Source organism: Lampetra planeri, chromosome 2 (genome assembly GCF_965212315.1).
Source record: "Lampetra planeri chromosome 2, kcLamPlan1.2.h2, whole genome shotgun sequence".
Taxonomy (NCBI): domain Eukaryota; kingdom Metazoa; phylum Chordata; class Hyperoartia; order Petromyzontiformes; family Petromyzontidae; genus Lampetra; species Lampetra planeri.
In genome coordinates this window covers 35860255-35931478 of record NC_136108.1, presented here as the reverse complement: position 1 = coordinate 35931478, position 71224 = coordinate 35860255, and the positions used below count along the sequence as shown (strand labels likewise).

General features: G+C 50.2%; 2 protein-coding genes and 2 long non-coding RNA genes across 5 annotated transcripts; all 4 read right to left on the bottom strand.

The window, feature by feature from the left end:
• Nucleotides 1-5489: 5489 nt before the first annotated feature.
• LOC144732896 (uncharacterized) lies at nucleotides 5490-12704 on the bottom strand. Its single transcript, XR_013588259.1, has 2 exons — nucleotides 12513-12704; nucleotides 5490-6997 (listed from the first exon to the last, which is right to left on the bottom strand). It is a non-coding gene; the product is annotated as an uncharacterized LOC144732896 (long non-coding RNA).
• Nucleotides 12705-28070: 15366 nt separating this feature from the next.
• Nucleotides 28071-44735, bottom strand: LOC144732887 (uncharacterized). Of its 2 annotated transcripts, XR_013588257.1 has the most exons (3): nucleotides 44488-44710; nucleotides 30680-30858; nucleotides 28071-29925 (listed from the first exon to the last, which is right to left on the bottom strand). It is a non-coding gene; the product is annotated as an uncharacterized LOC144732887 (long non-coding RNA). The 2 variants fall into 2 exon arrangements; XR_013588256.1 differs by having other exon boundaries at nucleotides 28071-30858; nucleotides 44488-44735.
• Nucleotides 44736-48614: 3879 nt separating this feature from the next.
• On the bottom strand, nucleotides 48615-57750 carry LOC144732878 (alpha-tocopherol transfer protein-like). The gene is made up of 5 exons (XM_078614541.1): nucleotides 57043-57750; nucleotides 53451-53584; nucleotides 52664-52857; nucleotides 51892-52002; nucleotides 48615-50270 (listed from the first exon to the last, which is right to left on the bottom strand). The coding sequence occupies exons 1-5, from the start codon at nucleotides 57270-57272 to the stop codon at nucleotides 49992-49994; spliced, it is 948 nt and encodes a 315-aa protein (XP_078470667.1). The 5' UTR covers nucleotides 57273-57750; the 3' UTR covers nucleotides 48615-49991.
• Nucleotides 57751-59718: 1968 nt separating this feature from the next.
• Nucleotides 59719-66256, bottom strand: LOC144732872 (alpha-tocopherol transfer protein-like). The gene is made up of 5 exons (XM_078614527.1): nucleotides 65799-66256; nucleotides 64252-64385; nucleotides 63082-63275; nucleotides 62241-62351; nucleotides 59719-61101 (listed from the first exon to the last, which is right to left on the bottom strand). The coding sequence occupies exons 1-5, from the start codon at nucleotides 66239-66241 to the stop codon at nucleotides 60820-60822; spliced, it is 1164 nt and encodes a 387-aa protein (XP_078470653.1). The 5' UTR covers nucleotides 66242-66256; the 3' UTR covers nucleotides 59719-60819.
• Nucleotides 66257-71224: the final 4968 nt, after the last annotated feature.

The following is a 71224-nucleotide window of genomic DNA, read 5'->3' as shown; positions in this document are numbered from 1 at the left end:
CGCCGCCGCGCGTGGGGTGATGGGCAGCACACTGGGCTTGCCATCCAGAGGTCGCTGGTTCGACCTCCCCCCCCCCCGCGCTATAATCGATTGGCAAGGTAGCATGTGGTGGGGCAAAGTGTGGGGACTCCCAAGACATCTGGCCAGCGTGGAAGATTCGGCTCTCTAGAGGGGTTCTACAGAGGGGCTCTATAGAGAGGCTCTATAGAGAGGCTCTATATAGCTCGCTATCGTGGAGGCCCTTCGGCCAGCAGTGGCGATTAGAAAGTAACTGCAGGGCTGCGCCTTTACCGTTTCGACCACGAACCTTTACGCATAAACGCACATCGCAAGTCGGTGCGAATTGTGGCGTGTTACGGCCTTGTATCGCATTGAAGAGTCTCTTTGCTCGCGCGCACGTCCCGGCGCGGCCTCCACGTGCGTCATCGCCACGTGCAGCCGGTTAAACCGTTTGAATATTCACGCGTGGAAATGTAATCAGTTGCAGCAGCAATATACCCGCACGCGCGGCTAAAATTACATTGCGTATCATCATATAATTCATTCTTGCTGTAATTAAAATGCCGGCTTTAGCTCGTTTATTTAATTTAGCATATGATTTGTGTGAAATTAGATTTCAGCAGAAATTAAGATTCCCTAATTGGACGTCTTTTCGCGAATGCGACTGTACGGATGGGGCGGGTGCATCGAAGAGGCACAGGCAGAGTTATTTCTGCTCAATTTAGCAGCGAGGCCGTGGCTCATCCCTCGTTTAGAGTCCTGCGCCGGTGGTGGAAGTGTCACATTCCTGTGGCCGGGGGTGGGTCCATCCATAGGACTGATTATCAATCATTTTTATTGACACCCCCCCCCCCGGAGGGATGGTGTGCAGAGTTAACCCACCAAACTAGGACTTGAACTCGCAAACGTTCCCATTGTGAAGCCGCTCGTTCGACCACTGAGCCACGTGGCCCGGTGTCCATCACGATCCCTCCATAGACAATAGCGTCACACGCACGACCACCGCCAACAGCCCCGCCACCGCTCAGCACCCCGTCTGCACCCTCTACGTGTTAATATTCTTTGGTTATTTCGGTAAAGCCACGTAGATAGAAAAAATAATAATACAAAACAAAGTGAACAGTAAAACATCTACGTGTTCTCTACGTGTTCTACAACTGCAGCTATAGGGCCAGGCCACTCAACCTTTGGAAAGGGGAGGAGGGAGAAGTAAGAAGAAACCCCACGCTGCTTGCACCTTGTAAAGTCGGTCACGTGGCCTCGTTTCTCATCTCTGCCATGAGCCGGGCAGCGGCGCACACGTGCGGCGTCGGGGGCACCTCAGGTGACTCCGTGCCTGCGCCGCGAGGCGGAGCTAACCTTGGCCATGTAAACATTACCTGCTTGACCTCAGTTTGCCTTTTGATCTGCAGTGTTTCGAAATGACTGGGTGTGTTCAACTTAAATGCCCCCTCTTCCTTCTCTCTCTCTCTCGCTTCCTCCTCGCGCTCCGAGTGGCGCTGTGCAGGCGCCTCTGCCTCTGCTGGCACGCAGGACGCGCTGAGCCCCACCGCACACTGCCGCAGCCCTGCTCGCGCCTGGGTCACCATTCCCTTTGAAGGTTACCCGGCTACCACAGATGAGCAGGGCGTCTAAGCAGCAACACAGTAACCCGGTTAGTGTTGGTGAACTGAACACAGCACGAAGTTTAATACAACTTGACGGCCGCTTGCGAGATGGGGACATTTACTTCTTGACATTTCTGAAAATAAAACATTTTCCACATTAAGATTACAAATAATAACACGCGCACACACACACATACACACACGTGTACGCGTTACACACAGCCAACCCAGCATGAATGTGTCGTCAGTGCAGGTTACCATGACTTTTTTTTATGGATGATTTCCGTGAGAATGCACCTTTTCTATTTACAAATAAAATGCAGATCATCCTCCTGTTTGGCTTCTCGGACAATTGCTGTCTATAAAATAAACAATCATCCATAATAGAGTTGTTGTTTTTTTGGTTCATTCGCTTAAATATAAATGTGTCGTTAAATAATTGCCACGTTCTGTTTACGTGACAAACCTTACCAATTGGCTGTGTCGGGTGGTGGCGGGTTTAACGACACATTTATAATTTTTTACGCGATCTCACCCAAAAACACCCTCTTATGGATGATTTTGAGCGCGAAAGCTTACGTGATTAACATAAAACCCTACAGCTATTTTTTTGTTTACCAGGTAAGGCCCAGCGTGGCATGCAAAAGAGATAGGTAAATGAGGATCACCACCAGCACCACCACCACTCTGTGGCTCTGTTGTTGACGCGCGGTGCGCGCGTGGAGGAATTGAACAGCAGCCACTTACGCACGAAATCTAAACTTGGCCTCGGGGAGGGGGGCGGTGCGGCGATAAAGTGGAAGCGTTGCGCCACCCGGGCCGTGCCGTGGGCGCGCTATCGCCTCACGGCTGCCCTTGTAGGGGCGTGCGCGCACGCGATGCTGACGCTCGGGGTCCCGTCGTCCCCCTCTCGGCACGGGGCCTTCTGCCCACGTGACCCCGTCGCCCGACCGAGGCTCCAGGTCCGCGCTAAGTTTACACGTCGCCTGTTGAACTCTGCCCCCCCGTGGGGACCAGCCAAGCGGCCAACCAGATGATGCCAGCGGCGCGCGGCCCGGGAGGTGGGGGCGGGGGGGCCCGTGAGGGGCGGCTGCAGCTGGGGATCTTCACCATCGTGCGGTTTCCTGGAAAGCCGGGAAGGTAGTGGACTGGTGAAGTTGGACTGGTGAAGTTGGACTGGTGAAGTTGGACTGGTGAAGTTGGACTGGTGAAGTTGGACTGGTGAAGTTGGACTGGTGAAGTTGGACTGGACCACACTCGGGCACACTGCAATGGTGCATGGGGAGCGTGCAATAGGGATGGGGGCACGTGGGTGACGAGCAAGGTTCTGGGAGTGTTTAGGAGTACTGTAACAGATTTAGCAAATAATTAGAACATATATTATTGCAAAACATTTAAAAAAATCAACATTCAATAATTAAAGAAACGGATGCGCAAATACAAAGAAATCGGTCCGTACGTTATGTTTTACAATTCCATGCTTACTGCTTTATACTGGTAGGAACCACTTGGTTCCACCAGCCCACAGGGGATTATTGTGTCCGTCCGTCCGTCGTGCATCCAAAAATGGGAGAGGTGGGGCTGATTGGAGAGGGGAGGGTGGGGAGGGGCTGGGTGGGGAGGGGCTGGGAGGGGAGGGTGGGGAGGGGCTGGGTGGGGAGGGTGGGGCTGGGTGGGGGGTGCGGCTGGGTGGGGAGGGGAGGGGCTGGTCACCCCGTGGTGCCCTTATAAAACTCAACGTTTAACCTACTCACGCCGGCTTGTGCCAGCCCTCACAATCGGCCATATTTGCGGAATACACCACGCCGCCGTTGATCCTGGCCATTGACCGAGCAACCCAACGTTCCTACCAGCTTCCTCCGCAGGAATGTGTTTTTTTGGGGGGAGGTTTTAGCGGCGTGAGCTTCCGCGGATTTCTGCTGCCGTCAATAGCTGCGGCGCATTCCTGCCCGCTGCCCGGCGCACCGAGGTAGCGGCAGCTTCACACTCGAGCGCCACGCGCGGTCTGCCTCTCTGCTCTGCAGTGGGAACGGCCACGTCACGACTCCGCGGTGTTCAACTGCTTTGCAGCCGACTGCTGCGGTGGCCTCGCCGCTGACGTTCTCGGCAAGACATACCGAGAAAGCCATCCGTGCAACTTTGATACAATATTTAAACGAGTGTATTTCGATTGTGCAAACTGGCTCGCTCTTATCATATTGATGTGTCATTATGAATGCATCCTTTGATGACAAAAGGTTCCACATGGCGCTGCCATAATTAAAAATGCATCGTAAATGCGTGCACGTTCAGCCCCTTTGTCAATCCACTGCTGGACAAGGAGCCTCCCAATGCCGTGCTGGTCGTGGGGGATTCTTGACCATACTTCACCATGCCAGTCAGCGAGGGTTGGTGAATAAATTATGTACGCGTGTTTTTGTTTGTTCAATACGACAAACTGAGAAAGGGCGTTCATCTGCAGCTAACCTATTATATGCCGGATGCGCACATCTTTTAGGAAGGCAATTGACACAAACCTAGACCCTGGAATTCCAGGAGGCGGACACCTGCCAGTGTTCGGTTGCTGCAGCGTCGCCAGCGTGGATACTGTATCTCAGGATGCGGCTTTTCATTGGGTAAATATTCCACTGGCCAGGCTTCAATGCACACATTAAGGCCATTACGTCAAGGCTGGCTGTGCCGCCCGCGTTCTGAGTGGCTGGTGCAGGCCATGGACGCGCGCGCGCGCGCGTGTGTGTGAGAGAGAGGGTGGCAACTGCACGCAGGCAGCCGATTTGCTGCGAGGAAGGCCGTGCCTCTCCTCCCTCTCTGCTCCTTGTCCACCCCCCCCCCCTACAGCAGCAGAAACAGTAACGGACAGGGCCCCCACAGCCTCCACAGTCCCTTTGTATCTTGATTTGAAGCTTGCCTTTGTAGTTGTTCTACCCCTTGGCAGCTGCTTTCCTCGTGAGATCGTCGCAGGAATCCCAGTCTCGCTGCAACGCGCGATGCAGGGCCCTGTTGACGGGGCCACTGAGACGGCAACATCACCACCAGGGTCGGAGCGGATTAAGATGAGAGAAAAAAACTCCCCCCCCGCCCCGCCCCCCCGCAATGTTCCCCCGATTGCGCTTTCGGCATCGCGTCATGAGGCGAAGAATCCATTCGGATATCTCGCAGAGCAGTGTGACCCTTCACGCAAGAGAATGGCCCGTGGAAGTGGCGATCACGGAGCTACTTCTGAGATCCCGTGATGTGATTTCTGCTCCACGCAGTGGTGGGCAGTATATTCCCGGGGTAATGTCCGTCGCAAGACAGTTTATTCCATATGTACACATAACGCTGAGCTGGGAAAAAGACAAATCGAGTGCAAAACCAAATGTAGCGTGATGGATTTTTGTGGTGCGGTTATTGGTGACCGGGCTGACAACATCAACTCAGTACACTTGAGAGAACACCGTTTAATCACAGCAGGCGGTTGCCTCGATTTGAACTCGCGATTTCAGCGGTGCAAGCTCAGCACTCTGACCTCCGCGGCACCCGGCCACCGTGGCTACGGGATGGTGTTAATGGGAGACCGAGCGGTGATAGATGTCATCCCGGGCACCGTGGTAGCTTTCTGTGGAGCTAAGCTATGGTTTTCAAAATAAAGCAAAACATTTGTGACGCTGCGTTGGCAGTGGCGCACCAGCACAAAGAACAGACCTCCGTCAATATGCTGTGAAGAAGGGCCATTGACTGAAACGTCGCCGAGTTTGTATTTTCGTTGTCCCTGCTGTGGTAGCGTACGAGGCGAGCGTACTCGGCAAGGGTGCGCGCTTGATGACGCGCGTGAAGGGCTCGTGCGCGGCATTTCATGAGGTCTCCGAGACGCGCTTCTTTGAATATAAATTGACACGGCAATATATGAAACATATTTTATTTAATGGACAGACAAGATGAGTAACATAAATGTATTGCAGATAACAAGGACAAAAAATAACAGTGATAAGACTAATTAGAGATAGGAGAGTTAGATTGCTTGGACATTTAATGAGAAAACATCAGACTGAATATAAATGTGATTTGACCGGGACAATTCAAGGTACAAGGTGCTGGGGAAGACAGCGAACGAAGTACATAAGCAATTTAAATAATTGGATGCAACTGGTAGCAGTATCAAAGGCAAGGTTATTGAGTAAATATCATGGACAGAGCTAAATGAAAGGAATGCCATAATTGCTGAAAGGATTTGACTCCCAGAGAGAGAGAGAGTTATATGACATTTATATGTTAACACGGAAATATGCAGTGTATGTCCAAGGAATACAAGTACTCACAATTAAAATAATACATTTAAATACAGTAGTTTGTTTCGCACTTTGGCTGATCTATTAATATTGTTCGAACCGAGACAGAGAAACTCAATAATATCATGACATGCATTCTTGAAATATTTAATTATAAGTAATTAGTATATTATATATTAACTCAGCAGTGACCTGAAACTGTTTTTGCTTAGCTCATCAGGAATACAAAACTATTTCCGTGGAACTGTCAAATGGCATTTTTGTACATTTTCTTACAATTGTGATTGTATGTAATATCACACCAAGTAACTGTTTGACTTGGAATGTTGTCCACGTATAGCTGCTGATGGCTGTGGGGGTGGGCTGGCGTTGCAGTCAGTGACTGTGCACACGCTTTAAACAACACGCAACGTCTCAACGACCGCGTCACCAAGGAGGCCGCCACGGTGTGATGGTCAGCGGCGCGCTGGACTTGCAGTGCAGAGGTCGCCAGTGTAAAAAACGGTGCCAGTTTCTTAAATCACCCCCCTTCCCCTTGCTCCCGTCTCTGTCCACGCGGCACTGTCGACGGGTTCAATCACAGTTGCGTCAATTGGCAAGTTACGTGTGGTGGGGTAAAGTGTGCGTGCTCTGACATCATCAAAAACACTTGACCAGCGTGGAAGAGTAGGCCATATACCACCCTAACAGAGGGCCTGTCAAGGTTTCCCTCTGGTGGAGGCCCTTCCTCCGGTTAGCACGGTTGGCTGCATACAGATGAACGTCAACACTTACACCACGAATATGCGTGCGCTGTAAGCCAACAGCTTGCGAAGCGATCAAACGGCGTTGCACAATATGAGAATACAAATGTGAAGCCAGGTCGGAAATTGCACGCCGTGGATCGTGCCGCCGTAGCATTACATAACTCGGAGCGTGGCTGTGGGCACAGCGCCACTGCTCCTGCCGCAGTCGTCGGGACGCAGGCGATGGCAATCTCCGCTGTGGAACATCAAAGGGAGCGTCTGGCAGGCACCGCCGTCCAGTTTTTGACAAAGACCGCCAAAGCAGTCGGCGCCGAGGAGAATGCCCAACGGCGGCGGGTGCCGGCGACGCACGCGGGGAAGTGAGACGCGCGCGTGTCTGTGGGGCGCATGGGGAGTACAGTACAGTATTTCATAACATTTCATCCGAGCAACTTCCGCTCCGCAAGTCTACATTTGTTATTTTTTGTGCAACGCTAAATAAATAAATAAATTGTTTTACTTATATGTATGTTTTTGTGTGGTAAAGAGCAAAGGCGGCTTTTAGGCGCGCGTCTTTCACTGCGGCATTCTCCGTTCGCGCCGTCTTTGGTTTTCGCATTCCAACAAAAGAGCGGCGAGACAAAAGGTCACTCGCTCGGATCGAGGAAGAGCGAACGACGCCCGAGTGAAGATCGCTCGACCGCAGCCCGCAACTCCCCGAGACTTCGGATGCGATCAGTGGCCTCGAGAGAAGCAGAAAGAAGATTGATTTTTGCAGCGTGTGACTGCGGTGTTGACTTTGTCCACTTCTAAGCCGCGGTCTCATGCACTCACAACAATGTAGTAGGCGGGCTCAAATATATATCCCGAGGTAAATGCAACTAACACTCAACCGTTTGTTACGAAATATAGCAGCACTTTCCGCAGCAATGTTTTTTTTTATGCAATCCACTCCATCTCACGGTTGGCAGGGAGCGTGCCGTGAGTAACAACACGTGGTGTATGGCGGGAGATGGGGGGGGGGGCGACACATGCTCCAGATTGATTATTTCCGTGTACCAGGAAGGGCTTGTGGAATCCGATGACACAATATTGTCTCAATATGCAATCTGCGTGCCATCCCCAGTGCCGGTGGACTTGAACCCCGCGACCCCCGGCCCTGCTGAGTGCAGGCGTGCAGCACTGTCCTTGCCTCGTCACGCTCATCATTGCCACGATGGAGGCACGGACGGATCTTTGTTAATGGATGAATGCACCCTGCCCCCCACCACGCCTTATCGTCGTTATTTTGGGGGGCACTATTGTCCAACTATTCTACACCGCGCTGGTCGGTGCAGGTTGGTGAAAGAGAAGCACGGGGTCCGGGTTCAAATGTCACTCGCAATCAAACTCAGGTGGTCTCTGGGTTCGGAGGGCAGCGTGTAAACCACCGCGCCACCACTCCACCCCAAAGCGCCAGTGTCCTTTTCTCTCGCAGTCAATTCGTCGCATCGTGCATGTTCTCATGTTGTGCATTTGTGTTTTGTATCATCGTGTCTACATCGTCAACATCGGCATGGGTCAAGCCACTGCTGGATGAAGGCCTTCCCAAGCCACCAACATCTCTCACGACACTGCGATGTAGCAATCCACCTAACGCCTGCGCACGTGCTGATTTCACCGCTCCATCTCCCCCGGTGGATGTCTTCTCGGACGCGTTCCGTTCCTTGGCTGCCACTCCGTCGTTATTCTTGACCAGCGGACGTCACCTATTGCCGCGTGCTACACAAGACGACTCACTTTGTTGACGGTTTTAACGGAGTCCTTAATCTGCGCATGTTCTCGAAAGCCACGTGCTCCTCTGCTTGTCGACGTACGACCAGGCATGGGTTTCTTCCAGTGCTTCTTTGCGCACATTATTCTTGACCGCGTCTAGTGCATGAGCAACAATTCTGATTATAATTATCAGTGGTTAGCTCCTGCTGATAACGAAAACTAACCCTTTCATTGCAAACGTCGGGCCGTTGCTCTCTTCGGGGAGAACACAATAAAACCCCAGCGTTGCATTTCTGCAGAGCGTGGAGAGAGCCACGGCTATTTTTATCGAGGCCACCACTACTGAGCGGGCAGATGAGAAGTCTCATCTGTTACGCAAGGCGCGTTCCTGCGTGCGTCACGCGCGCTCAAGCCGCAGTGCGCGCACGGTGCAGCTCGCTTGCACGCGCTGATTCTTTGCTCCAGGATACGTTCCATGCGCACGACACACACACATATATACACATTATATACACACACACACGCGTAACAATGAGGCTGCGAGTTCAAATCCTGGTAGGGGGGGGGGGAGTTGACTAAGCCCATCATCCCTCCGAGGTCGATACATATAACATTACGTTGTGGGGAAGTCAACAGTGGCTCACGCCTGCCATACGACTGTTGAATGTATACCAGTGGCTTGCGGCTCTAAGCAGCAGGTAAGCAGCGCTTCAATGCTCCTTGGAGCAGCAGCAGACCGCTCTAGGCGCTGTTGGCACACGGTGGTGGTGCCAGCTCATTGTGGGCCCGGAGCAGATTTTTTTAGTTTTTTTTCGGACGCTTTCCGTTCACAAGAATTATCGACAAGAGCTGGGGACGTAGTGAGATGTGAGAACTGTAGCCTTAAAAAACAAATGTATATATCTGATTGGCGTTGGTATGTTCAATATCTTGTTATGTTTATTGATGTTTGAATTTGAGCTGATACTGACGCACCCCGAGATTTGGCATGCATACGTAGCTGCTTCGTCTGCTAGTGCCCAGCACAGACACTGCATGCACACAGGGACAGAGAGCAACCTAAGCACACATTATCAGATCTAGCCAGATCCTCATATAGTTCTGCTTATGTTTTGTTTTTAATTATTAATTTTGAGCATGGGTTCAGATTAATTATAACTTTAAAATCGCATGGCTACCCCGTGCTATTTGTTTAAGCTATTTGCATGAGTAACAGATGGCAAAGCGCAAGGGACCATTGAAACCGCAGCACCTGTGTGTCACTGCGTGTCTCGGATGAAGTGTGTCATTCAGTGGTTCCCGATGCAATTATTTTTGTTCTGGTGGCGCCCCAATCACGACCACGGGGCCCTCTCTGCTGCTCCCCCCCAACCCCCTCTCCGCCAGGTTACCGAGGCCACAGCACAGAGAGACCACGCGTCCACGTCCCGAGTGAACGCGGCGTTAGTTGCTTGTGTATCAGCGTGCTGTCGCCTTAATGCGCCGCTGGGGTTCCCCGTGCAAATTTTAAATTTGACCTGCACGGTATCCGCGCCACAGGCTGCGGGTTGAGAACTGCTGATATAAGTCATTGTTGCAGAGAATGGCGAAAACCCACCTCAATCTGAAGTGCAACGTCATGTCTCTTTACTTTTTTTTATTTCACAAAGAACACGTAATGTGAACACTGTATTACATATACACTCACACTCGGTATCTAACAATATAATCGGATGAAAGTCCCCGAAATATTCGGATATTCATACTTGTTTTTGCAATACATGTGGAAATATATAGCACCTTGTCACAGGGATCAGTTAATGTGCTGGTGCGAGGTGGATTATTACATCGCGGGGTCGGGAGAGGTGGAGGCTGTTTGGGGTGGCCTTCATCCAGCAGTGGATTGACCATGGCCGAGAGGGTGACGATGACAGTGTAGATTGGTGGCGCAGTGCTCATAGACACATTGCGCTGTGAGCACAGCGACCTGAGCTTGATTCCTATTTACAGCCCCACATCAGAAGTGAGTGATATCTTAACCAGTCCTGGAACTTCCGATTTCACCCATCCACCGGCGTGGTGAAGTCTGGTTAAACAACACCCGTGACTGGATGGCATAGGGTGGCCTTCTACTCGCTGTGTATTGAACAGGGCTGTAGCTAATAATGAAACACACCTCCGATTTGCACGGTGGGCTACGTACGGTGCAAAAGAAATTCAACATACATACATATGCATATCCGCATAATGTGAATGTGGACCTTCTCAATTCATCAGTGAATGAAGGCCTCCCCATTCCATGTTGGTCTTTAACCATACTTCACCACGCTGGTCTAGCGGGGGGAGGGCAGGACCGGTTCTGATATTGCTCGCCACCGATTACAACTTACTAATTCCTAAATACAGTAAAGACAGTAATTTACATTGTTATTATTGCGTGCACACCCATTGCCAAAGACAAAGAACCACTGTATAGCATCAAAGAGACGGTTGTGCCAAATGCCTTTCACGAGCACCCATAAAGGCTGGCAAGGCAAGCAAGGTGCTGCTGCAGCTTGAACACCAACACCAGGTCCTCATTTAAGGCTGAGTCCAATTAGGGGGGGGGGGGGCTGGGGCCATGGCAGATGTACAACTCACCACTGATGTTAGCCGTGACCAGGAATCAAACTCACACCTGCAGGTGCATAGCGCAGCGCGCTAACCACTGCACTACCGCTCCCCACAGGCTAGATGCACACACACACACATACTCGATATACACTCAAGCTACGCTCACAGTTCACATCGATTTCTCAGCTACAGAGCGCGGGGATGTTTGCCATGTGGCGTCTGTGAGCCAAGCAGCCCGGCCGCCTTCCAGGAACGCAACCCAATCCCCGCTCCCCGGAAAACCCATCCACCTCCCCCCCAAAAAGGGGCCTTCTGAAGGCGCCTAATCACCGACTTGCGTCCCACATTGTGCGGACACGCGGGCGGGTCGTTCGTCGCCGCTTGCCTCGACGTGAGATGGGAGCCTCGCAGAGACTCGTGTGAGCCGAGAGAATCTGTCACAGGCCCTCAGTGACCCCCTCCACCCACCACCACCACAGCAGCAGCAGCTGAGGTAATGGAGCAGCCATGCCAGAGGCGTCTCGTTGCAATCTCTCGCCATGGAAACCGCTCAAACACAGCCACAACAGGACCCTTCAAGAGCCGGCAATTCCTTCAGTATTACTTTATTTCTGTTATACTGTCCATGAAAACTAAAACGCAGATTTGTTTTGGAATATATATAAATTCACAGCGTGGTAGTTGGCTCGGAAGTTATTTGGAATTAAAAAAAGAATGTGGAGATATGCTCCTCACGAATGCTACTCAATAACTGCAGTTAGACCACGAAGTAGTTTTGTTTATAATTAGTACAAGAATAAGGAAACTGGGATGGTGATTTGGTTTGTGCAGATGGAGAGAGGTGATTTAGTTGGAGCGTTGGGAAGAGGGAACTGGACAGAGTACATGTTTGAGTCTGGTTGTTTACACACAACCAGCGGTAGCAAAAAATGCAGACAGAGAGAAATTCAAGGGGTGTCACCTCAGACGCCCTCAAAGTACCCTACTGGATGCTTCGTGAGGTAACATTTTGGTGACATTTCCACTCTCATTTTATCAGCACCCTGCCAATTCTCCAAACATCAATTGCAAATACTATATCGACGCGAAAACCATTGAAGCGCAGTGTATATCGACGATCGCAATCATTGAAAATAATTATGGCATTTTTTTAGACAACATGCCCCATTTATAAATAAGTCCTGGAAGCCTGAGACTGTGGATGAGGCCTTTCGTCGCGCGCACGGAGGGAGATGTGGGAAAGGCACTTTCCCTTGAGCAAAGGCAGCAATAAACAAAGCAAAACCCTCATCCACGTTAAAGCGCGGGTTGTGCATACGGAGGGAGATGTGGGAAAGGCACTTTCTCTTGAGCAAAGGCAGCAATAAACAAAGCAAAACCCTCATCCACGTTAAAGCGCGGGTTGTGCATCCGCTATTAAACCGCGTTGGCACATGCGAGCTGTAATAAACACGCAGGCCTTGGGTCTGGTTTACGCGTCCCCCGCCCTCTCCTGCTACAGCGAGGCCACAATCCCCCACCAGCGTCCAGCATCCCACTGCAGCCCCTTGCTCTCCGCCACCCACCTGTGTAGCGACATTTCATCCAATCGCGTCCCCCCACAATCCCCCCGCATCACTTCGAGGCGTCGGAGGGCTCTCGTGAGCCCGTGGTGCCCCGGCGTAAAGCGCCAATCGCGACGGCGCCTTGCCGTTCTCTCGCCGTGCGCTGCGTCAGGGCGGGGAGTGCGTTCGGCGTACACCGCCACTAGTCGTTGTGGGCGAAAAACCAGGAGACGTAACTCTCAAAGGCTTTGCAATGTTTTACAAACGCTTCCTCTTCTGGGTCACTCCAGCACTACACGGTAATAAGTGACGGAGGCAGCAGTGAGAGGGTAAGGGTGCAGGCCCTGCAATTGCCTGTTGATGTCACTGCTGGCAGAAGGAGTCTCCGCTAGACGAGACTCCCACGAGAGGGTGTTTTGGCCTACTCTTCCACGCTGGCTTGATGTATTGGGGAGTAATGGCGCATTACCCCAGCACACGTGACGATCCGTCGATCGACTAACTGTGGCGAACTCGTTTATACTGCTAGGTGGACAGAAGTGGGAGGTTTTAATAAACTCGGCCACTCTTCCAACTACCGCGCCACGGGATCGAATCAACCGGTGACTTGTGGATTGCACGTTCAGTGTGCTCAGCATTACACCACGGCCGCATCCCCATTGAGCAAACGCATCTGAATGGTAAACCAAGAAAAATCAACAACCACAGACGAGGAAAAACCGTTCCTTGACCGCGCTAACCATCTCTCTTGCAAATCTCATTCCTGCACAGAAACAATCCCCAGAACAATGCAGCTCGCCCTGTTGGGCAAAGCCGCGGTGAGCGAATGTGTGCACGTAGGAAGCGAGCAGCTGAACGAGGCGGATGCGTGGGATTTCCTGAGTCTCTGAGCAAAACATCAACCCTCTGTGTTGCTGTGTGTGGACCACACGGGTTGCGCAACAACTATTTACAGAAAGGCCGAGTGGATAGCCCGGGGTCGACCAGCTCTTCTCAGGTGAGAGGACGAACGGGGATTTGTCGTCTCGCACGCCAATGGTGATTGAAACTTGACCTCAAAGCCATCGCGACCTGTCATGAAACGGGCCGCGGTATTCTGATCATATAACATCATCCTCGGTGCATCATCCCCTGGGGGTCGATACAATAGGTACCACTGCACAATAAAGTTTTCAGCGCTTGCTGTACGAAGAGACTCAACCCCCGTCATGGGAACGCGGCATTTCCACCACTGGACTCTGGGCTTTTAAAATAATGAGCACCGCACCACCTCGACTGCTCACGTGAGCAGGAAATGACTTTGACTCGTGACTATAACCATGTACAGCACAGCTACGGATGTTTACGAATTCTTCTCGTGCTGCTCGGCGGCGACATTAATGGCGCGCGGTGCACAGCGACACGCGAGCTGCGAGTGGGAGACATCGCCAGCTGCCAGCAGCAGCATCAGCAGCAGCAGCATCAGCAGCGTTGTTGGAGCACCGTCGTCATCTTCATCAGCCGTGATCGGTCCGCTGCTTCACTACGAACACCTCGCCAAACTATTGCGATCTCTCATGATCCTGCGAAGCAACGATCCGTCTGCACAGGAGACGATTCCATCACTCCCCCTCTCCTTGTCGTCCGATCCGTCATTCTTCTTGAGCAGCGACCGTCGTTTCATCCTTAACCAGCTTGCAATCTCGAATCCACGTAATTCTCTTTCTGTCTCTCAGCGTAATTCTAAACAGGCATCTTCCCCTTTATTTTTTGTGCACTCAGATTGTTTTGTTCCATTTTCCCTGTTAATGTCCACGTCTCTGAAGCATGTCACAGCCGGTAGTTTGTCCAGGGTCTTTGAATCGATGCTGGCTCTCAGCTGAACGAAGCGACCCCGAGCAACTGTGAAAGAAGCGAGCGCCCAGTCGTGAGAATCGAGAGTTCGTGAGAGAATGTTGCCGGCAACACAAACAGCTGCCGTGGCCTCTCGCGTGACGAGGCCTCAAAGGCGCCGTGCCTGCTCTCCTGGCCTTGACTGCGCGCGGAAGCGACGCGTGACCTCACCCAGCAGTGCCTTTCTCTTGACTCTCCCTGCGTCGGTACATTTAGGTTGTTGTTGTTGTCAAACTGCAATTCATGTTGACTGTAACAGCCATCACAACATGTTACGACCCTCATTTCTATGCCTAAACAACTTGCTCGGGCCAAATGTATTAAAAATGGTGCTTCTCTGTATCTACTTCAGGTTCTTTTTTTATTTTTTGTTGTTAACAAATAAAGTACATGGCCTAACATTTTATTGCACAGTAATAAAACATTACAACACATTTCTAGCTTTCTGTTTCTATTATTCCACTTGGGAAAGCACAACACACTCACTCACAACGATAAACGTCCACACACAATGCGCACATAATTCCTTGAGCAAACGCACCCAAGACGAACGTTTGCAAAAGTTAATTTGCAGAGCGGAGGGTTGTTGCGAAACGAATGATTTGCATTCTAAAGGAGGACATTTCCTACTTCCTCAAACTTCGATGTGTGCTGATGCACCCCGAATCGGCGCTGTAAAAGGGCGGTCATCGATCGTAGCCATGGGCACGGTGTGTGTTTACAGCACGCGCTATCGCCCTGTCACAACGGCCGCGTGCGTCACGCGCTGCAGTAAAGATTCAAAATTAAACCCAGCGAGCTCCGACAAAGAGCGAAGTTCGTTGTTGAGTCGGCGTGGCCTGACCTAGCCGCTACCAGTGGGCACTGCCCCATGCGCGCCTGTCACCTCGGGAGCGGGGACTTCCCCCGCACCGAAAGACGCAACCGCGTGAGAGTTGAACCGAGTGCAAGCGCAATAATAACAAGTGGCGCCCGTTAACTCGGAGCCGTAATAATCATCATCAGTTGCGGGCTCGGCTCGGCCTTGGCCTTTAATGCTCGGAGCTCCGCTCAGACAAGAGCCGTTCATTTGCTCCCAAAGTCGCATATGGAGCTCGGCTCGCGGAATTGCTGAGCGCACGTGGCTGGGATCGTGCTCGGAGCCGGCTCCAGTTAAGCGCGTGGCTTAAGCCGGCTCACTTGAGCCGGAGCCAAGCCTGAGCTGAGTCGGGACTTAAGCTACGTGCCTTCGATTCAGCGGCTGTGTGCTTCGTATAGGTGGGTGGCATCATCGGACTGTCGCAGGGAATGAAGCATTGTGAGACAATGCTCTTCACGCCAATTGAAAGTGATGTGCAATTCCTGAGCCAGTGGTGGGAATTCACTATTCTTATGGCAGGGGCAAGTCTCCCCACAGGACAATCGCCGTGAACTTGGCCTCAAGCGTTAATTATTTAACTTATCCCGGAGGGATGATGGTCTGAATCAACCCGCCCAACCAGGATGTGAACTCGCAGCCTTTTGTTTGCGAGCCGCTCGCTCTACCGCCGCGCCACCTGCCCGGATCAGACAACGCCCGCCCATGCGGCATGCACATCTCGCGTGAGCTCCCACGTGACGGGGCCTGCAGCACGGCTTGCTTCTATCGAGCACAATCAGCACGTCGGCATTGAAGCAGCCCGCGCGATGTTGTGCACGCGCAGTCCTCTTTGTCAGTCCACTGCTGGATGAGGGCCTCCCCACGCCGCGCGGAGCGTATTGGGTTACTTGACCATATTTCGCTACATTCTGCTTGGCCGGTGTGCATCGGCAGGGAGCGTATTTGTGGCAGCGTAGAAGCACAGCACAAAGGTGGATTTCGTTTCACGGCGCTCTGCTGGTATCGCACAGTCGCCCCTATTAGAAGCTGTTTGTGTGTGGTGATCGCCCACACTAGCCAGGCTCCCAACCTGCTTAGCTTCAGAGATTAGATGAGATTGGGTTCGTTCTGGGTGATTTGGTCGTAGACGGAGTGCGTTAGATGCCGTGCACGTATCGAGGTGGTCAACTGTGTTAAAACGTTTATCAGTCTGCGCCACATTTAGAAATGTCTAGAGCAAATAACCGAAGCATGTTTTAATTTTAAGCTGAGAAATGAAGAGCGATGCCACAGCAGGATAATGGTTAGCGAACCGAACTTTCCACCTAGAGTACGCGGGCTCGATTCTATCACCCGACCCCTCCTCCACTGCCTCCGTCCACTCAGCAGTGTGGTTGCTGAGTGGTCAGGAAACAGGAAGGCTTCTTTACAATTATGGCTATCGCCTGATGAAGCAGGTTGTAATCACTACATCAACACACCGGTGTGCTGACGTTGTAACTAATTGGCACGTTTTGGTTACGTGACAGAACTTAATAATTGGCTGTGTCGGGTGGTGGCGGGTTTAATGGCACATTTATATTTTCAGGTCGAGTATGGTGGGGTGAAGTGTGTGTACGCCCCACCTATTTTTACTCAAATTCCACTGGAAACTGTTCCACGTTCCTGAATGTCTGAGCTGGTGACCGATTCTCACAATGGTAAACCTCTACCGGTCACCGTCTAAGAACCTTCGTGTGTATCAGTTGCAACCTTCACCTCTGGAGTGAACCATGCACTCGTGACGCACGTGTGAACACAGCTGAGTGGCTTGGCTGGAACACCGTGTGTCACAACTCTGGCAGAGGATCACATGGGGAACAAGGTGCCAGGGGAAGTGCGACACGAGGGGGGAGGCAGTGGCTGCTAGGTCCGAGACTTGCAGCTGGAAGCCAGTTCACCAGATCCGAGAAGGGTGGTCCCACACAATCGCATGTCAGAATCCTTATTTAGACTGGAAGAATCCGATGAGCTATGAAGTGGGAAATATATTCTACCCTCTAGAGGGGCCCTATAGATCCCCATCTAGAGGGGATCTATAGGCCTCCCTCTAGTGGAGGCCCTTTTGCAACCAGCGGTGGTGTGAGGGCTGCTCCATTATTGTTATATTTTAGTTTCTCTATCAACAGCAAAGAAACATCACTCAGTCTCAAGACATTTTAAGGAGGGTCCTGCATTGGGATGCTCGGTCATTTCTGTATTAAGGAGTGTGCGTGTGTTGTGTGAGAGAAAACTAGATGCCAATGAAAACCCTTGCGACCTACTTGCTGTACTGACATCTTCTGGTTAGCTCACGGCCCATAGGCTGTGGGGTTTTCACAAATCTGCGTGATCCGCCAACCCCTGTCCCAAAAAACATTGAACTACAGGTGTGTGCCACTACGCCTCGCTAAAACACGTGTTTGTACCAAGCCGAGTGCTGCCACCAGGACATACCTGGTGAAGAATAATTTCTCACAATCCCAGTAGATGGAAGAACTACGTGTAAACGCATTGTCCTGCGTCTTGAATTATTTCACAACCATCAAAACCCGGGTCTTTTAATTCATTTACGTTAAGGGAAGACTTACAACCTTCCCGGGACAGCTACCCCAAAACGAGAATGATCCTGGGCAAATTCTGGACAGGAGGACAGGGGGAAACCCCTAAGGAGGCTTGGCCAAATGAGGCCACAACCTGCACTGGCGGTGCTAATTAAGTGCAGACGCTGAGGCCAGCAAGCACCCTGTGGTTCTTTCGCGTGTGCTAATCGTTACATTTCATGTTTTGTGACTTTTTAAAAACATTATTTAGTTTTTCTCACTTTAACAAAAACTTGTTAAAGAGTGGAACATGCTGGGGCTCAAACGTAGCTTTTCGGCTTGTAACATGGGGGGAAGCTATCCCGCTCGTTAAGCGAGACACGCCTGTAGGTATATGAATGTTTACCTAATACTAGCTATTGCATCACAAACACATAAAATACTCTGAAAGTATTCCTACGAAATGAACACGTAAATGTTGCTGGTACGTGTCAGTACGTGCTGGCTATGCAAGTGTCACTTTCAATCGAGATATTCCAACCTCGAGGGATCATTCCGGTGAAATATTTTAATAAAAACTCATCAAAATCCCAGCATGGCAGAGAGCCACGCGCCACACACACACACGCCGTGGCCACGCGGCCGCTGGTTGACTGTGGAGCTTTGCGTTTTTGCAATCTGCGAGAGCACTCCGAGGAGTCGTGACGTCTGACTCCGTTGGCTGCAGCGAACACCCTTGCAGTTCCCTTGACAAGTTTGAAACAAAAAAAACTTGCGTTTTTTATAGATCAGTTTAAATAAACCTTACGTTTTTTAAAGATCAGTTTAAAAAAACCTTGCGTTTTTTAAAGATCAGTTTAAATAAACCTTACGTTTTTGTTAGAACTGATCTTAGTGTTTAGTGTGTTGTTCTCTCCCCGCACCTCCGATTAGCACGTTTGGTTACGTACGGTGCGAAAGAAGTTCAACATAGTAATAGGGTTTTACCATTTTAACTGGTACAAAATCTGACACCTTTATACAAGGCATCATGTTTGCAATAACCTCAACACAAGAAGTCAAAATGCAAACAAAAAGAAACAACTCTGATGATGATAATGATATGCACTGTCCTTGAAATTGATTGGTCCACACCCGAGACAGCTTTCTTTAGAGCCTAGTCTCCATTGGTGTTGGACCAGATGACGCCTTTTGGCGTACGCCTTTCTTTTTGTTTGCATTTTGACTTCTTGTGTTGAGGTTATTGCAAACATGATGCCTTGTATAAAGGTGTCAGATTTTGTACCAGTTAAAAAGGTAAAACCCTATTACTATATTTTGCCACTGGTAAAGGAGATCTCATAGTGTAAGTTCAACATACATACAAGTAAAAAAATATCGTTGCGTATTTAATCGAACTGCACGTGAACTGCCCGCAGCGCCTGCAGCGTGCGCGTGCTGTTCCAGGTCATGCCCTTTATCCGTCGAGGTCACAGCACACGGGGACACTACACAACTCTTTCCCGCGACTGGACGCGGTTTCAGATTTTGACCGTGCTCATCCAGAACGTTGCATACAGAAAAGGGCGAGCACAGCTCCTTAAAAGGGTACAAAGCCAACACGTGCCGGCCTTGAAGCGCTGGGCGAATGTCCACTCGGAATGCTAAAACATACCGTTCTCTTTAATTCCTAACTTAATTTTATGTTATACTTTTAAACAAAAGATGACAAAAAGGAGCTGCGCGATTGTGGGTAAAAGCTTGCCCTGTGACACGAACATTGCGTGTGCAAAGGAAACTTCCTTGACGAGTGCTGAGTTGCAAAAGCGAACCCTGAAAATGGGGCGGATCGGCGATTAGTCATGGACGTCGCGGCCAATTGCTGCCATTAGAAATCATTTGCAAGCAGCCCACCACCCTCATAACCCTAATTATTTTTACTGAATTGACAGACTTGAGCTGTTTTTTTTGTATGCACGTGTAGTCCACAACAATGATTTTCCACATCTTTGCCTACCTCAAAACCACTCGGTCTGTTTTTAGCGCATTCAGATGCAGTGGCCGCTATCGCAACGTACAAATGGCAGTCAATGCACCAACTGACCTGAGCGCGATAAGATTAGCAGCTGGGTTTATATTTCAGGAGGCGATAGGCATAAACTAAATAAAATGTCCGCGTTTTATCTAAAGAATCAGAATGCTTTTTTTGGAGTAAGTGACCTTTCAGTTTGTGCATTTTATGAATGTCAGAATCTTTATTTAGACTGCAGGAGAAATCCGATGAGCTAGCTATGAAGCTGTTTTTCACCGATGTCCAAAAGTGGCAGGTCAGTAAGACACACACTCGTGAGTGGAGTTGACCAAACATTACTTTGCAGGACTCGCTGGGAAAAATGAGCATTGAGACTAGGTGGGATTTTTATCGATAAATTATTATAATAATGTTACTCTGCTTACTCTGCACACACGAGAAAATGTGGACACAGGCACATAAAGAATGAAATATGATTGCAGATTTACACACATGCCGTTCGCCAACATTTTTGACCACAGTCTTGCATTACTATTGGCCACAACATAAACCCACAATTATTTTTCGTTCTCAGCACCATTTTAATTTCCGCAAATTATTGCACATTGTTAAGAAATAGCCGATTGCAAAACTGTGACTGCCAAGAGAGTTAGACTGCAGACACGCGTCTTGATTTTGCATTGAGGGCACCCTAGGCTACGCGGTGGGTTTTTTAAATCGCATGACACACAAAGCAACGAAGGTCACAACAATGATTAACACTTACAATGTTGTACAACCTTGCGCTCTTAAACTCATAACATCGCCCAGATGTGTTGGGTATCGTGTGAGCATTTCCCAACTCTTGCAAGGCGTCTGGCCAGCGTGTCAGAGAAGGCGAACATACCCTCTGGAGTGGCTTTCTAGAGCTTCCTCTCTTAGAAGCTCTTCCACCAGCAGCGACGTGGGCAAGCAATTGCACGGCTGCGCCTTTGCCTTGTACGTATGTGCAGTATGTACGGTGAACTTCTTTCGCACCGCACGTAGCCAACCGTGCGCCTCGGAGGCTCTCCTCGTCCATTGCCCTTCGCGTGCCAATCGATTGCACGAGAATGAACCGAGGGCAAGACCCGGGGGGCCTTCCTCGGGCACACCGTCCTGCCGGTGCCAACTCGCTCCGGCGACGGAGACCAGCGCGGCTCGGCCCGGAGCGAACCGGTACAGCAGAGGGGTCTCCACGGAAACGGCGAGTACAGCGCGGAAACAATCAATGAGTAACGAGCCGGAAGCTGAACGGTAATGAAGTGGACTGGGCGCAGCTGAGAGCGTGATTGAATCGGACCCTCGTGTGTGCCGCTGAAGGTCGGCGCTGGGCCCTTGCGAGGGGCACGGCGAGTGCGGTGGTGCGAGGGGGAGGCCGCCGAAGGGCAGGCGGTGGTGATGGGGCAGCCGATGGTCTCGCGATGGGCCGTCGCGCACACGATGCGATGGTGGTGAAAGGCGCCCCAGTCACGTCTGTCAACCCCGCCTGCGCTCTCCTCGTGTGAATTGCTGGAAGGCGAAGAGGAAAGGGGCAATGCATTTGAAGCGCAGCTCCCACATTTTGAACATTCGTCTCGGCGCGTGCGATGAATGATCGGCGTATCTGCATGTGGAACGGTCTGATCTCGCTGGGCGGTGTTGACAAGGTGAAGGCGCAGCCCTGCAAGTGCTCGCTCGCACCGCCGCTGGTGGAGCAGCCTCCATTAGAAGCTCCGGAGAGCCCCTCTAGAGGGTATTTGGCCTACTCCTCCACACTGACCTCACATCTGGAAGTAGCCACGCCTTCCTGCTACTTGCCAATTGACTGTTACCCATATGTTTTGGTTCTATCGGTAAAGTCACGTAGGTAGAACAAATAATCATATATCACGACGTTTCGATCGCAACACAAGCGGTCGTCCTCAGGCGGAAGGAATAATCCAGCAGTGGATTATTTGAGGACGACGGGCTTGTGTTGCGGTCGAAACGTCGTGATTTATTATTATTTTTCCACCTACGTGACTTTACCGAAAGAACCAAAGAGTATGGATTCCTGCAGTCACGAAAGCTTCAAATCAAGATTGACTTTTGATTGACAGAGGTGGGGTAGGGGGGTGGCAGGTGGGGGCGTGGAGGCGGCGGGGAGATGGAGCCGGCGGGATTGTGGACTGCAAGTGCAGGTCGCTGACACGCGCTCCACGGCGCCAGCTTGCTGCCATCCGCCGGGCTCGTTCAGCCACGTGCGATGGGTCACGCTTCTCTCGCGTGGTGCACCCTGGGTGCGCGTTCATTTGTTGTCACCGTTGCTGTTGTCCGCGTGGTTTATTTATCGACTCAACATTTTCATTTCCTACTATAGAACGCAAGTCGTTAAATTCAACAAAATGCCTTCGTCAGGATCGGTGACTCTCAGCGCCCCATGGTGACGGCACGCCGCTAAACACACGACACCGATTCCCACTGTGGGCTTTTCTTCGCGCGATGCACTTTTTTGTGTTGTAAAATGGATACGGAACTTAAAGTGTGTTGCATAATTTAGTCGTGGATAAAATGATTCAGGTGCTGTCGTTTCGACTCACGAAAGCGTCACCGAGGGTAGTTAGCGCGTGAACATGGCGCTGAAGCGCAGCTACAGCAAAAGTGTCTCTGTAAAATGAATGAGCTTTTGTTTTGCTGACATGTGCAGTCATCATAATCATCATCAGCAATGACCAAGCCACTGCTGCATGAAGGCTTCCCCAAACCGTTGCCATCTCTCTCACGAGTCTGTGATGTAAAACTCCGCCTTGTACTCGCACACGAACTGATTTCATCGCTCCATCTCCCTGAATGGGGTCCTCTCAGACACATTCTAATCCTCCTTAGTTGTACTCTATCCTCATTCTTGGCAATTGGCCATTAACCCTTCTTGTAACCTGTCTTGGCCAAGCCCTGCTACTTTAATTAACACTTTTCATTCGGGCTGAACGATTTGGGTAAATATCTCATTGCGATTTTGCTGACTGATATTGGGATTTGATTTTCGATTACATTTTTTAAGTCAAGCTTCAGTTCAATATTCACTGTGTAATAGATTTAAAACATTTGATGGAGCATTACCACATGATACCATTCAAATATGAACTGCTCTATATATTCTAATACAAGGATGAAAACTTAAAATATATGAATTGCTTCTAACATGTATTTATTTTAAAAACATATGTTGGATTAGAACAATTGTAAAGTTAAATAAATAAAGTTTTGATAATAAAAAAAATAAAACAATTTCGATAAAGTAATATGACTTTTCAAATCGCAAAAAATCGCAGCCTTTGCGATTTGCTAATCGCACTGTTTCAAAATTCGATTTCGATTTGAAATCGATTAATGGTTCAGCCCTACTTTTAATTACGTGATGACCCTGCGTGGGTTCTCTCATCCATGTATGTCTGTGTCCGTCTCTAAACGTAATTGCAAGCCCGCATCCCTCCAAGATGTTTGCACATTTTTCAGCTTTTTTTCCGTTAGGTTTATTCATGACCGTTTTTCTGAATCGTTTATCATGGCAGGTGCGGGGCTTCATTTTCCTTTTTTCCTTTCGCACTTTATTCCCTGCACAGCCAACCGATTACTCAAACACAGCGTCGACCTCAACCAAAGCAGCTACAAGCTCCTCTCGTGGCACGTTTACTCTCTGGAGATGCTGCTCCCTCTTTCACCGTCGCCGGTGCATAGACCCCATGCAATCTGAGAGAAAAGCGTTTCCTCTCCACAGATTATATTTTCTCACGTAGCTCCGTGGCGCTGTAAACCGCTCGATCTCTAAAGCCAAGCGAGGAATTGTTCGACAACTCTGAGGACGCGTTGCTCAATGTTCGGTGGAATCCAGTCCAGTCGATGGCGGAAGCTTCCTTGTGTGCCCCGGCGAGGCATTTGAATATTTGACAAGCGGTAACGCGACCCCCAGAAACAGGGCACTCAAGACAAATCCTCCCGTCTTTTACACGAGCAACGGTCGTAACCCTCTAAGCGGTGTACAAACACAATGTGTGGGCACACAAATGTTGGTGCATCAGATTAGCGCGAAGTCAAATGGCTTTTCCGTGAAAGTGCCAGATCGCAGGGCGATCCGTCGACTGCCCTTGGTGTCGGATGTTCGAGATCGTTCATTTCCTTTGGCCGAGGAGCAATGACGGCCCCTTGGCTTTACGCGCAGGCAGCGTGCCGGCTGTGCTGATGAGGTCTGACACGTAATTCTAAACTCATTCGTCATATAAGCAAAGAAGCGATTGTGCCAGAGAAGGGTTCTGTTGCCGTACAAGCCGTGCGTGGTGTGCAACTGCGTGAGCAGCCATGGCCTTGACATCGTCGAGGTCTCTGCACACAGCTAAGTGTGGATTGCTTTAAATTCCCCATTTCCAGTTCCTCTATTTTAAAGTGATTGGCGAGAGCCCTGTGAGAGAAATATACACTGTGTAAACAATTCTGTATATAAAATCACTCTTTCAAGGAAATTTTTAATTATTATCACGAATAATGAAGATTGTTATTTAAATTGCCCGTACAACATAACCCCTATCCGCAGTGATCTGAGGGACCACTACCCCGGATCCGAATAACCGTTGGGTTATTTACAACTTTATTCCACTTATCTGTGGGGGAAATGTGTTGCATGATTGAAATTCGTTCCGCAATGAACTCTGGGAAAGTGTGCTGATCGCCAAGTTAATCGTAATGATTTGGGCCGTTGATAAGAGGAGTGTTCGTGGACTGACTCAGCGACTGCCTCGGACAATAGCCACAGGTGCTAGGGCAGCAGATAAAGAGGTCTGTAGTTTTCATATGTGAATTGTAAAACAACAAAAACCTGTTATTTAGAATGATGTTGCAAGGTCTTCGACATCCATTTTACAGAACACACCAATGCCTCGCAGCATTTACGGGGCAGCCTTGGGAATCAATCATTGGCTCGATTAATCAATGTTCTTTATTTAACGGCATCGTCAGCTGCGAGGAGACCATCGGCTCGTGGTTGCGGGTGCCGACCGCGCCACCGTCCATGCGTCTCTCCGTGCTCGTTTGTTTCGTCGATCGGGCTTTGTCAGCCAAATAAGAATTTGCAAAAGAACAGTCAACTGACTTTAACGAAGATGTTCGTGATATCTGCTGATAGTGCTGTACCCTGGCAGGTTAAGGTCCCCCGATCGCGTGCCATTATCTGCGCGACAGCTTTGCTCAGTAAGTTTTGCAGTTGACAATATGTAAACCGTGACGTTTACGGAATGCTTTGAATATGTAAATTTCCGAATGTAAAATACAACGGCGAAAACAATAAAATACACCAACATTTGAAAATATCGCAAGGCAAATGGGGCAGATGGCGAAACAATGAATTGTTCCTATTATTCCTGGAAGTAGTCATGTCACGCGATGTGATCGTGTTGCATGATAACAGATATTTTTTCATTTCCTGGACTCTCTGTGGTCTGAATATATCAAAAATAAATAATCTCGCCATTCTTTTTTTTAACCACACGGAATTTAGATACTCTGTTTTTTTAGGAGGGTCCTACATTCGAACATTGGGCAAAGTTCTTTAAGCAAGTATTTGGCACATGGAAGCCAGAGTTGGTTGCATATAGACAGGAAAGAGGTGGGGCCCTGCGATCTCTTGTTGTCGCCACTTTTGGCGGAAGGGCCTCCGCTAGAGGGGGCTCTAGAGAGACCCTCTGAAGGGAACTCAGAGTGACGAGGAGAGAAAACACGCCGATTCAGGGGTCTGCACGGATGATTTCACGAATCCAAATTGCTATACTGCCATCTCCTGGCCACCTCACAGACCAGTGGCCTTCAGAGTTCCACAGAACTACAATAATACAATCACCCTTGCCACCAAAGCTTTGAATCACTGAGCATAGATAGTGTATGACATTGCTTCTCTGCGCTGGAGGGTGTACTTTATCGTGCATGTAGACGTGTCCCTTGCAAGTCTGCAGAGGCAAGTCGATAGCCGGTTAGAACCGGCCACGGTGGTCGGCAGCGTTCCGTGTATGTACGTGTGAATGTACGTTGGACTTCTTTTTCACCGTACGCAGCCAACTGAGTGAGGGAGAGAGTGAACGGCTCAATTTAGTTTCCCCCAAGAAGCTCCCAGCACGTGGAGCCACACGTCGGACACCGCGCCCGGCAACCACAGCACAGGTCGGAGAGATGCACGCCACCACCGCCGAAACCCTGGACAGCCCCAGGCAGACGATGCAGCATAGCGGCCTGCGCACTGACTTGACACATCCTCTGCTGTTGGTCCGGCTGCTAAGGGAACAAACCCATGCTGCGGTGGTCGAGAAGCCACGGAGAGCCCCCATGGAGGGGAATATTTGGCCAAGTTGGCCAGACGTCCTGGGACTCACGAGGTTGTGTCTTCATTTCCATGACGCGTCAAGCGCAGCTGCGGGCAGTGTCAATTTGGAAAGCAAATGGAGACGGTGCTTCACTCCGCTGTGGAAATTCAGTGACGTGAGACCAAGTGCCAATTGCGCAACTCGCCTCGCGGAGGCGAGTTGCCAAGTGGGAGAGCTCCACTGCCCTCTGCCGTGAAAGAGGCGCGCGGGCGCGTAGCGATGGACCCACGCGTCGGGGCGCGGGCACGTGGCCCAGCGGGGGCGCGCGTTCGCCGCTTACACAGAGGTTCGCGGCTCAGCTCCCGCAAGCCGCGCTGGTTATCACTGCGGCTATATTCACCGTCATGTGCAGAACTATGTGCCGCGTGAGTCATAGTGGATGTTAAACATCCTGTATGTATGTTGAACTTCTTTCGCACCGTATGTAGCCAACCGTTGTCCAAACTTTCCAAATTCTAAATAATTACCCTCAAATTACACAAACGTGATCACTTAGTGGTGCTTTCTTTTTAACGGCCTTTTAACAATCAACATAAAATGTAGACATTTTGAAATGAATTACCTGGCGTGTGACACTATAGGAGAGACCAGACACCCTTCGTGCCACAGCATTCTTCTCTCTAAGCCCTCTCCCTGCGAACTTCTGCGATCTGCACCCTTCTCCCCTGGAGGGCGCAAATGAGGGCACAAATGAGAGGCTGAGACCGAGTTAATGGTGGCCCCTCAAGGCTCACGAAGAGAAGATTACTCCTCTCGGGATGCTCATCAGTAATATGGTGACAATATGCTCAGTGAAGTCAACTCTCTACGTTATATATGTACCGTACATGTGTGCGCTCCGTCCGTGTTACGCACAATTGGATAGAGGCAGGGCAGGAGATGTAGGTGAAAATGGCCTGCTACTCTGCCATGCTCGCCTGCGGTGCCAGCGATGATGTAACAGGAGACGCCACACGCTGCAGATTTAATATCAGGAATAATTTGTTAAATCGGAAGCTCGGTGCACGTCAGCTGCAATATAAAACAACACCAAGAGCCATTCTGTGTTACCCTCTCAACACACTGCACATTTGCTGGGAGCCACAAATAATTGGCTGGGGTACATTGTTATTCTTCATTGGTGCTTTCGGTAAAGTCACGTTGTTATTCCTTCAACGAAATCCATCGGCATCGTGGCGTTATCCCAGTGCTTGAAGAATGCATTTGGATGTCCCGGCCTCTGGGATATCGTTTATTTCACAGACTGCCTGAATACAATCCCATATAGATTCCATATCAATAAAAATTGCTATCCGGGATTTTCCAAGAGTTAACAGATACGCACCGAGATGGCAGCAGCATCATCGGCAGGGTCAGCTCCGTGGATTCCACGACGGGCCGTGACGTGCAACTGAATTGTGGACGTCTCTGCAACCAGTTGAAAGAACCAAGAGTATGGATCCTTGCAGTCACGAAAACTTCAAATCCAGAATGAACCACCTGCAAGTGAAATTGTCGTCGTTGCTCCGCCATCTCCATCATCAGCATCATCATCAGCATCATCATCAGCATCAGCAGCAGCAGCCGCACAAAAGAAAAGAATCGCGCCGCCTAGCGACGAGCCCGCCCGCATCGCATGGCTGCAGTAATTGGCACGGGAAGAGCGCCGTGAACGCCACTCGGCTGCGACGATTGGGTTCGGGCAGACGGGGCGCTCGATGACGCGGGGGAGGGGGAAGTGTGGCTCGCTCTGCGGGCCGAGGCGTGAGCCGGGGCGATCACGTGTCGGGCGGACCCGGGTTGGCGTCCCAATGAACGGGAACCGTCGTGATTCATCGGCCATCTCCTGGAGACGTCTCGTGTGTGTGGGATGACGGGTGTAGGACAGAGCGTGGCACGGAGCTGCAGCAGCAAGAACAGGAATAGGAGGCGGCGTACGAGCAGTCTTTGACAATATGATTTATTGACAACCACCGCCGTGGTCTCGGTGAAGATCACGGTCAGAAGGCGAGACACAGTGGGGCGCGGTTGACGATTGGCCAAGGCAACTTCCTCCACGCACACCCAAGACACAACACTGCGCCGGTATTTAAAATTAAAATGTTGAATGCGTTGTGTGAGAAATGACAGATCAGCATGCATGTCAGCACAGGCCAAGATTTAGTATACAAAATAGAATTGTCAATGACACCAAGTTGATTACCGAAAACAGTTTTAAAATAAACATTATGCCAACCCTATTTTTTGTACATTAGTATATATGTAATTAGCAAAACTAACACAACAATGTATCATTTTATTGATAAAGATTACCACGCAACTGCTAATAATTTGGTTGACAGGAGCCCAAAATATATTACCAAACAGAAATATCTGAGTTTAGACAGGATAATGACATTCACAATGAGTGTGTTTCCACTACAATAGTCTGATCATGTCAACAACATAGGGAGCTGCTTTGCGGTAATGCTGAGCACACTGGACATGCAATTCAGCGGTCTCGGGTTCGATTCCATCTACGCGTGGCAGAAATTGAAACGATTAAACGTTCTGAAATCCCCCGGGCCTATGTGCACACAGTAGTAGAAACGGGTACGCAACATTCGATCGCCAGGCCCCGATGTGATGGTGATGAAGTGTGTCTACTCCAGCGGCTCCCAAGGTGTCTCACCAGCGTGGAGAGAGTCGGCCACAATACCTGTAGAGGGGCTCTCTAAAACAACCTCGAGCAGAGGCCCTTCCGCCAGCAGTGGCGTGAGCGAGCAATTGCAGGGGCTGCACCTTTATTTACCTTTGTTATTACCCCCCCCCTCCGTACCGTTTCTCCCGCAGACTCGCGGATCATCCATCACGCGCAGAGGGCGACCAGCTGAAAACCAGAGCACTGGTTACGACATCCATTGCCCTTCTCCACTCGCTGGGATAAGGCGGCTTCGTGGGACAGAGGGCGGCAACACTCGATGGCTCTTCAACCCGGCCATTTGTTTTGTCAAACCAAAGACAAGGAGGTCAGGGAGAACTAAGACTTGCGGAAAACGTTTCTGGTTGTGGGTCAATACGCGACGGTAGAAAACAAGTGATAGTGCAATAAATATTGCAGGCATTGCAGGGCTAAGGTTAGATTCTGATGCATTTCCAAAGAAGAATAACATTGCATTATTGATGTGCAGTGTATGCGTGTTCCTTAGATACAGATATGAACATCAGCTGCCATTAACAGACAAGCACTGACAATTGTAGATACCGCTGGGGGTGTTTTTATTCTAATATCTGCAAACAGAATCTTCCCATTATTGGATGCCGTGCAGCCAGACGACAGCTTGGCTGTCATAACAGCGGCAGGGTCTTGGCAAGCTCATGCTTAAATCTTCTTGGTATACATTTGCATCCCAAATTATCGTTGCCTGGCCCACGCATTACGATGCCAAAATCGGCCGCTCCTGAAATCTTGAACTGCTGTTCATTTGGCCGTGGGATTTGGAGATTGTATCGCGTGGCTCCTGTGTCTTGATCTCATGTTGGTCAGCTTTGATGTCTCATATCGTGAGTGCTCGATGAATCCCACATTTTGAACTCCAGTGGGATGCCTCCAAGCCATCTGCAGCAGCGTCCCATGTCTCTGGTTTTAGCCCGAGGGGCTTTTTGTGGCTTTGATGCAAAAGCCAGATGGAGCTTTGTGGTGCCAAACAAAGAGTATTTTAATGTGCGTCACTCGCGCACCGCTCCATTCACTTTTCAGCCTCCTTTTGTTCTGTCGGCTTCTCCGACACCGTTGTCGCGCCTTCTCCTTCTGTGGAAACACATCACGTTCAGAATGGGTGAATGCCATGTGCGGCCGATCGTATCCAAAAAAAGTCGCACTTTAAATTCCTCGCCTGCATTGTGGCGATTTTGTGCCACGTAAGCAAACGCAGTGTGAATAAAAGTAGCAAGCCAGCTCTTATTATTATTATTATTGTAGTCACTATTATAATAGTTTGGATTCTTCTATGGCATAGACGATGTGAAAGCCAACACGACATCAATATCTCGCTGAAAGTAACAGATTAATAGACATCAGGTAATAGTCAAAATATTTGGAAACACCTTTTGGCAAGTTACCACCGAATTCGCTTTTTAACACTTTCCAACGAAGGCTACACGCATTAATCAACTATTTGTGTCCATCTTCTGTTTGTCTGTCTGTAACATGGGGAGGTCATGATACATCAACACAACTTCCGTGTAACGTTGGGTTGCCATTACTGACTTACCCTATAAAAACGGCCACAATGTTCAAAGAGTTACCCAACACTTGGCCATTACAATCAGTTGCTTAAAGGTCAAACATCGTTAAGCGAGGCGGCGCCATCGCGTCTTATCTGCTGTGTGCCGCAATATTCTCATGCGCCTCTGAAACCGGCTTCATCGTCGCTGACGAAACACTTCCGAAAAACAAAACGCAGGTTGCAAGGGAGTCACGGAATCCGCGAGCGTTCTCGCGTTGTTGTTTTTCTTCTTCCCGGCTATTTGCAAGCGGCATCTCTGCACGTCGGGCGCGGTACCGGCTGTGACGGAGAGGTCGGCGAGTTTGAGGGGGAGGTCGGCAGTGGAGAGCCCCGCGGGGGAGCCCAGGATGTTGACGAGAGCGTTCCTCCTGCCCGAGCGTCCCGAAGCCACGAAGTCGGCAAACTCCCCGTCCACATCACTCATGTCTGAACAGCGCACCTCATAGCAGCTCCACCTGCGTGGACAGCCACGGTCGCGGCATTGCCAGCGTCATTTAGCAAAGCACAGCAATTTAAATACTTTTAACAATAGTACAAAAAAACTCGGCACGGTGCAAACGTGATGCGCTGCAACAGCGAAGCACACCAAAAGCGTGGCCCAATACATCACGCGGTGCCTCCTAAGCCACGACGCGTCCCATCGTTTTGACCTTGCTCGAACTAGCATGGCACTGCCTTGGTTCAGCGGAATCTCCCTGGTTTATCCAACTGAAAAGTGTCACGCTAAAGGTATCCCGGCTTCTCGAGGATACCGGGTGGCTCAGTGGTTCGAGCGCTGGGCCGCCACTGTCAACATGCTGGCTTCGAGCGTTGCCAGTTCCTGGTCTCAGCCTGGTTGACAATGACTTCACAATAAAAAAAAACAATTACATTGAAATTAATTCTGCGCTTAAGTCGCCTAAATTCCAGCTTGCAGATGAAAAATATTGATTTGTCAGGGCGATGAATATTATACTGTTTGTGGCAGAGGAGGTGGGATAGTGCTGCCCTCTCCTGTGTAAAGCAGAGGCCACGTGATGTGCATCTCAGAGCATGCTCGGCCACGTTGCTTCTGTGTGCCATCTGTAACATGGGGGTTGGTTGCCCGGCTCCATGAGAGGCCCCAATAAGCACTCCGTCTCGTGACACGACGCTCCACAACGAGGATTCGTTTGGGGGAAAGTGACAACAAAGTCAGTCAATCTCCAGAAAACATTTCTACATTTTTGGATCGGAATATTCATTTCCTCAAAACCATTCTGCAACATTTTCATAATGTGTTGATATTACAAAAAAGAGGCAACGTGGACAAAACTACCCGACCTAAGAGATATAGTTGACAAAAACAGAATGGCCTGTGTAGGTTTTTGCAGTTCTGCTGAATAACGCTCCTGACACTTTTTTGGGTTGAATCGCGTGCTGCAGCAATCGCTAACGGTGAGGCAGGACCCGAAATTTCCTGAAAAAGCTATCGGCATGCGAAGCTAAACGTCGGACAATACACCGTCCAACCTGAACACACTTCGGAGAGCTAAACCCCGGCCGGCGGAAACGTTTCCGCCGCGGTTTGCCGGTGCCGGCACGCTCAGGCGCGTGTCTCTCCGCCCCCGAGGTCCACGCCTGCTGGGCAACTTCATCCGACGCGACCCCCCCGCTCCGTTCCTGAGCGCAACAAGGGCAGACGACCCGGCGCGTAACGATTCGGCGCCGTTTTGTCGCACTGGCGCGGCACAGCCGGCGAGGGGGAGACTCGTGCAGGCGGGCGCGTGTCAGCGCTCTCGCCGCCACGGGCGTGAGCTCGCGTGGACGGGAACCTCGCGCGTTACGGCTCTTCGCACGTGACAGCGCGGCGAGTGGTGTGATGTGTCACATTTACAGCTGATAACAGACGAAGAAACTTTCGTCAATAACACTGCCGTAAATTAAATACGTATGACAGGCAATGTTTCGGGCAATGACTCTTATTCGTTGCCTATCCAGGGTAATTACCTGAAGTATCCCCCATGGTACATACAGGGTGTTTCAAAAACATGTTACCACTGACATGGGACTAGAGTTTTTAATGGGAAAAGAACGTAACATGATCGCCATCGTTGTCAACGCGTGCATGGAATCTTCTCCAGGTGGTATCCGGAGCCCGGAGGCAGCACATTTCTCGGGGCTTTGTTGCAAATTCTCAGAAGTGTTATCGTCTTTTTCAAGCACCCTGTATTTTTCTTTCCAGGCAGTGTTATTGACGAATGTGTTGAATTGTTTTGTGAACTGTGCTCGTGCACCACAGCCAACGCAGCAGCGGCAGTAGCAAATAATTTGGTAACATGGACGTTGTAATCATCGTGTGATATTTATTTAGTTTGTAACCCAGCAGTGAAGGAAAATCAAACCTCAACATCATCATGAACAAACCCTGTAACACCGCACTCCCATATTTGTCTCACCACGTACACAAAGATGTATTTTTTTTGACACAACCCATCAGCCCCACGGCATCCTGGGAGTGCAGTTTATCATCAGCATCAGTTTATTATAACCGGTCTCAACGCTAATTTTCTCATCTGCAGTCAGGCTTGCTTGAGCCAGCGTTGGAGAATTGCCAGATGTTTATGAGCCAAGGGCACTTTCTATCAGACATGGGTCCGAGTTCGACACGAAACTAGATGATACATCACATCAATGTCGTCCTGCGCTCATTATGAAGATTATGATCTGCATACACCCCCGTCGCTCCAACTGCCCCCTTCCAACCCCCAACCCCCTTCCTTCACAGGCGTCCGTGCCCCCCAATATCTTGAGCCACTGCCCGCCGCTGCTTTGCTCCCTGCCTCGCTGGCGCTGCCAGCCTCCTCCACGGCCGTGGGCAGCGAGAGCGCCGCTTCTCTGGCCCTGCAGGCGTTCTAATCACCTAAGCCACCGAGACGTCATCCATCATGCGTTGCAGTCCTGATGATCATGACAAATTTACTCTGCAGCAGCAGGCGTTATATCTATGTGCTGTGAATTGAATTTTAAATGGAATGCAACATGCGCCCTTGCCTTCATTGAACTCTAATGTGACCCGAGCACCGCGTAACACAACAAAATACATGAAGATGTTTAGAAAGTAAGACAATTTGCACAACCTTTGAATCGTACCGAAATTCAAGATCGAGGTGTCACCAGAGTTGCGGGCGAGACCACGCATCGCCAACGCTCTCTACCCTGTGCCAGACACAGCAGCAGCAGCTGCAGCAGCAGCAGCTGCTGCTGCACAACACGTCTCACGGTTATTTTCGTCTCGCTCTTTGATGAAGTATGTTTTCTCACAGTTGCCACCTATGAGGTATACAAACCACCAGGACATAATGGGAAGAAGAATATCTCACAGCACCGTGGAGCGGAGAACTACATTACGCAGATAACAAAGATATACTCTTAATATCCCTGGAAGACTCACACATTCCAGAGCATCGCCACCGAAAAAACTAGGACAGGTGGCAACCCGAAACGTTTAGCATGCTCGTGGGGAGGCAGCGGAGGACAACGATCAATGCCGGAGGGCTTAGTGTGGCAGGCAGGAGCCGTGCGCCTGCCGAGTGATGACCTCCCTGCTGGTGCACAACACCGTGTGCTCGGCAGCCCGGATGTCCGCAGCAAGGGAGACGCAAACAACAAAAACTGAAAAGTTGACATTTTTTTTAGTGGCCTTGGTGGAGAGAACAGTGGTAGGCTTAGGGGAGAGGCTAGCGTGAGGTAGAGGGCACGTACTTAGACGAGTACGTTAGGGTGAGTGTCAAGAGGAAGGCAAGTTCTAGTGACTGAGTGGTTAGGGTGTCAACGGCAGGGGGAGTTCTAGTGGCTGGTTGGTGAGGGTGTCAGTGGCAGGGGGAGTTCTAGTGGCTGGTTGGTGAGGGTGTCAGTAGCAGGGGGAGTTCTAGTGGCTGGTTGGTGAGGGTGTCAGTTGCAGGGGGAGTTCTAGTGGCTGGTTGGTGAGGGTGTCAGTGGCAGGGGGAGTTCTAGTGGCTGGTTGGTGAGGGTGTCAGTTGCAGGGGGAGTTCTAGTGGCTGGTTGGTGAGGGTGTCAGTTGCAGGGGGAGTTCTAGTGACTGATTGGTGAGGGTGTCAGTTGCAGGGGGAGTTCTAGTGGCTGGTTGGTGAGGGTGTCAGTGGCAGGGGGAGTTCTAGTGGCAAGTTTGCTCCACCCACAAACTTCCCCTGGGTTGGCTTTTCTGTAGTTTTTTTTCTATAACTTCTGCAGATTATTTGACCGAGGTGTCTATAAATGGTTCACCCCTGTATCGTCGAATTAACGCATGGACAGCAGTCAGCTTCTTCAAGGCTAGTGTGTGCATGTGCTTGCGTCGCCGCACGTTCACTTTGCATTCCCTGAATGCGTCGCGCTACGCGTGGCATAAATAGCTCGCGCTCCTTTCTGGAGCGATTCCAGAGGCCTGCGATTCCACTTTCTAAGTGCTGGTAGGAGGTGGCAAATTGAAGTGGCTTCGCTCCCGTAAAATACTCAGACATATTGACGAGGGAGATAACCATTCCACGTGGCCACACGCACGCCGCTCTGCACGAGTGCCCTTCTCTTTATTTACGGCAGCGAGACGACCGTGTCCGCTGAGCCCGTCAGCTCGCGTCACAATGACAGTTCCGCAGGACGTCCCCAGGGCTGCTGCAGGGGCCTTGGGAAGCGCGCAGCAGATTTGTCATCACAAATCCGTGCCCAGGACCGAGAGCCAAGGGCGCAGCCGAACGGATGTCTTCCGTGGTGAATTCGCGAGGTTCACGATGGCTCACAACGTGGTCCCCCCTTCCCCCCCCCCCCCCTACTGGGCTCTGCCCAGGGGTTCCGCAGCGGCCGGGCTCTCTCCGACCGTCCCCTTGCATGGACGGTGGCGGGCTCCTGCCATGGGTGCTCGCGGCTTATTCCGTTGGTTTCCCGCGGTCGCTCTATTCTAGGAGGGGGGAGGGGGGCGATGAAACGTTCATTGTCGGCCACTTCGCTGTGCATCCAAAGGGGCTGTCAACGGCGGTCTCGAGCGTCGAGGCTCGAACCGCCGTGCCTCAACAGAATCGCTCCGTCACGATTTCACCCAAAAAGGGATGACGAGGATGAATCATCTCGCGCACTCACTCATTCGCGTGATTTCCTCCCAGCTGGTGTGGCTGCCCAGGCATGAGACACCACGACGACGGTGATGACGGTGATGACGCGCATCTCATGTGAGCTCGCACCTGACGGAGCCTGCAGCACGCCTTGCTTCAATCGCGCACAAGCAGCACGTCGCCATTGAAGCAGACCGCGGCATGTTGTTTCACACACAGCCCTCTTTGTCAGTCCACTGCTGGATGAGGGCCTCCTCAAGCCGTGTGGAAGCGTGGGGATTGTATTTGACCACAGTTCAGCGTGCTGGTCAGCTTGCTGCTCATTGCTGTTTGGTGAAGGTGGGGAGCGTCAATGTGGCAGACATGGAAGTACAGTACAGTGATTTTTCTGCACTACCCTCTCCTGCCCACCGTCATAGTCCCGCACGTAGCCTAGAGCACCTGCTGGTGCGTTCTTGACGCTTTGGCCATATTGTCAAAGGGCGATGGAAAACAGCAATTTCTGAAGAGGGGGACGATGCCGCTTCAGTCTCCTGCCTTAAAATGTCCCGCGATAAACAACTCCGGTCCCTGGGGGAAGCAAAATTACAATCAGCCAGATGTCCTGCGGCGCCGTCAGCCGGCGCGATTATAAACGACAGCACCCCCCTCCAACCTTCCACTCCGCAGTCACCTCGTAGGCTCCCTCCCCCCCACCCAGCTCGTCCCTGATCGAGTGCTCGCGGGAGCACAATGGGTGGGGGGCGAAGATTACAGAGGCGGTTTAGGGAGACGGTGCTGTCCGCTGTGTCGAGCATGGCGCTTGCAGGTGGCTGCGTACACCTGTGTACACCTGTGTACACCTGCGTACACCTGTGTACACCTGCGTACACCTGTGTCCGTGCAGGTAAAAGCGGCAAACACCGTCAAAGCACATCACACCTCCATCACTTGTTCATCAGTGTGATTGCACATTCGCACGGCAGGGACCGGTCTCTCTCTGTAGGGCACGACGACGACGGTTGATTTCTCACCGGGAGGAACCGGCCAGTTGCTGCGGTGCAACGGCGAGCAAAGTGCACAATGCAGAGGTCGCCGGTTCGATCTCCATCGCCGGCTCACGGCAGTTGAAGCAATGGTGCAAGTTCATTAAATCCCTCCGTATCTGTCCACCCAGCAGTATAAATGGCTCCACCACAGTTGATCGGCAGTTCGGGTGTGGTGGCAGTAATGTGTGGGTACTCCCACGCCTTGCAAGACGTCTGACCCAGCATGGAAAGAGTAGGCCAAATACCATCTGATAGGTGTTGCCTTAGGGCTCGTTCTAATGGGGCCCCTTGTGCCAGCAGTGACTCGAGCGTGACATTGCGGGGCAGCACCTTTACCTTCACCAAAGCCTTCATACTGCAAGAGAGCGTCAGTGCACGTGTGGTGATCTTCACGGAGGCACACACTTGACTTGGAAGTAACACGTTTATTACAACACCCCAACTGGGTAACAATAAACGTACTGAATAGCAACAGAGGTGATAGCCACTTGAGTATTACCTAAGCCACCACGGGGCAACTACATAACCGGGTCAGTCAGAAACATTCCGAATGACCCACGATGCCGAGCGAAGACCAAAGATCGGAGAGACGTAGCGCCGAGGGTTGATTCCAGAGGACAGCCCCGAGGGGGATCGGGACCCGGCCTTCATCGGCTCCTCCCTTGGCCACGCCCCCTTCCAGATCCTTCCCGAAGACTCTGGCCCCTACATCACGTGTCCCTCTCTCCCTCTTTTGGGCCCCCTTTGCCACCTCGTCCGGTCACGTGCCCTCTCGGGGTCACCCAGACTGTCACGTGCTCACCCGACCTCTCTCTCGCTGTCACCAGGACTATGCCCCCGAGGGCTCGCTTCCATGGCATACCCACTCTGGTGCCAGAGAGAGGCCCAAGACCCACAGTTCCACTCTCATGACAGTAGCTGGCGCTCACCGCCATAGTGACCCCATTAATGTCACTACACATGCACACATAATACATTCATATGATGGGCTTAATTGATAGCTAAAAATATTTCCGAACGTTCACAGCCGTGCGGTAATTTGTGTGGCTCTTTAATTCCGGAGTGGGATTTACCAAGGGCGGCTCTCCGACGTGCCCTGCGCAAAGCGGGCTAGAGTGCTAGACCACAGCGGGCTAGAGTGCCAGACCACAGCGGGCTAGAGTGCCAGACCACAGCGGGCTAGAGTGCTAGACCACAGCGGGCTAGAGTGCTAGACCACAGCGGGCTAGAGTGCTAGACCACAGCGGGCTAGAGTGCTAGACCATAGCGGGCTAGAGTGCTAGACCACAGCGGGCTAGAGTGCTAGACCATAGCGGGCTAGAGTGCTAGACCACAGCGGGCTAGAGTGCTAGACCACAGCGGGCTAGAGTGCTAGACCACAGCTGGCTAGAGTGCTAGACCACAGCGGGCTAGAGTGCTAGACCATAGTGGGCTAGAGTGCTAGACCACAGCGGGCTAGAGTGCTAGACCACAGCTGGCTAGAGTGCTAGACCACAGCGGGCTAGAGTGCTAGACCATAGCGGGCTAGAGTGCTAGACCACAGCGGGCTAGAGTGCTAGACTACAGCTGGCTAGAGTGCTAGACTACAGCGGGCTAGAGTGCTAGACCATAGCGGGCTAGAGTGCTAGACTACAGCTGGCTAGAGTGCTAGACTACAGCGGGCTAGAGTGCTAGACCATAGCGGGCTAGAGTGCTAGACCACAGCGGGCTAGAGTGCTAGACTACAGCGGGCTAGAGTGGGCTAGACCACAGCGGGCTAGAGTGCTAGACCATAGCGGGCTAGAGTGCTAGACCACAGCGGGCTAGAGTGCTAGACCATAGTGGGCTAGAGTGCTAGACCACAGCGGGCTAGAGTGCTAGACCACAGCTGGCTAGAGTGCTAGACCACAGCGGGCTAGAGTGCTAGACCATAGCGGGCTAGAGTGCTAGACCACAGCGGGCTAGAGTGCTAGACTACAGCTGGCTAGAGTGCTAGACTACAGCGGGCTAGAGTGCTAGACCATAGCGGGCTAGAGTGCTAGACTACAGCTGGCTAGAGTGCTAGACTACAGCGGGCTAGAGTGCTAGACCATAGCGGGCTAGAGTGCTAGACCACAGCGGGCTAGAGTGCTAGACTACAGCGGGCTAGAGTGGGCTAGACCACAGCGGGCTAGAGTGCTAGACCATAGCGGGCTAGAGTGCTAGACCACAGCGGGCTAGAGTGCTAGACCACAGCGGGCTAGAGTGGGCTAGACCACAGCGGGCTAGAGTGCTAGACCACAGCGGGCTAGAGTGCTAGACCATAGCGGGCTAGAGTGCTAGACCATAGTGGGCTAGAGTGCTAGACCACAGCGGGCTAGAGTGCTAGACCACAGCTGGCTAGAGTGCTAGACCACAGCGGGCTAGAGTGCTAGACCATAGCGGGCTAGAGTGCTAGACCACAGCGGGCTAGAGTGCTAGACTACAGCTGGCTAGAGTGCTAGACTACAGCGGGCTAGAGTGCTAGACCATAGCGGGCTAGAGTGCTAGACTACAGCTGGCTAGAGTGCTAGACTACAGCGGGCTAGAGTGCTAGACCATAGCGGGCTAGAGTGCTAGACCACAGCGGGCTAGAGTGCTAGACTACAGCGGGCTAGAGTGGGCTAGACCACAGCGGGCTAGAGTGCTAGACCATAGCGGGCTAGAGTGCTAGACCACAGCGGGCTAGAGTGCTAGACCATAGTGGGCTAGAGTGCTAGACCACAGCGGGCTAGAGTGCTAGACCACAGCTGGCTAGAGTGCTAGACCACAGCGGGCTAGAGTGCTAGACCATAGCGGGCTAGAGTGCTAGACCACAGCGGGCTAGAGTGCTAGACTACAGCTGGCTAGAGTGCTAGACTACAGCGGGCTAGAGTGCTAGACCATAGCGGGCTAGAGTGCTAGACTACAGCTGGCTAGAGTGCTAGACTACAGCGGGCTAGAGTGCTAGACCATAGCGGGCTAGAGTGCTAGACCACAGCGGGCTAGAGTGCTAGACTACAGCGGGCTAGAGTGGGCTAGACCACAGCGGGCTAGAGTGCTAGACCATAGCGGGCTAGAGTGCTAGACCACAGCGGGCTAGAGTGCTAGACCACAGCGGGCTAGAGTGGGCTAGACCACAGCGGGCTAGAGTGCTAGACCACAGCGGGCTAGAGTGCTAGACCATAGCGGGCTAGAGTGCTAGACCACAGCGGGCTAGAGTGGGCTAGACCACAGCGGGCTAGAGTGGGCTAGACCACAGCGGGCTAGAGTGCTAGACCACAGCGGGCTAGAGTGCTAGACCATAGTGGGCTAGAGTGGGCTAGACCACAGCGGGCTAGAGTGCTAGACCACAGCGGGCTAGAGTGCTAGACCACAGCGGGCTAGAGTGGGCTAGACCACAGCGGGCTAGAGTGCTAGACCACAGCGGGCTAGAGTGCTAGACCATAGTGGGCTAGAGTGCTAGCCTATAGCGGGCTAGAGTGCTAGACCACAGCGGGCTAGAGTGCTAGACCACAGCGGGCTAGAGTGCTAGACCACAGCGGGCTAGAGTGCTAGACCACAGCGGGCTAGAGTGCTAGACTATAGCGGGCTAGAGTGCTAGACTATAGCGGACTAGAGTGCTAGACCACAGCGGGCTAGAGTGCTAGACCACAGCGGGCTAGAGTGCTAGACCACAGCGGGCTAGAGTGCTAGACTATAGCGGACTAGAGTGCTAGACCACAGCGGGCTAGAGTGCTAGACTACAGCGGGCTAGAGTGCTAGACCACAGCGGGCTAGAGTGCTAGACCATAGCGGGCTAGAGTGCTAGACTATAGCGGGCTAGAGTGCTAGACCACAGCGGGCTAGAGTGCTAGACCACAGCGGGCTAGAGTGCTAGACTATAGCGGGCTAGAGTGCTAGACCACAGCGGGCTAGAGTGCTAGACCACAGCGGGCTAGAGTGCTAGACCACAGCGGGCTAGAGTGCTAGACCACAGCGGGCTAGAGTGCTAGACTATAGCGGACTAGAGTGCTAGACCACAGCGGGCTAGAGTGCTAGACTACAGCGGGCTAGAGTGCTAGACCACAGCGGGCTAGAGTGCTAGACCATAGCGGGCTAGAGTGCTAGACTATAGCGGGCTAGAGTGCTAGACCACAGCGGGCTAGAGTGCTAGACCACAGCGGGCTAGAGTGCTAGACCACAGCGGGCTAGAGTGCTAGACTATAGCGGACTAGAGTGCTAGACCACAGCGGGCTAGAGTGCTAGACTACAGCGGGCTAGAGTGCTAGACCACAGCGGGCTAGAGTGCTAGACCATAGCGGGCTAGAGTGCTAGACTATAGCGGGCTAGAGTGCTAGACCACAGCGGGCTAGAGTGCTAGACCACAGCGGGCTAGAGTGCTAGACTATAGCGGGCTAGAGTGCTAGACCACAGCGGGCTAGAGTGCTAGACCACAGCGGGCTAGAGTGCTAGACTATAGCGGGCTAGAGTGCTAGACTATAGCGGGCTAGAGTGCTAGACCACAGCGGGCTAGAGTGCTAGACTATAGCGGACTAGAGTGCTAGACCACAGCGGGCTAGAGTGCTAGACTACAGCGGGCTAGAGTGCTAGACCACAGCGGGCTAGAGTGCTAGACCATAGCGGGCTAGAGTGCTAGACTATAGCGGGCTAGAGTGCTAGACCACAGCGGGCTAGAGTGCTAGACCACAGCGGGCTAGAGTGCTAGACTATAGCGGGCTAGAGTGCTAGACCACAGCGGGCTAGAGTGCTAGACCACAGCGGGCTAGAGTGCTAGACCACAGCGGGCTAGAGTGCTAGACTATAGCGGGCTAGAGTGCTAGACTATAGCGGGCTAGAGTGCTAGACCACAGCGGGCTAGAGTGCTAGACCATAGCGGGCTAGAGTGCTAGACCACAGCGGGCTAGAGTGCTAGACTATAGCGGGCTAGAGTGCTAGACCACAGCGGGCTAGAGTGCTAGACTATAGCGGGCTAGAGTGCTAGACCACAGCGGGCTAGAGTGCTAGACTATAGCGGACTAGAGTGCTAGACCACAGCGGGCTAGAGTGCTAGACTATAGCGGGCTAGAGTGCTAGACCACAGCGGGCTAGAGTGCTAGACTATAGCGGGCTAGAGTGCTAGACCATAGCGGGCTAGAGTGCTAGACCACAGCGGGCTAGAGTGCTAGACCACAGCGGGCTAGAGTGCTAGACCACAGCGGGCTAGAGTGCTAGACCATAGCGGGCTAGAGTGGGCTAGACCATTGCCTGGCTGGCAATGGTCTAGCCCAGTGGCCTTCACTCATTTTCAGAGGAGGGTGGTAGGGGGGCACTTTCGCTGATAAGACATCACCAGTGTGAGTGGGGCCGCCACATATTTGAAACCATTGGGGGTTTGACAGCAGCAGTAGCGCGATGATGATGATGGGGCGGTGTTGTCACGTGTTGTGTATTGTCGGGGGCTGCGACACAGGTCACCACGCTGCTCTATCTCGCTACAAATTACCCTCAACAAAGCCGTATCCATTGCCCTTGTTTATACCTGATCGTACGGTAATTATGGTACGTTATGTTAAATTTACATCTCCAGATTGGAGCTACACATCAACGGGATCATTGTGCGATGTATTGAACAATCCCTTCATAATTATTTTTCGATGTAGCTCCTTTCACACTGTGGCATTCGCAGTTTGCTTTATACACCATACGCGATTCACGTTTAATCTCAAACAATTGAAAGGGCATCCCCAGAAGGGAAATCAGCTAGCACAGTCGGAACTCTGCTCCAGGAATTACTTTGGCACGCAAGATCCATGCCACCTAATTATTGTTTGCGATCATTAGATGACATCACTGTCACACAGATGACGGATAGGTGGTAATCTGTACCCGAGTGCCTTACACCGACATCGAGTGAGAAATGGATCTGTGTGTGTAATACTTGACACTCGTTGTAAAGACGTCTTGTAAAATACAAGAGTTCCCCGAGATACGCGCATTTAACGAGGAATGGACTCGACGCGTTTCGTGCAATGCGGAATCGTCGCTCGTCCGAAAGGGAGCAGCTTCATCAATTTCAGACGCACCTCGTTTCGAACGCGATTGATCATCATCTGCCTGCTCATCTCCTGAACAGAAGGCCGACGTCATTGCCCTGTCGTTTCGGATTTGTGTTTCTATTACCGTGTCGGTGTTTCATTATTGCGTGTCAATGTCAGACGCGTGCGCTTCACGTGGGCTTGCCCCTTGTGCCTCGCTTGACAATAACGAGGTTCGGGAATATTTAATCCGCGAAATTAATTAAATCCATTTGGTGATTTGGACAGCGAGCTGCTGCTGCTGGGGAGATGAGCCCGATGCGGTTACGGGGAAGCAAAGGTGACGCGGCTCGCACAAAGCACGAGAATACATCCACAATAACAACAACAATAACACAACAATAATAACAACAACAACAACCTACGTTCATAATGAACCCATAACGTAACAGACCGTGTCCCAAGAATCACTTGACATTATTTAAACAAAGACAATCTAATTGCAAACTGCCTTAACTCGTGATGATGTTATTGTAGAAACAGCAATATAGTTTTTCTTGGTTTCTTTCGGTAAAGTTACGTAGAAGGGAAATAATACAATAATACAAATAAAACATAATAAAATATTTTCTCACGACGTTTCGGCCACAACGCAAGCAGCCGTCCTCAGGTGAAGAACACAACAGCCCAACAGGCCTGTTCTTCACCTGAGGACGGCTGCTTGCGTTGTGGCCGAAACGTCGTGAGAATCTTATTTTATTATGTTTTATTTGTATTATTTTATTATTTTCCTTCTACGTGACTTTATCGAAAGAACCAAGAAGATGAATCCCTGCAGTCACGAAAGCTTTAAATCGAAAAATAAAAGCCATATAGTTTTATTGGGTATAGTGCACCCTTAAATGCTCCACAACCAAGCAGGCCATAAAGTATAAAGTAGATGAAGCTTCGCTTGACAAAATGAACAACGGTTCTCTTTGAAGTCTCAATCAATTTGACAGCCTATTTCATCGAGCACAGGTGAATGGAGGTGGGTTTACGCGGCACTTAGCAGCACCCATTAGCAAACTGACAATTTACATCAAAGCGTCGATACCAACAGTGATGCTGATTTTCTGTTGAGACTGTAGTTTTAAGACAAACTCCGGCCAGGTGTCCTAGAGAGGCTTCTTAGAGTGTCAGGCACCACACACTGGCACGTGTGTCCCCCCTGTGCGCGCGCTGACGCAGACTCAGCGGATCAAACTGCGGCATGAAAGCTGCCGAAATGTGTCGCGGTCGTCTCCGCGAGTGAGACGAATTGACAAAGTGCGGCTCAGTTTAAAGTCCCCAACAGAATTACAGCGTCCCTATGCCACGGGTCATTCACCAAAAACACAACATACAGGCACGATAACGAGCGATGTTGTAAAACAAACGGAAAGAGAGAAGTGATGGCTTATTTCCTTATCATATCGCATCGCGTGCATGGCTGTAAAGAAAGTCCTAATTCCACGGCGTCCCAGTGACTCAGTGTCAACAGCCATTCCAGTCCATGGTACAGAGCCGAGGCTGCCATGGACAGGACCTAAGTGTCCCCTCCCTGTCCTCCGTCTCCATCGGTGGCCAGAGCCACGCTGCCTTGTTGCCTTTTCACCGCCAGACATCGCGATGGCTGAATAATCCCTAACCAGCGCGTCGCGCCGCGTGAATGTTAATCTTCAATGAGGCTATCGAATGAGTAAACACTTCGGCTGCGGCACCTGTGCCACGCCACACCAAATCCGCGTTTCATTTGGTTTTCCTCTCTTTTCTCACGAGATGCTTTTCCTCGAAAGTAGAATTCCATTCGACACAAACCACACGACGTTCCCTTGCCATTCAGGAGCCCGGTCGCAGCGTCAGTCTAGACACGACTTGGAAGACAGAGAGGCAGCCCTTTGGTCGGCTACAATTCGATGCGAAGAGAGCAGAGAGAGATAGCGAGAGCGAACGTCTGGGCGACGTTGCCTACTCACCACCGATCATCCGCCGCGCGCCCGACGGGATGCGAGGAGTGCGGAGCCGTCTGCGACCCGGGCGCCTTCGGGTGGCGTCCGCCGTGTCCCGCCGACCCCCCGGACGAGCGCTCCCCCAGCCGAGACAGACAGACAGAGAGAGGGACAGACAAAGACAGACAGAGAGAGAGAAAGACCGACAGAGAGAGAGAGACGCCTCCTGTGCCCGGGTGGCTCTTCCCTCGCGGTGACATCACGCGCCGGGCTGGGCCACGACGCCCAAGGGGGCGGGGGGGCGGGGGGGCGGCGATCGCTCTCAACTCGCAGCCCGGTCAGCGATGCGTGGTGCGTGGGGTGTCTGTGGTGTGTGGAGTGTGTGTAGTGTGATGTTTGTGGGGTGTGTAGTGTGTGTGTGGTGTGTGTGGTGTGGGGTGTGTAGTGTGTGTGTGGTATGTGCGTACGCGTTTGTGTAGTGTGTGGGGTGTGTGTGTAGGGTGTGTGATGTGTGTGCTGTGTGTGGGGTGTGTGGTGTGGGGTGTGTGGTGTGTGTGGGGTGTGTGGTGTGTGTAGTGTGTGGGGTGTGTGCGGTGTGGGGTGTGTGGTGTGTGGGGTGTGTGTAGTGTGTGGGGTGCGTGCGGTGTGGGGTGTGTGATGTGTGTGCTGTGTGTGGTGTGTGTGGTGTGTGTGGTTTGTGTGATGTGTGTGGGGTGTGTGTGGTGTGTGTGGTTTGTGTGGTGTGTGTGGGGTGTGTGCGGTGTGTGTGTGGTGTGTGTGGTGTGTGTGGGGTGTGATGTGTGTGCTGTGTGTGGTGTGTGTGGTGTGTGTGATGTGTGTGTGGTGTGTGTGGTTTGTGTGATGTGTGTGGGGGGTGATGTGTGTAGTGTGTGTGGTGTGTGTGGTGTGTGTGGTTTGTGTGATGTGTGTGGGGTGTGTGTGGTGTGTGTGGTTTGTGTGATGTGTGTGTGGTGTGTGTGGTGTGTGTGGGGTGTGATGTGTGTGGTGTGTGTGGGGTGTGATGTGTGTGATGTGTGTGTGGTGTGTGTGGGGCGTATGGTGTGTATGGGGTGTGTGATGTGCGCGTACGCGTGTGTGTGGGGTGTGTGTGGTGTGTGTGATGTGTGTGGTGTGTGTGGTGTGTGTGGGGTGTGTGTGTGTGGTGTAGGGTGTGTGGTGTGTGTGTAGTGTGTGGTGTGTGTGGGGTGTGTGGTATGTGCGTACGCGTGTGTGTTCCGGCAGCCTTTGCAAGCGAGATGCTTTTGAGTGTCGGCAGAGGCAAACTTGCAGCTCTGCCGTCCTTTTCTTACGCGGCTACCGACTGACACCGCTGCGTGGACAAAGGCAGTGGAGATTTAAGAAACTTGTCCGAGGTTTCCACTCGTGGCACCGGGAGATCCAACAGGCGCGGCGACGTTGAACCATTACACCGGGGGGCGGTGGTTGATTCCGTGGTGTAATCGTTGCTTTTTGAAAGTGACTGCCTCTTTCTCTCCACAATATCAAAATGTCCCTTCTTTCCGTACAGCGGCCACATTTAGATGTAATGTTAATCGAAAAAGTAGTGTGCACAGTAATGAAACTTGGCAGGCATGCGAGGGACATGAAAGTCAAATGCCTTTGAAGACAGCGCCTTGTCAATGACCTCACTTCCTGTTGACACATGAAGCCCGACCAGTCAACGACAACAACAACAACAACATCTCTGAGCTGCACACAAAGCGCCCGCCGCTTAGAATGCCACCGGATACATCAAAACACATCCCACGGGCAGCCACGCCAGCTTGAGCATAGGACATTGTGTTTGAACATTTTAACCGGCGTCACCATCAGCCACGATCCGTCTTCACAAGCCATGATCCTGCAGATGAATATAATATTCCGATCACCCTCACACCAACCGACTCGGCTCCATTTCCTCAGTGAACGTGCTCAGGTGTTCATTGTGTCAGTTACAAATGTTTTGGCCATTCTTGTTCCATTGTGATAATGTCAATACAATTATAATAACCGCTAGCATCTGTATTAATTCCTCTATCCATGCATAAAAAATGAAGTTCAATTAAAAATATATATAATGAAATCACTAAAGAAATAAACATCTTGTTTTTATCTTGACTTGAAGCTTTCGTGACTGCAGGAATTCCTATTCATATATCATATATACGTGGCTTTACCGAAAGACCCAAAGAATATCTTGTTTTTAGTATTGCAACGTCATATTTTAAACCAGAATGTAAATGCCAATGACAGTGTTTCCCTCCTCCGTGCAGGGCAGCCACCACCTCGTAGCGTCACCGTGTTGAGAAGGGGGCGCCGTGGATGTTCAACAGAAATCCGCCGTTGTCTTTCGTGCGTTCTGCTCTCGCGCTCACCCCTGCCTACACCATCACAGCCCGCGACGCCCATTACTTCACTGTACCAATTTTTAGTACAGAATTGTTTAGCTTTGAAGGAGGGTTGACGGGGCCTCAGCCCCCCCCACCTCCTGTTGTGCAGCACAGACGCCTCGTAAACTTGAAGCATGGGCAGCAGCTTTTATTTGAGCCACGTGAGGAGACACGTAAGGTGAAGCCTGGCCTCGGGTGCTCATAAATCAGCAACGATAGCTCTTTGTCCACCACCACCGCCCAACGACGGAATGCGATGCGTAGAAGGGCGACATTGTTCGTAAGTGGATTGCCAAACGTCAACTGCTGCCATCTAATAATTACACATATAACTCGAAGAATAACCAGAAATTCATCAAAAACTTCGCGAGCAGATCACCGACAATGGCAACTAAACCAAGGACTGGGCTTCAAAGATATGGACCGGGATGCTGTAGCCTCCCGATACAATTCCGGATAAAGTTCAAGAGCGCACTCTCCGTCTTCACATTCGTCCATGGGCTGCTGGTCCCTGCCTCCCCCGCACCACCGACCGAGGTTCTCTGTTGAAGTCCCCAGTCAACATTCTCTCCGTGGGGGAGAGGTGCTCAATCTTGTCAAACGAGAGGACGTGTCACGTGAAGCCTGCCTAGGGTGCTCCTGAATCAGCAACATTTCTTTAATGTCCGCCACCACCCAACACATTCATGTCCTCGCAGCGGAGTTTGGCTAACTATGGAACAAAGACGGCCACTGCATCGTGCGCTTTCAGATGCGCTTCTGCGACCGTCTAGAACATTTTTCCTTCCGATGTTAGGAAACCACTGGAGCTATGCACTTTTAAATATATATTCAAAACTAACATTTTCAGATATTGCAATTGATATTATCTGTGGTTGGAATTAAACTGAGGTGGCCAGAATCTAGGGCTGCATTGTTTAATTTATTACGAGGAATTATGGGTAACATGTGACCGGACTGACGGTGAATTTCCATTACATTATGGTCCCAGCACATATTAAGACAATTCAAATACACATACAAAGCGTTCTTCCCAGAAGCCTTCACGTAAGTGTCCACTCTCCACTCACCTCCAGACAATTCCCTTCTTTTGGGCCCGACCGGCCAGAACTTGAAGGTAACTTCACGTAACCGGAGAGTGAGGGCCTTTGTGCGACACGTAGATAGGGTACCCGTCGACGTTTAGACCTCTACCGGGGGGACCGAGGACAGCTCGGGCTGCATGTGCAAGACTCGGCCAAAACTCAGAGCCCCGCACCCCGGCTCCACACCGCGTTGTATCGCCTCGTCTCAACCCCCCCCCACCTTATTGCCCGCGCCTTCCACGCTACCCCCTGTCTCCACCACCACCACCACTCCTTTAATGATTCCATCCTTCCAGATCCTTAAACAAAAAACCCATGCACCTCCCAGCGGCTCCAAAATTGGCCACACCTGGGCCACTACAACTATGTCCATATGCAGTCATGCCCAAATAGACGTGAAATGTGAATTTAATTGAGGCGGAGGAAATGCCAACACTTCTCGAGAGAATGTACACGTGTCACGTGAGAAGGGGTGGAATTACGTTTCCTGCGTTCGGGACAGCGTCGGCAGTCGCGGTATGCACGGCAAGCAGACTGGGTTGTTGTTGATTGTCCAGTTTCTTTATTAAAATAATTAATTGTTACCGACCATCATGCGTACTATTGTCTTTTAACTACACAATACAGCAAGGTGCCTGGTGAGAAAATAGACAACCCTTCAGAGTGAGAGACTTCAATATGCAGGAGAGATATTTTATTGCAACAGGACCAACGTTTCAAACTCATAAAACCAAAATGTCACGAGGTTGACATAAAGTCATAAGATGTGTGCTGAGACAATGACGCAGGGTTACGCACGCTGCAGAACACCTGGCCAGGTGACTCAGGGGTAAAGCGAGCGGCTCGCCATCAGAAAGTTACAAATCCAAATCTTGGGTGGGGGTTGACTCTGCCTATCATCTCTCCCTCTGGGGCAGACAAAATAAGTACCACATTGTAGAGAAGCCAAGAGTGTTTTTCCTATGTAGAGACTCGCTCCTGTCATAGGAATGTGGGATTTACACCATTTGCTCTACAGGGCTGCAAACGGAACATCAGCATCACCTCAATGCTCATTGAACAAAATACACTCAGACGTTTTTGACACAGAATAAAACTTGATCCTGAATACACACCTGGAATTGCTAATAATTCTGCATCATATCCTTGTCCCAAATGGTACCTGGATTTGTCACTCTGGCTAAATGTGGGGACGAGTCGCGAAACTCTGGTGACAACATTTTTGAGTTGGTGACATTAAACAGGCCTTGTGTCATTTTGAGGTAATCGTGGAGCATTGGAACAAAATTGTACTTTCCAACATTGTGTGGGTTTGCAAAATGTTAAAACATAAAGTTCTATGGATTGCTGAAATACACTTTATTGTGAATATAACTCCGCTGTATATAAATGATAAAAACAATTACAAATATCGTATTTCTTCATCATGGTGCACAAGACGTATGCCTATAAAGTAAGCCTCTGCCCTTCACGACTTGACAAGAAACCCCAAATAACGATGACTCTTCGATAAACTTCAACAGGTGACATCGTGCAGCAATTGCGTACGCAGTTCACAGGACCGTGCGTCTCTACAAGTGACACCAGCAACTGTTGCCAGCAGAGGGCAGATGTAAGAAAAGCCATCCAGCCCCTCATGGCATCAACAACAGTGATGTGTGTCTCCTATATTATCTAATGCTCTCTCTTGGCCTCACGTGGGCGAAGTCTTTTTAACATAGAAACACTGACGATCGATCGACTAGAACTTGTTATCGACTTTTAGTAGTTTATTAATTGCCACCTTTAAAAATGAAGACAGGAAACTCCCTACAAGCCATGTTCAGCATTATGCGGCTGATGATGATCCTGGTGACTCCCACCCATCACCTCCAGTCCAGCGGCACAATGTGAGAACACAGATGACACTCCCCCCCCGTCCCCGAATATTTTCTTATTTTCTCAACAGTAATTAATTGAACCATTAGATTAAATAATCAATCGCTTAAACAATCGTGTACTTCTTTCTGATTGGCTCGAGGTGCAGGCCCTCAGGCCGGACGCGAGTGCAGGCGACCTATAGCTTGGTCCACTCCTCGTCGGGCTCCACCTCCTCAATGACCCGCCTGAAATCTTCCTGCAGCTTCTTATCCTCGTCCGTGACGATCTCCGCGGGCAAATCCTTCTTGAAGACGATGCCTCCAAACGCCTCGAGGAAGTAAGGCTCGGCGGCGAGCAGCTCCTGCGCCCAGGTGTCGGCGGAGATCCCGGGCGCCGTGCCCCCGTACTCTGCTGGCAGGATGTCGGGAGAGAGTTGCTTGTGCAGCGACAGGAAGTTCGTGCCGTGGAACATCATCTGCAACAATTTTTTTTTTTAAAACGACCGCTTAGGTGCGGCTGGAAGGTTCAAGGGTGACAACTTTATTATTCACATTTTACCCAGGTGATGGTGGAGACGCACGCGCCTGCAATGCAGCACCGTGGAGGCAGTGAGAGTTGGTGGATCGTACAAATGTTCTTAAATGCTCGTCGAGGTGCCATACCCTGGCTTTCCAAAAGGCATTACAGAAACAATGTGGACTCCAATCTGTTCCACCTGTTATCAGATAGTGTTTCCCCCTTGCACGCGTGAGTTTTCTTCCGGCTCTCCGATATCCTCCCACGTGTAAACACGCGTGACTTGGCCAATAACACCTTAATAAATAGAGGACCACAGAGCTTGGATGGGAGTTTGGCACCAGCTGACTGCGTGGCTGCCTTTCCTACTTATCTGTTGTTCATTGGGCCTCTGAGTTGTTCTCTCTATACGAGAGTGAGCAAAGATGGTGTGGCGCATTAGAAGTTGAAATTATGATTATTAAGACGCTCTGGAAAGTAAGATGCATCCCAAACTGGTGCCCGGTGTCAATAAAGTTATACAAATATGGTCGCACACGAAAGTGCATTTTAGAACCCAAATTATATTGTAGTCATAGCTTGTCAGAAAGACTGAGCCAGCTAACGCTGCTGAGGTGCTGAGTTTAAATGAGATTTAGGTGCCTAGTGGAGTGAATTGATCTCAGCCCAGTCACCGATGACCCTACATACAACCTCGTAGTGTTACATTTTGTGTTTCACTGGGTTTGGATTATTTCAATTCTGAGAATTTGAAAACATACGAGGCTTGATTGACATGCTAATATGAATTCTGTACTCAGGGCACAGAAAAGGCGTGCCCCTAGTTTGTATAGAGAGGTCTATTCAGGTAACTTCAGAAGTAGTTCTATGATGTCATCTTCCAAGACAATTATCGGACACAAGGTGATGTGTCAGAGAAATTTCTTCGGCCGGTAACGTGATGCAAAAAAGCACAATTGGAATACAACTGGGTAAATAGAAAAGGCAAAAATAAATCAAAACATTATGATTAGTCTTTTACCATGAAATCAAAGTGACTATCTGCCCGAAAGAGCATTATGATGCTCATTTCATTTTCCATAAGCAACGGTCCCATGACGAGAGGCAGTCCCTCCAAAAAGTAGTGAACATTTTATCCACCACTAAGAGAGGATGGGCTGAATTTCGATTTAAAGCTTTCGTGACTGCAGGGATTCATCTTCTTGGTTCTTTCGGTAAAGTCACGTGACTTTACCGAAAGAACCAAGAAGAGGATGGGCTGACTTTACCCCAAAAGTGGGATTTGAATTCATGTCCTTTTTGGCTGTGAATCAAGGCCTCTGGCACTCTGCCACTCTGTCAGACAATTTTAAAGTGCAGATAATTTGTGCCAACTATAGCAGCCATCGAATGGTGTACTTAAGTGTACAGTGCAGACAGCAGCAAACCACCGGTGTTTATTTCTATATAAAACAAATATTCCACTTAAAACTCTCATGTGCTGCGATCACAAAAACGTACACAATTAGTACAAGGTATTTGAATGCTGATTCAACATCCACATATTATCAGTGTCAACAAAGTGATTAAATAATGCGCACCCGCTTTCGCATCTTCTCCTTCAAAAAGGGCTTCATCAAGGCGAACATGGCTTTGAATATCGATGGCTCATTAATCGTATTGTGTCCCTTTATTCGTATTGGAAATGCATCCTGGAAGAAAAAAACACGCACAAACAAAGATCAAACAGAAACATGAATAGAAAAAAAACACTGTGTTACTAGACTCATTGAAATTCGGTGTAATAATGGCCACAACCCGATGTACAGACACAAGTGAATACAAATGTTATTTAAATGTAACAGTAACTCACAGACCTTTGTCAATCTACTGCTGGATGATGGCCTTCCACATGCAATGTTAGTCGAGAGGGCTATTTGACAATACTTCAGCACACTGGTCAATGCTGGTTTGGTGAGGTTCTGCCAAAGTCTCATTCAGACAGCACGTGCCACTGATGGTAGCCGTGGCCAGAAATGGAACTCGGCTTAGAGTATTCATAACACAGTGCATTAACCACTGCACCGCTGCTGTCCCCAAATATGTAAATATGCATAAGTGACTGCAAATGCATTTAAGTATATAGTAGACATGAGTTTTGGATGAGAGGTGTTTGTACGTTGAGATTTGTAAGGACAATTTCTTTACCTTTTTTAGATCATTAACATTGCGTACGATTGTAAACTGTCGCCGTGATGATGACAGTGCTGTGCACGAGACCACGTGACACGACTTTTGGCGCGTTAGGATGAGGGTTAGTCGGATCTAGGCGTGATTTTTTTCTTCCCTAGTGTGCCTTCCACCGTAACGTACCTGCATCACTGTGGTTATTTTCTTCATAAGAGAAGGGGTGAAGTTGGAGACGTGGGCGAGGCGCATGCCCTTGTGGTCTGCTAGGATGGTGATCCCGTTCACCTGCGTCTCCTCGGACTGAATCAGCAGCTCCATGGTCATGTACATCGCTCGGATATTGTCCATCATGGGAGTCACCGAAGGATTCCACTTTCCTGTTCAAATTTACATGGACGTGATTAACCTCGTGCCATAGCTGTGTGTTATTATTGTTATTACAGTAGTGAGGAAAGCTTCACAGAGTCTCGACTGTTCATCAGGAGGGTTCTGATAAGTTTTAGGAGCAGAGAGCGATTGCTATGGATTTCCCATTTTTATCAATTGCAAATATGTATTCAAATTTGGACCATGACGTCGTCACACATAGCCTACTATTTTTAGAATAACATCACGAGATCTTTAACACCCACTGTGAAATACAGGCATGTGTTTTCACGGTTAATGCACCGGTAGGAGTAAACTGGCGGCCGTGGGTTTGAACCGCAAACCACTGCAACAAATGGCAAACGCCGCAACCACTCTATGTACTGTATGTTGAACTTCTTTCACACTGTACGTAGTCAACCGGAGGTGCCATGCATATACCTAACAGTTGGGCCATTCCACGATTTTTGGCGTGCGTGTCGGACAAGTTAAATGAACACTCAGTACTTGAAGAAGCTCCCAACACATGGAGCCAAATGTCAGACGTGACCCAAACAACAAGCGGTACAGTGCAATGGAGAGCTTGAGCAGCGACCACTCTCACCGGGACTCTGGATGATGACGCGTCTGCCCTTGGAGTCCCGCTCTGGCAACACGCGGATGAAGCCGCTGCCCAGCAAGTCTTTCACTGCGGACGGACGGAAGTTCTGGAAGATGTCTGGCCAGGTCTCATGGCACCTCGAACAAAAGCAGTCACCAGGGGAGTAAGACCGCAAGTTCACGAATTTGCGCGATGGACATTCGTGACGCGAAGATTATTCGCTGATTCAAAGCGTGGTACTATAATGTGTGCAAGGGTGGCATGTTGGCGGAGAGAGGTTAGCACACGGTGCTATGAACAAAACGACCTGGGTTAAATAAGTTAAAAGTTTCGCCACGGAAAAGATTCAGTGGCGAGTGACATCTGAACTGGCCAGTGCTGCCCTCTGCCTGCTTTACCAACCTGCACTCCCCAGCAAGGTGAGGTGTGGTGAACCCACATGGGTCAAACAACCTCGACGGTGAGCCCTTTCACCAACAACGAACTAACCAGGGGCTGTCCATTAAAAACTTTGTAACAAAAACATTGTTCCTGAATAGTGTTATTTCCTAATTGCCTATACCTCAAAAGTACATCAAATGGCTATTATTATTCCCCACAAACTTTGCTTTTGTGACCAGGACACAAAAGCAAAGTTAATAATCCACTCCATGAATAACACTGTGTATCAAAAAATATGTTTACGTTTGTGGGGAATAATAGCCATTTTCTATACTTTTTAGGCATAAACAATTAAAAAATAACACGCAGGAACAAAAATCGTGTTACATAGTGATATTACATACTGTATTTGCTGTGGTATGTACTGTGCATGGTTTGTACTTTACCACGGGACTGAGTTTTGGCCAGCTGTGGGCAGTGCAGCGAATTCCATTGTTGGACTGAACTATGCCCACACATCAATGCCCACTGTCTTCACTCACCGCCACGGTGAGCTATAGTCAAACATAACCTCGTGACGCGCACGGCGTGACGAGGCCCTATAACTGGGGTATGCCACCCTCCCGGATTGGCAGAGAATCGACCGGAATTGGCATCGATCTTCAAGTGACTATTGAAAGCAATCCGGGAGATTTTAATAAGAGAGTATCATAAGAAAATAAATGAATAGGAATAAAAACGTCCCGGGAATAGCTTCAGTGAGAGAGTTGGCAACCTTTGCCCTCACACTGCAGAAAAGAGCTGCACAAGTCTTCCTTGTGGTGTGACGCTGCATTGTGAGTTCACACAAAGTCCGTAAGTTTTACAACTTCATGACCGTAGTTTACTATCCTCGCAAAGCCTTCAGCTTACACTGAAGGGCAGTGCAAACACGATCACTGTACACGCCTGCACCCTCCAACCACCCAGGCAATGTCCACGCAAGGGCAACCTCAACCTTCACGCGTTGCAAACTTTTTAAAACAAGTGGCGACCAAATGTGATTTAACTTGTGTTTAAAACGCTGTCTGCATTGCCCCGTTAGTCATTACAAGGGATGTCAAGCTTGCCAACAATACGACGTGCAGCCCTTTAACTCAGGTGTCCTGTACACACGCGTTGTTGCAAGGTTTGTTAAAGCAAGCGGTCTTTTTTAAAGACAACTTCATACTTGCGAAACCAACTGTATTTAGCAACAACACATGCCAAATATGTACTCTGCGAGGTTTCGGGCGATGACCCTTCTTCAAACGAGAGGCTGCCGATTTTAAACCGGACTAAAAACACATCCCGTAAAAAAAAAATGTTTTCCCAAAAATGTTGCAAAGCGGGACATGGTTAGCTCTGGAAGTGTGAATGCGTTAAGAGTTCGTCAGCCTCGCGGGGGCACGCGTGCGAGCGGGTTCGATTCACGCTCACGGCCAACATCAGTGACGATTATCTGAACCGATCCTGGGCTCCCCTACGTCTACTCAGCCTCAAATGAGTACCAGTTGCGGTGTGCGTAAAACATCAGCACTGGGGGAGACAAAGGCGGCCGGCAGTTGGCCACCCCTCGCGTGCCGTACCAGTCTTCATAAATCTTCGCTTACATCACTTTCGCCCAACAGTCTGTTAAAGCCTGCCCGGGTGCCTTTGTCATTGTGTGTGTGGCTCTTGCCATTGTGACAATGGTACAGCAGGGGGCCGCGTGTGTGTGTGTCGGAGTGTCAGTGCCCGCACTGTGTGTGTGTGTGTGTCGGAGTGTCAATGGCCGCACTGTGTGTGTGTCGGAGTGTCAGTGCCCGCACTGTGTGTGTGTGTGTCGGAGTGTCAATGGCCGCACTGTGTGTGTGTCGGAGTGTCAATGGCCGCACTGTGTGTGTGTCGGAGTGTCAATGGCCGCACTGTGTGTGTGTGTCGGAGTATCAATGGCCGCACTGTGTATGTGTGTCGGAGTGTCAATGGCCGCACTGTGTGTGTATGTCGGAGTGTCAATGGCCGCACTGTGTGTGTGTGTGTGTCGGAGTGTCAATGGCCGCACTGTGTGTGTGTCGGAGTGTCAATGGCCGCACTGTGTGTGTGTGTCGGAGTGTCAATGGCTGCACTGTGTGTGTGTGTCGGAGTGTCAATGGCCGCACTGTGTGTGTATGTCGGAGTGTCAATGGCCGCACTGTGTGTGTGTGTCGGAGTGTCAATGGCCGCACTGTGTGTGTGTGTGTGTCGGAGTGTCAATGGCCGCACTGTGTGTATGTCGGAGTGTCAATGGCCGCGCTGTGAATGTGTGTCGGAGTATCAATGGCCGCACTGTGTGTATGTGTCGGAGTGTCAATGACCGCGCTGTGAATGTGTGTCGGAGTGTCAATGGCCGCACTGTGTGTATGTCGGAGTGTCAATGACCACACTGTGTGTGTGTCGGAGTGTCAATGGCTGCGCTGTGTGTGTATGTCGGAGTGTCAATGGCCGCACTGTGTGTATGTCGGAGTGTCAATGGCCGCACTGTGTGTATGTCGGAGTGTCAGTGGCCACATTGTGTGTGTGTGTCGGAGTGTTAATGACGGCACTGTGTGTGTGTGTCGGAGTGTCAATGGCCGCACTGTGTGTATGTCGGAATGTCAGTGGCCACACTGTGTGTGTGTGTCGGAGTGTTAATGACGGCACTGTGTGTGTGTTGGAGTGTCAATGACCGCACTGTGTGTGTGTCGGAGTGTCAGTGGCCGCACTGTGTGTATGTCGGAGTGTCAGTGGCCGCACTGTGTGTATGTCGGAGTGTCAATAGCCGCACTGTGTGTGTGTGTGTCGGAGTGTCAATGACCGCACTGTGTGTGTGTTGGAGTGTCAGTGGCCGCGCTGTGTGTGTGTCGGAGTGTCAATGACCGCACTGTGTGTATGTCGGAGTGTCAATGACCGCACTGTGTGTGTGTGTGTCGGAGTGTCAGTGGCCGCGCTGTGTGTGTGTCGGAGTGTCAATGGCCGCACTGTGTGTGTGTGTGTCGGAGTGTCAATGAACGCACTGTGTGTGTGTCGGAGTGTCAATGGCCGCACTGTGTGTATGTCGGAGTGTCAATAGCCGCACTGTGTGTGTGTGTGTCGGAGTGTCAATGACCGCACTGTGTGTGTGTCGGAGTGTCAATGGCCGCACTGTGTGTGTGTGTGTCAGAGTGTCAATGACGGCACTGTGTGTGTGCCGAGCTACTTGTAGTAGCTCTCCAGGAGCTTGAAGCTCTTCTCGTGGTCAAACTTCCTGGCTCGCAGGAACCGCAGCAGGAAGCCGTCGTCCGTCCGGGCCGGGATGTCGGGGCGGCTGCCGAGCGCCTCCCGCAGCTTGTGCACCTCCTGCGCCCTCGTCTCGGGGTTCTCTCCCAGCTCCACGCGAGCCCTCTCCACCAGCTCGGGCGACAGCGAGCACACGTAGCCCCCTGCCATCGCTGTGTGTGTGCTGCGCGTGTGTGATGTGTGCACTGTGTGTGTGTACCTACTGAGTGCGTGTGTGCTGCGCGTGTGTGTGCACTGTGTGTGTGTACCTACTGAGTGCGTGTGTGCTGCGCGTGTGTGTGATGTGTACGTACCTACTGAGTGTGTGCTGCGTGTGTGTACGTACTGAGTGTGTGTACACTGAGTGTGTGCGGCGTGTGTGTACGTACTGAGTGTGTACGTACTGAGTGTGTGCTGCGTGTGTGTGTGTACGTACTGAGTGTGTACGTACTGAGTGTGTACGTACTGAGTGTGTGCTGCGTGTGTGTGTGTACGTACTAAGTGTGTACGTACTGAGTGTGTAGTGTAGAGTGTGTAGTGTAGAGTGTGGAGCGGGGACAGCTGCGAGTGACGAGAGTGCGAGACGGAAGCGTGTGCGGTGTGTGGTGGTTGTGTGTGTGGGTGTTGTGCGCTCTTAGAGGGGCACAGCAGTCGGAGTAGTTGCAATGTCAACGTGATGTCACACGCACGCGCACAACACCCCACCACCTCTATGTCTGCACCGTGGGTTGTTGCCAGACTGCACGTTCTGTTTCAAACATATCGGGTTTGTGCGTTTGTTATCTGCGCACGTCGACTCAGCCTCAAAGTCTGTGTGTACACATCACCACTAGGGAGACAAAGGCGGCCGGGCGTGGTGTTGGCCACCCACCCCTCGTGTGCCGTTCCGCCCTTCATAGGTGCTCGCTAACAGCACTTGTCCCAGCAGTCTATTTAGGCTGTGCGGGGGACCTTTGTCTAAATGTTACATGATGTTGTAAAGTCGTACTGATGTGTTGTGAATAAGATCCATTGCCTCTGAAACGTCGCGTATTTCACAGTGTGTGTGTGTTGTTTGCCTCTCGATAGCCTGCACGTCAACCCGTGTCCATTCAAATCACCACCGATCAGCATCGTTGGCTACGTACGGTGCGAAAGAAGTTCAACGTGCTTTGATACCTCCCCTCCTGAAAAACATCGGGAAAATCCCAAGGGATTTATATGGATATCCAATAACGTGAGATACGAGAAGAGTGAGAGATGGGGTGGCCACTAAATGATGCTTAATTTTTACAGCAGCAATAGGAGGCTAACATACACCACGCCCCCGCAGTAAATGAAGTGATAATACTCACCTTGAGTCGCTGAGATTCTAGTTTGCCGCTTGTTCCGTCGAGAGAGTGAAGATAACTCTGGAGCTGCCCCTCCTCACGTAGCAAGGCGTGAGCCCTGGGCAGCAGCTGCAGCAGCAGCAGCAGCCCGTGCACCGCAGTGCATCGGGCTGTGTGTGTTACTTACCACAGGTAAACAACAACAACAACAACAAACGTGGGAATTCATTGCACGGCCGTGAGACCCTCAACATCGTGATAAACCCCGAGTCTCAGGGGTAATCCCTGCTGACACTTTGTCTGGCGTCTTTTGCGACCGCTGATCGTGATGAGTGTATTGAGTCTTGTTTTTTGTACTCTCGCATGGCGAATCAAAGCCTATTATTATATGCACAGAATACTTACAATGAAATGTGTGTGCGTGTGTGCGCAGATTACAACAGATATTGTTCGGTTTATTTAAATGAAGCAAGCTCAGCTGTAGCCAAGTTCGAGGGCCCGACACTTTGCCAAGCCGTGGCACAGGCTGCTGTTGTGCACGGCTGTTTCAGTCCATTTTCCGTAACATCCTAAACTACAAATGCTTCCACTGTGCATGTTTTATCATTCTCGTAGAGTGCGCTTCAACGTTTACTGTGCTCGTTCACTCCAGCCGGCCACCATAACGAACAGAGGACTGACGGCAGATTCAGGCGAGGGCAGGAGATCAAAAAAGTCGCGGAGCGCAACATCTCGGAGTCGCCGTGCGGCGTTTTCGCAAAGAAGTCGATGCGATTCGCCAGTTGGCGGTGTGGCTCGGCACACGAGAACGCGTGGATTCTCTCGCAGAGAGGCAAACCTGATGAGGGAACAAATATGCACTCGCCGAGTCTTAACAGGCTTGTGAGCTAGAATAACAAGCTCGAGTCGTATTGCTATCGGGGGGTGCCGGCGTAAGGCACACCATCGGAGTTGGAGGTGGAGAATGCCGAACATCGGATTGGTCATCGGGGAAAACTAACATGGAAACGAGGGGTCGGTTGGGAGAAATGAAATGAATTGGTGGAGAGGCATGGGAAGTTCCAGAAAAGAGTACGGGGAAGAGAATAAAAGGAGCGGATGAAAGGGGATTCGGGCTGCCTGAAGAGACGAAGTTCAAGGCTCACCCGCCTGGAACTCCTTCACACGTCTCGGCGCTCACGCGCTCGTGTCGAGGCGTTGCCCTGCCGAAGCCATTTAGGATTAAAAACGTTTTAATTGCTCGTATCGTCGTGGGGAGCACACCGATATGGTTTACAGAAGCTATGCAAGGATGTTGAAACAAAAAGTTGTACACAATTTTTTTTATTTCATGACATCTTGATGAATATGTAGGAGGGGGACAATTAGTGTCAATCGACGTGAAATCCGCCTCTATATAACCGTGTGGGTACTCGTGTCAGCCCTGGAATGTAACTCTGTTGAGGTGTATACCGTACAAGCGGGATGTGATCTGATGCTGTAAGATGGAACACAGCAGAATAATACCTCCACTCCTCAGAGCCCCCTGTTGGCAAGGCCTCGAGTGGGAAGATAATTGAACAAAATATGGATCATTTGGATGGCAATGAAACATCCAAAGCAGAGCACCTCACTCGCTAACAGAAGTCGATGCCGTCGCCGGCGCAAAATGCCGAGCTCACGGAACATCGCTTCACCGTCTGCCTCCCCACGTGCGGAATGAGCGTCCTTCTTGCGGTGAGATGCAACGGGCGGCCTACCACAGTCATCAAGAGGCAGCTAAAGACACGTGTACAGAAGAGCTCTCAAGTGACGATTAAGCTTTTACCCGGAGCTCGGACGTGTGTTATCGATTTGCTGCACAAATTATGTGCGTGTTATAAATCGGACTTTCCTATTAATGGAATTAACGGGTTTTTATTTTATTGCAATAAAACTTGTATACCGAGGCACCCCTCGTTTGAATTAACCCAGTATCTCGAGGACGCACCGCAATTGCCCACTTGCTCCCAGTTGTGTACACTCGCAAGCCATCTCGTCTTCATTCAACCACTGTTACCCTTGCTACTGCGTATTTGCGTGTGGTTGTGTTGAACAACTCTCCGATGCGTTTTCGGGTTGTACTGGATCTCGTGTCGTGCTATGTCCAACGTTTCGCTGCAAGTGCAGGGAGCTTCTTCAGGAACTGAATAGTAGTGAAGTATGGCCAATTTGTATGGTCAGCTCTAAAGAGAAGCTCCCAGCATGTGGTGCTAAACATCGGACATCGTGCCAAACAACGTGCGGTACAACCCAAAGACACTTCAGAGTTGTTAAGAACAACCGTGAAATCTATGCAGTAGCAAGGATTCAAGTGGTCGATTTAAGAAGAGCACTTTTGAGTGTAAACACCTCAGACCTGGAGTGGCCTTCCTTTGCTGAATCTAAACCTAGAACTTGGTCCACTCCTCCTCGGGCCCCGCCTCCTCGATGGCGCGGTTCAGATCCTCCTGCAGCTTCTTCTCATCGGCCGTGAGGACGTCGTCGGGCGACTCGGCCTTGGTGAAGGAGATATTTCCAAACGTCTCGAGGAAGTAGGGCTCTGCAGCGAGCAGCGTCTGGGTCCAGGTGTCGGTGGTGATCGCGGGCGCAGTGCCCCCGTACTCCGCTGGCAGCAGATCCGGAGACATCTTCTTGTGCAGCGACAGGAAGTCCGAGCCGTGGAAGTTCATCTGCAAAGAAAACACGAACGTGTGCACGTCGAGGGGATCTGCCGTGGTGGAATGGTCGGCGCACTGGGCTTGCAAACCACAGGAAACAATAGCGCAATATTCTTAAATGCGCCCCCTGTGTGTCCACCGAGCAGTGTTTGTTGGTACACCACAGTAGATCGGCGGCTCGTGTGTGGCGGGGTAAAGTTTCGGCATTCTCACCTCTTCAAGACATCAGAGCAGCTTAGAAGAGCTGGGAGTGATGTTCCCCTGAGGGGCTGCCTCGAGTGCTCCCACTAATGCAGGCTCTTCTGCCAGCAGTGGCTACCCTAGCAATTGGAGGGCTGCACCTTTACATGCACAGCCCATTTGTCCATCCACTGCTGGATGAAGGCCTTCCCATGCCGTACAGTGAGGGTTATTTAAACGGTGCGGGTTGAAGGAGGTAGTGGTAAGTCCAGAACAACAACAACGACACATTGTCTGCACTGCCCTCCACTGCGCACACCACCGACTCCACCAGCTTTACGCATGTTAGTCGCCCATTCCAAGTACTGTCATTCCGGATTATGTGGTCATGCACACGGGTAAACTAAAACAGTTGCCCCATTATAAGACCGCGTATTGTTATCAACCTCAACATTTTAATTTCTCTTTTTTTTAACGAGTTTCAGACACTCTGCACACCGGCCCAATTACTGGACGCAGTGTTTAGTCGTTCGGTTGATTAACGTCGGTTTTTTGCGGCATTACTCATTGCCCTTTTGTAAATATGAGAATACTGGCGTTAAAGCGTCATTAGTTATGACAAGTGCAGGCAGCCAGCCAGGGGTATGCTGGATGCTGCATACAAAGTTAGGCTTCCAGTAATGATCTCTTCAGCCTCATCATGACATTTGCTGCACATTTATAGTTAAAACAAAATGCAAGTTTCTTCAACCTGTCCACCACTCTCTACCTAACAGTATAAACATCGGTCCTGCTCATGATCACAGAGTACCACAAACTACCGCAAATCTACTCGTGAATGGGGGGGGGTGTACCCAGGACGAGTCCAGATATCACTCACCACTGATGCTAGCCGCCCCCCTTAAATGTGAATGATGTTGCCCCGTGAAACTTGCATCATGTGATCACAATCATACCAGGTTAAGGCTTACCCGTTTTCTCATTTTTTCCTTGAGAAATGGTTTTATCATCGCAAATACGGCCTTGAATATGACCGGTTCATTAATGCTGTTCTGTTCTTTAATCCGCATCGGGAAGGCATCCTGTAGGCAAAGCACAATGCCAGTTTGTATGAATTCGGAATGTAACTAAGACATCAAGCGCACAATTACAGCGACGCGATTACAGTACAGTAAATCATAGGTAAGGTTGAGTATTCTCATACTGTAATTAAATATTCACCAAATATAATGCTGATTCATACAAATGAATGAGAGCCTGTTTGGTAAGTGGTGACTATATGGCTCATGTGAGAAAGAAAAAAAGTTGGCTATGCAATAGTCGTACACCTGCATTTGATGTCATAATGGCAACTTCCAAACTATAAATGTCAACACCCCAAGGTGGAGCGGACTTTGACATTTTTAGCCACGTGGTATACACGACCGATGCTAAAACTCATTCTTTTGATTACAGCTGGAACAACGAGCCATATAACAAATACAAACTTGTAATCCACTAATTGTTTCAGTTTGATCACTTGGGGCTCTTTAAACATGGTAGCCACCCCATACCCCCACCAGCCACACTCTGCGTGACACGGCAGATGATGCGGATCACTTCACCAATCTCCGTCCGTCATCTCCTGTCCAGCGGGACACATGCAACAGAGCTGAGACTTTTCCCCCAACATTTTTGTATTATCCATTTATTGGTGTAATCAAACTGATAAACATCAGAGTACCATAATGGATTATACGATTGTATATCCCAACCTTTTCTTTCATTTGGAAAGTGATACATGTCACATGAAGAGCATTAGGTGTGCCTTACCTGCAGCACTGTGGTCATACGCTTCACAAAATATGGGCTGAAGTTGGTCACCTGGGCAAGGCCCAAGCCCTTGTAGTCTCCTAGGAGGACGATCCCGTTCACCTGCGTCTCCTCCGACTGGAGCAGCAGCTCCAGCGTCATGTACATCGCTCTGAGATTATCAATGATGGGAGTCGTCGAAGGGTTCCACTTTCCTGTTGGAAACCAAACGTCAGAGCGAGAGCGTGCGTTTGTGCTTGCACGAGGACGCGAAGAGAGGCGCAAAAAGGATCGGTGTCTTCAATGTAACTAGGATCTCACGTGTGCTGAACTAATGTCACGATTAGAGGAAGAACATAGGTAGCAGTCACACTATTGTTCAAGAGTGGCACGGTGGTGTGGTTGGAACAGTATTCGAAGACGAGTTTTGACTGGTTAGCTATGTTACATAACCTCTCCCTTCCTGATCAGGCTTACAATCTAAGAAATCTCTGAGGAACTTAGTTTAAAGCGTAGACTTTCGCGACCAATATCATCCATAATAGAGGTTTTTTTGGGTTAGATCGCGTAAATATATAAATGTGTTGTTAAACTCGCCACCACCCGACACAGCCAACTAGTAAGGCTTTTCACGTAAACAGAATGTGCCAATTCGTCACTAGTGCAGCACTAACCGGTGTGTTGGAGAGCCAAGCCACAACATTTACAATCTGAGATTGTAAATGTTGAGATTGTAAATGTTGTGGCTTGGCTCTCCAACACACCGGTTAGTGCTGTACTAGTGACGAATTGGCCACGTTCTGTTTATGTGACAACCCTTACTAGTTGGCTGTGTCGGGTGGTGGCGGGTTTAACGACACATTTATATATTTACGCGATCTAACCCAAAAAAAAACCTCCATTATGAGGAACTCTTGATAGTGGTGAAGGCAAGAGCAGCTGCCTCAATCCAAACCCAGGATGGCAGCAGTACCAACGGTGGGCTCTGACTTGGTATTAGGCCTTTGAGCCAGCGCGCAGCTTGCTTTTCCAACTCTAATTGAACTCCTTTGAACAATGTGACATCCATACTGGGCTGCAGGACCAGCACGGGTTGCTGCCGGCCCAGCAGAAGATGCGAGTCTCCGTGCACATCTTCTCGGCAGGAGCTGCCAGGCGGTGGTGAGAGTGGGTGGCAGCGTCCCCGCTCACCGGGATTCTGGATGATGACGCGTCTGCCCTGGGAATCGCGCTGTGGTACGACGCGGATGAAGCCGCTGTCCAGGACTTTTTTCACGGCGGACGGACGGAAATCCTGGAAGACGTCTGGCCAGTTCTGGTGGCACCTAAAATTAAACGAATCCGCAGAGGAGCGAGACGAGATGGCAGTTACGTAACTGTATACACACACGGACGTGTGTTAAACACAGCATCTCAGGAGTATGGGTATGTGTGTGGCCAGTGAAGGAGGGTGCCTGTAGTAATTTCAACTGAAGAGCATACGCACAACGTCAGCATACGCACATCGTCAGACAAGGGGCAGCTACACCTTTACAAATTGCACCACAGTGCAGCAGAAAGCAAATAATCTGCGAAGTAATAAAACAAAATCCCGTAATTAACAGATTATTGGCCATTCGCGGCTGCTCCCGTAATCCGCGGCACACCGTGTGGAGTGAGGACGCTTGGCGCGCCGCAGAACGTGATGCGAAGCAGGGGCGGCGCTCACTCGGAGCTGCAGGGAAACGTGAACGGGTTTTTCTTGTTGTTGTTGTTGCCATATTTTGGATTTGCGTCTGCAGAGATTGGATTTGTTTTGTGGACGGAATTTTGCTTTTTTTGACAGTTGGATATCGAATCCTTCAACAAACACCCATATTACAGAATCGCACTATTTGGGTCTCAGAGAAACTCGTAATACACGAATTTATGGCAGGTTAATTTAGCGGCTCGTCGCGTGCCGCGCACTCCCTTGTAATCTGCGGTTTTATTGCTGATTAATGGAATTGCGCAGATAATTCCTCTCGTAATTGGTGACACCACATCCGTATCAACGTCTTTTGGGGGGATTATAAGTCTGACCTCCGTGGTGCATTGCGCGATTACAGGATCAGCGGAATTCCCCCCTCGCATCGATGTGGGGTATTGGATGTTTGCTGTAGTCTAATAAACAAGAGTTAAACAGGATGTTTGACTTAAATAAATTGAGTGTATAAACATTGCATGCATTACTCATTAAAATATATCAAACAAATGACATCGGTCAGCCTGGCAAGTTTAAACACTTTTAAACCATAGCGATATTTCAAAGCAAAAAATTGCGTCAGTTCCCCCCCCCCCCCCCAAAACATGTTTCGTAAAAGTTTCGGTTATAGCTTTGAAAATTATTAATTGGAAAAAATGTACAAAGATCGACACACTTCTGCTTCAATTAGCAGGATTGGCAAGTGTGAATTATGATCTCCGACACGTGTTTCAGTGTTTTGTTTGGGCATGATGTCTGACATTTCCCTCCACGTGCTGGGAGCTTCAGGGTAAAACCCAAAAACACAATCGGAGAGTTACGTAGCACACCAACAAAAAACCCTCCACCGGAGTATACATTGTTTTGTTACTGTCATTCACGACAACGGCACAGTAAGAGCCATGCACATGTTTGTGTGTGTCCAATGTGTTTGCCGTCATGGCCATCAATGGCAGCGAGTGCTTTGATCTTGTGTGTGTGTGTGTACGTGTGTGTGGCAAGCGATAGACGCTACTTGTAGTAGTTCTTTATCAACTTGAAGGTCTTCTCGTGGTCAAACTTCCTGGCTCGCAGGAACCGCAGCAGGAAGCCGTCGTCCGTCCGGGCCGGGATGTCGGGGCGGCTGCCGAGCGCCTCCCGCAGCTTCTGCACCTCCTGCGCCCTCGTCTCGGGGTTTTCTCCCAGCTCCACGCGAGCCCTCTCCACCAGTTCGGGCGACAGTGAGCACACGTAGCCCGCAGACATGTCTCTCGCCCGGCCTCGCCGTGTGTGTGTGCGAGTGTGAGGTGTGGAGTGAACAGTCGGGAAGGGGAATAGGACACTCGCTCTTTGCAGGAGAGATAGAGACGCAGAGCAAATCTTGGGCCACTCAAAATGGCTGGCTCTTGTTTTGTCAATGTTTAACTTTGCAAGTGTATGTACAAAGTACAATATGATAAGGAACAGGTGACATGGCATCGAGATAAAGTTAAAATTTTTCAACTTGTTTTACTGCTTACAGCTCGGACACTCTGCTCACAACTGATATTTCAGTAACATTTTTCGCTCAAGTTCAATATTTTTGTTCATGTAAATAATGTCACGTTTTATTTAGAAGTTGCACTGTATTTTAAATAACACACACGCTAATGGTAATTTAAAATATATTCTCAAGGCTATATCCTTGACCTTGCACTTTGAACATTCCAAGGGCCATCTAGCCCGGTGGGTCCCTTTGCTTGAAGCATGAGACCAGTGATTATTCTAACATTGTTTGGCAACACAATTGTGCACATACAGTTTGGTTCATATTGCACCACCTTCACGAACGTTGCCATGCCCCCGACCCACCCCTCCCTATGGACGCATTTACAGACAGATGGACAGCGCCTACGCATAACTAAATTCAATCTTAGTTGGAAAGCGTTAAAATGGAAAGATAATTGGCAAGAAAATATATTTGGAACTCGTATCCAAGGAAAGCTACACAACTTGAGTAAAGAATTTTATTTTAAAAAAAATTCCACAAATTGAATCACTTATTTGGGTGAGTGGCTTCAGCCAGTTACTTAAATATTGGCTTCTGTTTCAGTTTTTTTTTATCTCTCTCAAATGTTTGATTATGCATTATTTATAATGCCGTGTCCGTGGGTTAAACGCAGCATAAATAAACGGTCCTTGGAAAACGTGTGCGATACAAAGCTGCAGATTCGTCGCTTTAGTTAAACAAAGTGCAATTCACCATCTTTCTCGTCATGTGTAGATGACACGGCGGTGCAGTACAACACGATACGGACAATCTTGATTTGAAGCTTTCGTGACTGCAGGAATCCATACTCTTTGGTTCTTTCGGTAAAGTCACGTAGGTAGGAAATTAATAGATCACGACGTTTCGATCGCAACACAAGCAACCGTCATCAGGTGAGAGATCCAGGAGTTCCTACGTCAGCAGTTCTCCTGCTGTGTTTGTCTCACACCTGATGACGACTGCTTGTGTTGCGATCGAAACGTCGTGATCTATTCATTTTCTATCTACGTGACTTTACCGAAAGAACCAAAGAGTACGGTTCGGACACCACCTCAACTCGCTCCTCATGGCACGTGATCAGCGGTGGCCTAATGCCCCCACAGGTTATCACTTGAGCACAGAGAACCTTTACTCCCTGTCGTCATCGCACACCTCTCCCTGTCATCATCGCACACCTCTCCCTGTCATCATCGCACACCTCTCCCTGTCATCATCGCACACCTCTCCCTGTCATCATCGCACACCTCTCCCTGTCATCATCGCACACCTCTCCCTGTCATCATCGCACACCTATCCCTGTCATCATCGCAAACCTCTCCCTGTCATCATCGCACACCTCTCCCTGTCATCATCGCACACCTCTCCCTGTCATCATCGCACACCTCTCCCTGTCATCATCGCACACCTCTCCCTGTCATCATCGCACACCTCTCCCTGTCATCATCGCACACCTCTCCCTGTCATCATCGCACACCTCTCCCTGTCATCATCGCACACCTCTCCCTGTCGTCATCGCACACCTCTCCCTGTCATCATCGCACACCTCTCCCTGTCATCATCGCACACCTCTCCCTGTCATCATCGCACACCTCTCCCTGTCATCATCGCACACCTCTCCCTGTCATCATCGCACACCTCTCCCTGTCGTCATCGCACACCTCTCCCTGTCATCATCGCACACCTCTCCCTGTCATCATCGCACACCTCTCCCTGTTATCATCGCACACCTCTCCCTGTCATCATCGCACACCTCTCCCTGTTATCATCGCACACCTCTCCCTGTTATCATCGCACACCTCTCCCTGTTATCATCGCACACCTCTCCCTGTTATCATCGCACACCTCTCCCTGTCATCATCGCACACCTCTCCCTGTCATCATCGCACACCTCTCCCTGTCATCATCGCACCCCTCTCCCTGTCATCATCACACACCTCTCCCTGTTATCATCGCACACCTCTCCCTGTTATCATCGCACACCTCTCCCTGTTATCATCGCAAACCTCTCCCTGTCATCATCGCACACCTCTCCCTGTCATCATCGCACACCTCTCCCTGTTATCATCGCACACCTCTCCCTGTTATCATCGCACACCTCTCCCTGTCATCATCGCACACCTCTCCCTGTCATCATCGCACACCTCTCCCTGTCATCATCGCACACCTCTCCCTGTCATCATCGCAAACTTCTCCCTGTTATCATCGCAAACCTCTGTTTTACAACTGTCACTGTTGTAAAAAAAAACTATCATAAAACCACTCTTTTCAAATATTAGACACTCCGCATTACAGACTGAAAATCCGATTGTTAATGAATTCCACGACATCTGGGGACTCGTCGGTGCTGATCCGATACACCTTGCAACAGAGGTGCAGACTCCACCCCCCCTCTCTCTCTCTCTCTCTACTCATCTGCCCATTGCCAGCCCCTGGGTCAAACTCCGTCCATCCGCGCTGGCCTTGAGCTCTCTTCTCCTTCTCCGTTTCACCGCGCGTCCCATCGCTGCCTCGAGCAGCAGCAGCAGCAGCATCCGTGTCTTGCCTCTTGGCCTCTGTTCCAGTGTCTCTCGCCCTTCCAGAGCGTCCTTCATCAAGAGCTGTCGCCTCTGATGGTGCGCTCACTCCTCATCCTTCGCATTGTTTTATTGCCCCGTACAGTGCATTTGAAACTCTGTTGAACCGCTATGCAATGCAATTATCTTCATCACGATCGTTTAGATGAACAAGGTCACGTGTTTGCAATGATGGTTTCCATGATATTACCATAGAATCCCATGAAAATGGCTCATATTCATGTAATGGAGCCACACTAACTACAGACGACTTGAAGACTACTCTTGAAACATTTAACTGGTTCATTTCAAAGTCGCACACACACTATGTGAGTAAATAGTGTGAACAACATCTATAACTGTGGTGTGACACTGACTCTAAACCTGTTTAACAAACTTCTATCTATGGGACGTTTTGGCCAGCATCAAGTATGAAAAATTAGATTAGATGTGTCCTCTTTCTGGCAATGAAACAGGTGTTGAGATGTTTGAAGAACAAATTGATACCTTGTGCAATTAATCAAGTCTGTATTAACCACACGTACTTGTGGCGAACATGCAAACAAACACGCTCTGGTAATCTCTTCATTGTCTTTTAAACTGATTGGCCTACACCAGAGACAAGCTTCTTTATGGCCTAGTCTCACCACCAGTGTCAGATCAGAGAACGCCAAAAGGCGAACACTACAAAGGCAATGCACGTGTCAGAGCACTTACAGCTCGGGTTGATCATTGTCTTTGTACTGTGTTTGAAGTGGCAAATATATAAAGGGTTAAATTGACAGCCGAGCTGTTATCAGTTAGTGTGTGGTGCTTGGTGAGTGGTGAGGAGTGAGCGGTAAATATATTGTGTGAGTGGTGAGCATCTTGTGAGTAGTGAGCATCTGATCTGCGGAGAGTGTGGGTCTTGGAAAGACGTGAGTGATGAGGGTCAATGTATTGTCAGTGACGAATGTCTGCTGAGTGTGTCTCGTGTTTATTGCATCGCATTTCAAGAGCAGACAATGCTATCGAGGGCTTCAGTTGGAGGCGAGGCAATCGGCGATCCGGGAGTTGAACCTGCACGCCCTGGGCTGGTTGGGCTTGGGACAGCCATGCCCCCAGGCCACGACACCGTGCAGCTCGCCATAGCACACCGCAGGGCCACCTGCGTCACCCCGCAGCGAGACGGAGGAGTCGGTAGGCTTCAACAACAACAACGACAACAACAACAACAACAACAATACTGATACTAATGTACACGGGCAGGTCATTATCGGTCTAGTGCTGGACGAAGTCCTCCCTGCACCGTGGGGATTAACTTTACTCGACCAAGCTGGTTGGTGGGGGTGGTGAAGTCAGGGAGCATAGACGTGGGAGCACAGATGTATTGTACAACAATGGATGTTGTTGCACTAGCCACTGCTGCCCACAATGTAGCTTCCGCAGCCTGTCACAGCGACAAATGATGATGAGAAATGGGAGCTGTGCTCTCCGCACACCTGTCAGGAATCCTTGCCTCAAATTCAAGTTCATGTATTAGGTGTAGCCCTGTGAGCCATTCGGCTCTTGAATCGGGTGCAACCGCAACAAACAATAAACAAAAACATGAACAAGAAAACATCTTAAAGTGAATGTGACTAAGTGCAACCAGAAAATCCAAGAAAAGACAGCAAAATATTGCAGAAAAAACATCGTACACCAACGCTGTGTGCAAAAATCCCAGCGGGATGCAAGTCAAACAACAACAACAACCACAAGACAACTTAGATTAAGGACATCAGTCTTACTCCGTACTACAGCAAACAAACGTGGCCAAACCAGTAAACTTTTCGAAATCACCAAAATAAAGCAATGAAACAGTGATCATAGGAACTGTGACGGAATTTTCACAATAAACGACAAACAACATGTACTACCAAAACCCTGCAGCCATAGCTGGCTGCATGAGTCACTCCACAACAGCAGGAGCATCAATCGGAGTCTTATAATTTTTCAATGCACCTTTAAGATCAGCACACTCGATACATGCCATGCTGTTGGTGATCAGGCCAGGGTGAGATTTGTTGCAGACCTTATTGATTTAATTCAATGCAATGTTCATGTGTTAGACAGAAAAAATGTTTGGTGAGTTACCCAGCTGGCTTGCAAGCGAGAACATTGGTGCATTAGCACAGAACAACATCAAAGTGAGATCTACGGAGGAAAGGGAAACATCGTAAAATAACGCGTTGGAGGTAAGGGCAAAATTATTCGTATAGAACACAAACGTAACTTTTTTTTATTTTATTTAACCAGGTAAGGCCCCACTGAGCTACGTGTTTTTCTTCCCATAAGCGACCTGGCCAAAAATGATAGCTCAACGAAGTGGCTCATCATGTGGAAATGTAGTGTCAGTAACAG

What these genes read in the sequence shown, in the direction of transcription:
- LOC144732878 (XM_078614541.1), bottom strand. Translation starts at nt 57,272, where the DNA reads ATGGCAGGGGGCTACGTGTGCTCGCTGTCGCCCGAGCTGGTGGAGAGG. An exon ending in AAATAACCACAGTGATGCAG is followed by an intron (nt 52,003 to 52,663) that starts GTACGTTACGGT and finishes TTTTTCTTCCAG; the next exon opens with GATGCATTTCCAATACGAAT. An exon ending in AGGAGAAGATGCGAAAGCGG is followed by an intron (nt 50,271 to 51,891) that starts GTGCGCATTATT and finishes AAATTGTTGCAG; the next exon opens with ATGATGTTCCACGGCACGAA.
- LOC144732872 (XM_078614527.1), bottom strand. Translation starts at nt 66,241, where the DNA reads ATGCCATGTCACCTGTTCCTTATCATATTGTACTTTGTACATACACTT. An exon ending in CGTCATCATCCAGAATCCCG is followed by an intron (nt 63,276 to 64,251) that starts GTGAGCGGGGAC and finishes GGTTTCCAACAG; the next exon opens with GAAAGTGGAACCCTTCGACG. An exon ending in AGGAAAAAATGAGAAAACGG is followed by an intron (nt 61,102 to 62,240) that starts GTAAGCCTTAAC and finishes TTTTCTTTGCAG; the next exon opens with ATGAACTTCCACGGCTCGGA.